The sequence below is a fragment of the Corapipo altera genome, unplaced genomic scaffold (assembly GCF_003945725.1).
Source record: "Corapipo altera isolate COAL_440 unplaced genomic scaffold, ASM394572v1 0, whole genome shotgun sequence".
NCBI classification, from domain to species: Eukaryota; Metazoa; Chordata; class Aves; order Passeriformes; family Pipridae; genus Corapipo; species Corapipo altera.
Genome location: NW_020884872.1, coordinates 58758182 through 58812739, shown reverse-complemented (window position 1 = coordinate 58812739; position 54558 = coordinate 58758182). Strand labels below are relative to the sequence as shown.

The 54558-nt window shown below is 39.1% G+C and overlaps 1 protein-coding gene across 2 annotated transcripts; it reads left to right on the top strand.

Moving 5' to 3' along the window:
• Positions 1-5300: 5300 nt before the first annotated feature.
• Positions 5301-31310, top strand: DNAJC15 (DnaJ heat shock protein family (Hsp40) member C15). 2 transcript variants are annotated; one of them, XM_027649603.1, is made up of 6 exons: positions 5301-5460; positions 12543-12594; positions 14326-14399; positions 21537-21613; positions 23472-23542; positions 26701-31310. In XM_027649603.1, the coding sequence occupies exons 1-6, from the start codon at positions 5359-5361 to the stop codon at positions 26769-26771; spliced, it is 447 nt and encodes a 148-aa protein (XP_027505404.1). In that variant the 5' UTR covers positions 5301-5358; the 3' UTR covers positions 26772-31310. The 2 variants fall into 2 exon arrangements, with proteins under 2 accessions (XP_027505404.1, XP_027505393.1); XM_027649592.1 differs by lacking the exon at positions 23472-23542.
• Positions 31311-54558: the final 23248 nt, after the last annotated feature.

Sequence of the window (54558 nt, the reverse complement as noted above, 5' to 3'; positions counted from 1 at the left end):
AGCACTGACCCAGCAATCTCTGCATCTCAAACACATCCCATGTGCATCTTTGTGATACTACACAGTGTATCACTCATCAGCCCCTCAGGTTCATGCCACTAAAACACAACATCATGGGCTGCAACCCATCCCTCCTATTGCTTCAGACACAGTGAGGTGAAATATCCCCCAAAATAATAATCAAGTTTTAGAGTCACAGCAGTACCACCTAAGGCTCTCAGGAAACTAGGAGTTTAAGTAGTATAAGGACACGCATACTGCCTCCACTAGGATCAATCTAGCTACTTAGCTACTTCTATCCTGGTGGAGGCTTGTCATGGGCAGCATATATGTAAGTCTGTGCTAGCTGGATTTAGGAAAAAGGATTAGCTTCCAGTCATACTTTATTCAGTGTTGTAGATGCTAAGTAAATGCTAAAATCTCAGATTGCTGATTCAACCTCCTGAAACATGCAAACCCCACCAAATCTCAAAACTTCCCAAATCCTCCATAAGAATTTTAATTCAGTACTTGTGTTTTTCTAGACCCACCAAATACTAGCTGACTATTCTATCTGATGGTTTATGTTTATAGTTGTCTCACATTCCTAACTGGGCCTGATGCTGCAATGCATTGGTCCTTGCTAGCAAGTGAGTACCCACGTACCCTCCCTCCTCACCAGTGGGACAGGGGAGAAAGCAGGGAAAAGGAGTGAGAAAATTCATTTGTCAAAATAAAGCTTTTTGTCTGTTGCCTCTAGCTATTAACAATGGGAGGTTTTTTATTTTGTTTTATTTTCTTTTATTTTTATTAAGATAAAAATTATCTTTCTCTTGCTTTGAGAAAATACCTCAGTGGACACGTGGAATATTAAGAATCGCCATGTACCCTCCCTCACCTGTGTTTTTCAGGATATTACAATAGTAACCAAAATAACTTTTGTAGAGGAACATTCTGTACTGAATCTGTATTTCCAACTCAACACCATCATGAACTATACCAAAAATTAGAGGAATTAGAGGTCCTTTCTCACTATAAAGGATACTCAGAATCCCAGTCAGCCACATCATCATTTCTTTGGTAATGTTAGATAGAATAAAACTCTCTTCTATGAAAGAAATACTATTAAAAAATATAAAAGTAAAACAGTGCAATGTCCCCTGTCTTCCTTTCCCTGAAAACACCTGTTTATTCTTCATTATTTCACTGTTGGTTTACGGATTTTAAGGTTTTGCATTTTTAAGTTTTCTTTCCTCAACCATAGAGACATTTCATTAAAAGCTATGATTTTTATTTAATCCAAGGAGACTAGAAGCCTAAAGAAGAAAAGCATTAAACTGTAGGAAACCTTCAAAAAGACAGTCAGGACAGGCAAACTTTCCACTTTCTGTTTTTCCCAGGAGCCAGCAAGTGGTATCAAGAGCCCTTGATAGCTGGAGAACTGCCTTTTCTTTTGCTGTCAGCACTAAAATACTTAGTCCAGTACATGAATATGATGCTCAAGGGTTCACATACAAAGTTTTTTCACAGGACATTTTGGCTAAATAGAGAAGACACGCAACTGAATATACTATAGAGCATAGGCATGTAACCTATCATAGGGAACACATCCCTGTATTTTAAGGCAGTGACAAACTATGGCAAATAGAGGCATATCTATAATTAGCTCTGCATATAGAGTTTTTATACCATGATGGCAAAATTGAATTTTTAGAGATGCATTTTACTTTACAAAGGTTTTTCTGGCTGAGTACTCTACCTTGCTGTACAATTAGTTGTGAACAGAAAATCTTAAACTAGACAAGAATTGTTCAGCTTGACTTTTAAAATACTTGATCTGAAACATGCCTATGGCAAGCAAAATATCTGAGTTCACTGTAGACCAAAACCACAAAACATTAATATGAATGAAAGCTGTAGTATCACTTTTAGTTTTGTGCACTTGACAGAAAATGTTCCATTAGAGCAAGCTTGCTGTGTTGTAAGGACGCTGCATTCTGCAGGGTTGATAGAACTAATTGTTACAGCTCAGGATGCTGGAGAAGAGGAATTATTCTGCTCCCTGGAGAGGTAGGCCCAGAAGGAGGGTAAAATGTCAACATTTGGCCAAGATTTATTCTTGTTAAGATTTAGGACTGGAATTTGTCAGGTTCAGCAGAAAGAATGCCATTAGCTTTGACAAGTGCACGTGTGTGTATGTGTTGGGTAATTTATTTAGGAAATGTAAAATGCTGCACACACTTCCCATTTTATTGCAAAAAGCTTTTATTCCAAAAAGAAATTGACGGTACCTGTCAAAAACTATCATCTTCCACTCTCTAAAAGAAAATTGACCCTTGCTTTCTCCACCGTATCCTTCAGCATTATAGCAGGTCCACCTCTCTTTTATCTAATACTACTTCAGAAAATGGAAGTGGAGATTGAAAATCTAATTGACCTGATGTCCAGAACATGCTGTATTGAGGTCCAGAAGCAGTGCCTGAAGATTATTGCTACATTTAAGGAGTATTCTTATGCCTGGAGGGTGCTATGCATATTTATATTGTTGTATAAATAATACTAAATAATAAAGCAGGGCTATTTAAAAGGTCTGATGTTATAAAAACAATCAGGACTAAAAATGAGTGCTTTATACCATTAAAAATGCCTGCAAGGAACACATTACAATAGGTAAAATTAACTGGTTATGAATACAAATGCTATCAGAAACAAAGAACCCTAACAGCTATTGCTCCAGCATCGTGTCCAGAAGGAAAAAATCCTTGAGAAATTTGGCAGTATTAAAATACTAATTGCAAGATTTTTGAATAGATCTTTTTAATAGTTTTTACAGCAGGGGAGATTTACTTATTCACAAAAGATACCTGAGCCTTTTGGCATATATACCATCTTCTTCAAGGAATAATTGTACTCTTGTAATTCCTGAAGGCCATGATTAGTTCCAGCTTAGGATTTTATATAATATACTACCTTGTGGTACCTAGTCAACCAAAGATGTCATACAGACAATTATTATAGTATCTAGAAAGAACATTACATTCTTTATTGTCTGATGTTTCTGAATACATTACTCGAAGAAATTAGCAGAAGTCCACAGCTAATACCTCTTTTTGCTTTTACAGTATATTGTGGTAATTAAATATACAAATGCTTGTAGGAGCAACCTCTAATCCTGGTGCAGTGGCTGGGAAGATTTATTCTTCATTCATTTGTATGTACATGACAATTCAGCAAGGCTCAAGTACTGACTTTACCAGTTTTATATGATATGCCTCATGATTTCCTTGATAACTCTCAATTATACTCTCTCCTCTGCCTGACCTCAGAAACTTTAATCTTTAGTACAAAATTTTGGTCCTTGCCATTCTAATTACACTGGTCAGGTGCTACATTGACATGTATTTTCGAAATTCTCAGTGGTAAAAGGTAAATCCAAACCACACACATATCCCTTGTTATCAATTTCACAAGATTTAATCTGGTATCTGTTTCTAGATTCTCCTTCATTCCTGACAGAGATTCTTGCCAGCATTGATCCTGACTGCATCATGGAATAGTGTAGCACAGACTACTTAGGAAAGTAATTTATAGGAAAAGTATGCAGACAATTAACTTAAATGGCATAACAAATCTGGACAACATTGCCACACATTAATAGTGACAATATGCTGGAACATACTAATGTGTAGGATTAAATTAAATAGTAATGGACAGATTGTCTCTACCAGCACCATCCTGTGCATAATAGAGCACACAGCTGTGCCATGCTGAGAGGAGCTTTGGGAGAGAACCATAACCAAAGACCCAGCCGCTTTAATTCCTCCCCTCCTTGCTTGCAAGGGAGACAACCTACAGTCTTTCACTCCTGGCAAAAGATATATTTTCCTTGTGTTGGTTATCTGGTTTGCTCTGCTTAATCGATATGCTTCTTGTGGCTCACTGTCCAGAAAATAGTAGCAGTAGTAGTAGTAGCATGGCTGGTAATAGGAGGAAGATGTTCAGAGCACTGTTTTCCACGTCAGAGCTTTCCTAGATGTATTTGGATGCACCATAATATGACCCAGTGTCTTTAAAAGCCAAATTTTTATGTCCTTACAATGACATGTGTCTTGAGTTCATCGATTATAACTTCCTTGTGAAGGTAATCAAGGAACTGACAAGGGGAGATGCTCTTTTGGTTCTGATACTTAAAAATGAGGAAGAATTTGCTGCTGTGACCATGAGACAGTAGTATTAGGGCAAAATAACAGAATCACAACTCTGAATTGATGAGAGCAGACTTTGACCTGTTCCAGTGTCTCGGGGATCAGTTTGAAAAATTAAGGAAAAGATCCCAGATTCCAAGACTTTAAATTTATTATTTTTTAAACTGAGTTTGCTGACCAAAAATGTAGTAAGCAACATGCTGCTCTGCATTATTTCTATGCAAATAAATGAACAGAAAATGATTAGTTGGGGACATTTTTAATGAGTTTAAAATAGATTTAAGTTTTCAAGAAATCCAATTCCACTGAAGGCTTAAAAAATGAATCATATATGATTGTATATGCCCAATGAAGAAGTAAAAATGAATGCATTTCTTGACAAATGGATCATCACAGAACTCTCAGTGACTTCTGTGCAGTAGAAAGTTAAATTTATACCTCTGCCTAAGGTTAATGAAATGCTATATATGGTTAACTCACCTTTATGGTACTCTAAAAAGACACTTAAGAGATGCTCGGAAGAGCAACTGTCATTTGAAAAAGGAGATAAGGAGAGCAATACTTTTTGTCCAGTCACACCGTTTAGCAATCTGCAGGTGATTCAATTCCATCACCAGTACGACCAGGTAGGAGACAAGGAAAACCAGAAAAAAGGGAAAAGCTGTTCTGGTGCTGCACTGGAACGGGCCTGAGCATTTTACAGTTTGCGCTGCGGGACTGATGTTGATTGACAACTTCTGCATAGGCAGGGATCAGCTGAGGGAGGTTTTCAGAAGTGATACGAAGTGTCAGCATGTTCAGAAAATCAAAATATAAACACAGTGAAACATATAGACACCAACTTAAGTGCAAGCATATTAATATTAAAATGCATTTTTAGTGGTTTTTTTCCTCAGATAAATTTGTCTTTATACTTTCCTTTACATGTTCCCCACCCCGCCTAAAATCCTGTATTCAGGAGATGGAAACGAATCATTTCCGTGCGGCCCGAGTGTTTTCTCTCCTCCTTATCCTATTTTTTTTTTTTAATGCATAAATTATCTCTTATCCCTCCATTCCGCCTTATTCCTAGGACGTGAGGCTCCGGCCTCAGCCCCGCCCCTCGCGCGGTCCGTCCTGCCGCGCGGTTTGTCTCTCCGGCCGGCCCGTAGCGCCGACTCCTCGTGGCTCCATCATGGCGGGCGCTGCGGGCTCTGACGAGGGCCTGCGCTACGCCGAGTACGCACGGGGCCCTACGGCCGCCGGCAGGGGCCAAACCGAGCTGGACCGCGGGCTGGTGAGCGCATGGCGGGAGCCCCCCCGCTCCCGGGGCCAGGAGGCCGCAGCTGCCCCCCCTTCTGACCCAGGGGGTCAAACGCGCCCGCGAGGGGACGCGTGTGAGCGCCGGGACAGAGGGGCGTGATGGCGCTGCGCGGAACAGGCGTCCTCCTCCAGGCTGGGCTGGGAGAGCGGGTGGCGGTGTCCGGAGGGAGAGGGCAGCGAGGTGCCGCGGTGCCGCGGGGGGAGCTGCAGCATGGGCAGCGGTGTGTCGGCCTGCCCTTGAGGGGAAGGGAGCGCCCAGGATTCGGGAGTGCTCGTGGTCGGGAGGAACGGCAGGAGTCGGAGGGTCCGCAAACAGTCAGAAAGTTTTATTAGCAAGTTTCACGATTGGCACGGACATTGATGTGCTAAACCTTGACACCGCATGGCAGTGGGTTTTTGATAAAGGGGTAAGGTGAAAAGAGAGAAAGAGAGAGATGAATTAGAGGGTAAGGGAGGGAGAAAGGAAGAAAGAAAGGAAGAAAGAAAGGAAAAGCAAGAGGAAAAAAAAGAAAAAATAAGATCATCAGTCCTGGTTCCAGCGTCGGTCCAGCTGACGGGATGTTCAGGGTCCTGGGGATACCACCTGGGCTTGGTGGAGATACCTTTTTATGGACAGGTTTCCCCACCCTGGAGACAGGTTCCTCGCTTTCTATGGGAACTAGTCATTATGTGCAGCCTGTTCTTTTAGATGTTTCTGGAAATGAGTCAGGGGGCTTCAGGGCTCTTGAGTGGTCTTGATCCCTCCCTAAAGTCCATGCCCATTTCTTGGCCTCTTTCCCGTGCTTGTGCTGTGCTGTGCTGTGCTGTGTGTATCTCCAGGAAATAGAACAAGGAAAAGTGGTACCTCCGCATGTCCCCTTTCTCTAGTCATGTCTTGTTCTTTTCCCACAGCGTATTCTTACCGACAGTCCTTGTCTGTTACTACCGCTAGTCCTTGGCTGGCTCCACAGCCATCCAGCTGTCAGTGTTTGAGACGTACACGTTGGCCCTTTCTGGGATGCTACAGTTGGGGTATGTGGGAGCACTTTGGCCTGGACGTTCTCAGGTGTGAGCAAACAAGGCTGAAAATTTTGTTCCTCTGCCATGAGGAGGTGATGTGATACCTGTGGTGTTTTCACCCACTGTGCGGGTGTTGTTATTGCAGGTGGGTTTGAGTGTTGATGGTTTCATAGAGCTCTGCTTCAGCAAAGTAATTCTCACCTGGTACTTTGTGATGTGGGAGAGTCTGGGTTAGTCTGGAGTGGAGGCAAAGTGCCTCTGAAGTTTCCTATGCTGTACTGTGCTCTAGAGGGAAGGGTGATGGGACTTTATCCCAGTCTTTCATTCTGATCAATTCAATTAGTTCATGGAACAGTGAATTCCCATTGGAAAAGAGAATTGGAAAAATACATGGATCACTGCTTAAAGCCCCAGGTGGTGAAGTTTTCACATTTTTAAAATGGCATAGAAGTCATACTTACCTTACTTCATTGTGTTGTCGCTACAGTATTTTTACTTTTTTAAAATACAGTTTTAAAAATTACAGTTCTCTAAGTCATTTATTCATTGTTACTACAGTCTAGGAATTTGGTTTTTTTCAACAGGAGAGTCTTTCTATGTATTTAGTGGCAAGCTGTGTAGTCTTAAGAAGCTAGCTCTGAAACTCATTGTTAACACAGTCATTCTCCCTTTCGAATGCTAGCAGGGAATTCCTTGTGAATTTTGTCGAGTCTTTGGACCCTCTTACCTGTCTGGGATAAAAGTTGCATCTGGGGTTAGCATGGCTTGCCCTTGTAGCCCTTAGTATTGTCACATTTTTAGTAAGGTCCAGAGACTGATATAGGTCCTCAGAGGACTAGAATCTGGATTACTGATGAAATTTATTCTTTAACCAGGCCTTTCAGTGGAGAATGCAGTGGTTTTTAGGCATATCTACATTGTAAACTGTTAGCATACAGAAGCTATTTTAGAGTTTGTCTGGATGGTGTTATGTACGTAATGGAAGCAAGAACAGCATACATAATGCATTCACAGTTAAGGAATTCAGAAGGAGGTAAGTTGTGTATAAACAAGTTCTAAAATTTTGCCAGAGAGAAACAGCAAAACCAACTGTAGTGCTGTGCGTCTGTTCCTCTGACACCCTACAGGGTAATGAGGCCTTCCTGCTCTGGTGCAACAGAGCAGTCCTAGGAGAAGCAAAGTCCAACAGCAACATCCATCTCTTGGGGCTGAAGGAGCTCTGTTCAATATCCTACCCTGAATCTTTGTTGTGAGTTATCTGGGATATTAGCTGAAGTCACTTGTTCATGGTCACTTTTATTCTCGAAATTGTTTTACAAAAGTGTTCGGAGCGATGGAAGAGCAGCAGTGGAAGCATGAAGAGTCTGTTCTCAAAGATAACAGCAAGAGGTCATGTTAATACATACTCAAGAAGATTGATTTGAATACCTTATGGTGATGCTTCTGTTAGTGAATCTGTTTGCTCTGGTACAGTTTCCTGTGAAAAACTCTGCAGTCTTAGCTTTTTATACGAATCAAAAAAATTGCTGTAAAATAAATTACACAAATTGACATAAAAATGGTGTCAGTATGGGGAACAGCATCTACCTGAAATTAATTTTAATTCACTGTTGGAAGGCAAATTAAATTTCATAGGAAGGTAAGATTGGAAGGAAAACATTAGATTATGAAATCAAGTTGGTTGCAGATAACTTATAATATAATCCCACTTCGGAATGTTTCTGGCTCTATATAGAGTAAATTAGGTGGTTTACTCTGAAGCCTTATTCTATCTTTTGTACCAAATAATCATTTATTTCAAGCCAAGAATTTTTATTTGAGGGATGATTTAATTTCATAAATATTTTTGTATACTTGGTTAGTATACTTGTGTATCCTACTTCTTAGTAGCATACAGCGCTAAAAAAAACCCAAACAAATCAAACCTTCTTAAAATGAAATTTCTAGTTAAGCAACTTACACTTGTGTGTTTATTTAAATGTAAGTACATAATTCCTATTTTACTGCTCTATGACTAAGCATGGATTAGTTACAAAATGCCATCCAACCCATGTCAACAAATTATTATTTTCTCTGTGCTTTTTATTTTATTACACTGCAGGTTTCCAAGGCAAAAGACTGTAGAGCTCTTGCTGTGTGTCTGAAAGCTAAGTTATGAGGAGAGGAAAATATTTTTCATTTGATCAAGAAGGATGTTTTCACTGGTGGTAGAAGAACCGGTGTATAAAATCCAAATTCTGTGCAAGCAGATATGTTGTAACGTTCCTACAGGTGACTCTTGCAGCCCATAGTCAGATGTACTAGAGAGTGCTGAAATTTGAAAGTGATGCATTTGAAATTCTTTTGTTTATAAGGTTTTTTCCCTCTTCATAGGAGAAGAAACCATAGTGCTAAGAACGACATGAGAACTAACCATATTTTTTAGGTATGGTTAAGCTAGCAGAGCACTGTGGATTAGAAATTTGCAAAAATAATATCTCATTCTTCCCTTTTTCTTCTGCTAAAAAGTTAGGACCACTGGAGAATTAAGTATTGAAGGAATTAAGTTTTCTTTATCTAAGAGGGTTTATTACTGAAAACTGAACTACACAGTAAAATTAAAACACTGAGATCAGCAGAATAGCGTGGGATTGATGACTAACCTTTGGGAGCCGATTCATTGAATAAAGAAAGGGACAGATGTTACTTTAATCTTTTAGTTCTTTATTTTTCCCTCTTGGATCTTAACAGAATGCTTTCATTTAAAACCCATGTCTTGGAAGTTTCTTAATGGCATTTTTGGAGTGGTGGGAAGGTCAATTCTGCCATAATTGAAAGTCAGTGTGTATGTATTTATTTATTTATCCCTTATGAGTCTGAAATAAAATGCAATTTCAAGCAATAGGAGACAAAAAATGATTGCAGTGGTAGTTGTATTAGCATGCAATAAATTAACTGCTGCCTTCCACAGTGGTAGTGAGTTGCTTTCATTTAATATTGACGTGAAAGGAGTGCATTTAATTAAAGCTTTGGACTTTGCATTTCAAAGCACCAGGCTAGCCTTGACTGATTCATTTAAATACACAGCTGAGTTAAGTGAGCGTGGAAAAGGAAACTGAGTCAAGCTGGACTTAAAGGACCTACTGGTTAGTACTTGAAGTTGCCACTAATTTTATGAGAGCCCGTGTCAGTAAAAGACAAACTGTGCAATCTGTCTAACAGTGATTCCAATTCATTTTTTGTCACATGGGTATAGTTAGGATATGTTCACACTGTAACAAACATTCAAGATGGGTTGTATGACAAGTTATCACTTCTTTGCTACTGTGTGGCAAGTGACTCTTCTGTAACCTGCTCATAATGCAAATAATTACTGATTCCTCCATTGTTTCACGCAGTTGAACTGCTGCTTTCCGGCCATAATTGACAGAATCACTAAATATTCTGAGTTGGAAGGGACCCATAAGGATCATTGTGTCCAACTCTTGAGTGAATGGCCCATACAGGGATCAAACCCGCAAGCTTGGCATTATTAGCACCGTGCTGCAACCAACTGAGCTAATCTTAGGGTCATAAGAGGAATTACTATAAACCAGTATTTCTCAGATGGCTGTACCTCACTTCAAAATGTGGGCAGTCTTTCATGCCTCTCTGACTTGAGCTTTGTATCACTTTTACAAAGGTTTTTGGTTTGTCTTCATCTCCCTGTTGATCCTGCATCCTGCTCCTATTCTAGAGCTGCTGCCACGCTTTGTTTTTACCTGCTATTTTCCAGGCAGCACTCTTTCCTCTAAGTGCTACTGCTTTCCACTGAGATTGAAATAATGCATCCCAGCAGACATGGCTGATTCTGTCAGAGGCCCTCAGGGGTCTCTACATAGTGCTCTCAGATTACTGGGCAAACACATGCTATTTCTGCACTAAACTGACTGAATCCTGGTATTATTTATTAGCCCGTTCTCTGTGCTTGGCCTTACCTGTGATGAGGTGTCTGCTGCTAATGCCTTGTTGCAACCTGTACATCTTTTTGTAAACTGCTGACTGAAACCACCTTTTCGGTGACAAGGCAATTATAACTTAATCTGGACAAGCACAGGCTAATAAATATTTTTTTTTGCCAGTGTGATCTATTTCACACATTGTTGAGCTCATAATTGACTATATCCACTTAGTAAAAGATTCCTGCCGTCACTCTGAATCAAAGTCAAGGAAACACTTGAATATTAATCTATGGTCACAAATCACATAACAGAAAAATATAGAATTGCTATAGGGTTGTGATATTTTCAGAAACCTTGTGGCTGGTTGTGGTTCCTGCCTAAACAGACGAATTAGAGGAACCTTTTAAGGTTCAAATTTTGGGAGCCTGTGAAAACTTGATTTGTGAGAAGAAATTAAAGGAGTTTTAGTTTAGTGAGCTTGACTATTTTACATCTTGTACCATGTAAGGTAACATGCTTAAGTTTTTTCATGGTCTAAAGATTAAGGGAAATTTGGTGGAACCGAAAGGGACAACAGACATAAATCTACTACATTATTTTTACGTTCAGAAATGGATGGTGATAGCGAGACTGAAGAGTACACTGAAATGGAAGAGTTCTGTTACTAAAATGGGCTAGACAGGAAGATTATTAAGGCCAGAATTCCTCCAGTCTTAACTCTGGAGCTTCAGTATGTTTAGTGAGTTTTGGTGGCTTTTTTGTTTGTTTGGTTGGTTGGTTTGTTTTGTTTTGTTTTTTTAATTAATAGAAACCTCTAGGCAATTGCAGTCTTATGCAAATATCTAGGACAGTCCCCTCAGGTAGGTGGGAGGTAGGTTCTTAGTTATAATCTCTGGGATCCAGAAGCTAGATATAGAGGAATACAGCTGCTTCTGGATGTGCTCAGGGCAGGCTACAACTTTTTCTGTACTGAGCTCAGTACTACAGGCTACAATCACAGCCGCTCTCCTTCAGAGCCAAAGCTGTAGGACCCACTGGGTGCAATCGGTGCCTGCATCTTGTAGCTGCCTGTTTGTGGGCAAAGTTTTCAGCCCATGTTCTAGCCCATACTAAACCAGCTCTAGGAAGGCTTTAAAAACATTATTTCCAAACTCATCCCTTACTCCCACCCTGTGTAGAAATGAGATTGGGTACAATTGAAGACAAAGAATTTTAGCCCCAGGAATCTTAGTAGCAAAGGCAACTTGGCTGCAGATCCAGTTATTAGGGCACTTGCGTTGAAGTTTGAGCTTTAAGTCTTTCTGTCAGACTTGTTTGTATAAAACGTATAAACCAGTTACTGAGTAATTGCGGAAGTAAGTCATATATAGAAGAGACAGTCTGGTGATAAAAGCGTTTTCATTGTCATTATGCTTTGAATTCAAGATAAACAAGCCTAATCCGATTTCTCAGGTTTCCCCGGGAAAAATACAAGGCATTATTGAACTGTCATATGATAAGACAGGTAATGCCACAGATGACTATTTCATTTGTTTCAAAGATTATTCGTAGGCTTTTCAGAAATGGAGAGCTCGTTAGCCTTCTTGAATTCTGCAAACATGTGAGAAGTCAGTCCCTTCTTCAAGGTTTGCCTCATACCTTTCATCAGCATCTTGATCAGCGTGGGGATACTTATTATTGCCCTTTTTGAGGTGCCTGACTTTTTTTCAAACACTGTGGAGGAAAATACATACACCTGATATTGGAGTTTTGAGTTAGCTCTTTATGTTTTTGTAATAAACAGGTACTTTCTGTTACATACTGTGTTGAACTAGTCTGCACAAGTAATTTCAAGTAATCCTGAATGGTTGTCTGCCTTGTGTTTTCATCATTATATACTATAAACTGATTTCAGTGTATGTTCACTGATTTGCTAGTGGGTAGTTCCAAGTTAAACCTGATGTGTTGGCATGGGTTAATGAGTCTGAACTATAAAAATCTAATGTAGCCTGAGGAATACAGAACTTACTTTCATCTTTCTTGTAAATTATATATGAAATGTCCACATCAGACATCAGAAATACTTGTTAAAGTAAAAGGTGCATTTATATGAAACTAGAGTTTGAATGTAATTCTGATTCCTGTTTTTCTGCTTTAGGCCAGAACTATGATAGCAGTTGGACTTGGTGTTGCAACTGTTGCATTTGCAGGTAAGCTAAATTACCAGCTGAGTGTGGAACTCTCACTTGCAAGCTGCTGTTTCAGAAAGGGTTAATGAGATTTTTATGGGTATAGTGGAAAGTGGAAAGGTTGCTTGAGAGTGTTTTGGAGAATTGTATCTGGTTATAGTTCCTGCCCTTTCAAAGCCATATATTCAAAAATTCTTTTTGAAAAGTAGAGAAAACAATTTTATGGACAGGAGCTAAAATATTCCATCTGCTTTTTGTCTGCAAAATGTAAGGTGAAAAGTTTACTTTATTTACTTAGTAACACATTGCACCGTGGGGGCTCTTTAGTACTGAAGAACACAAGATGATCTTGTGATGTGAAGGTGATGCTCAACAAATTCAAATAGAGAAAACCAGAAGGTTTAAGTGACTACAGTGATTTATCAAACTAAACTCTTTCCATAGGACTTTGTTTATTACCTAAACTCTTTGCATTTGGACTGTATGTTACTCTGAAAAATAGGTTCTAGTCTGAACACAGGGCATGAGTTTAGCATGATTTATTCCCTGGTTTACTTGGTCTGGATAACTGTCCATTCTGGGTTTGAAATACCCTGATTGACCTCTGTTGTTTTCAGCATACAAAAGCAATGTGTAAGTGCATGCACCAAGAACAGATTTAATAGATGAACAAGTTGCACAAAACTTAAGCAGGTGTTTGGTGGGTTCAGTTGTGTTGTTGTGATTAGAGGAAAGAAAGACGATCTTTGGTGATGTACATCCATTAAGCAGTTGGTTTATGTGCTTTTATAGAAGCAGAAGAGGAATGTTCATAGAATTTCTTCTGCTGGTTGAGCTGAAGAATCAATAGTAACTGTCAAAGTAACAGAAAAAAGAAAGTGAGGTAACAGTACATCACAACATTCCAACAGAGATACTCTTAACAGTGTTTTAACTTCTGTGTTAACATAGACACAGTCTTAGATCACAAAAATAACTTATGGACACATTGTGTATTTTAAGAATGAAGACAAGATGCTATTTGAATGAAGCAGAGCCACATTTTATAAAAAGTTTTTCCAGTGTGTGCAATAGTAAGTTACGTTGCTAATGAATAGTTAATCAAAGCATAATTGGGGAGAGGGGATTTATGGGGAAAATCCTCCAGTAACATGGCATAAATCTTGATTCTGAAGTTGAATAGACCTACTTTTTACTTCTGAGAACACAGTCTAATAGAGTGCCTTCTAGCCTTTTCTAGCTGTGAACATCCACTACCAGTGAGGAATTGAATGGCTCTGAATCCCAGAAGATCCTCTCTTTGTAACAGAATAAAAAATGCAGTACTTACGAAGTGTGTGATTAAGCACACAGCATCACAACAAGAAATGTGTAGTACATAGATTTCTTTTGTTTGAAGACATAACCTTTGAACAGTGTTTAATTAATAATGTGGATCCAAAGCTAATATTTCAAACTGCCCTTTTTCTTAAAGTTCACAAGGCAGATATCTTCATTTATCATATTGAAATGTATTTAAATCTATTTATTTAGTGAGTTAAATAGTGAGTAAACAAATGGATCTTTGCAGTCCATGACTAGGTGTTTTGATGAAGAAATTAAAATTCTTCTCCTTCCTCTCCAAATAGTTTGTGATTTTTTTAAAACCAAAATTTTTTCTGATGTAAGCTGAAGAACATAGGTTGGAGGGGGTTTTGTTGTTTGTTTTAGTGAGTATTGGTTATAATTTCATTTAACTTCCATCTTTTTCAGGTCGTTATGCTTTCCACCTTTGGAAACCACTGGAGCAGGCAATTACAGAGACAACAAAGAGGATTTCGACTTCTGTAAGTTTAGATATTACTTTATGCAAAATGTATGATTTTGTATTTCTACTATTCAGAAAGGAGACGCTTTAGGTTAAATACAGGAAGTGCCACATAGTTTATTTTTTACCCAGGATAGGGCTGCTCCCTACGGTGTATGTTCTGGTGTATTGTCTGCTATATTTTTAATCCCTACAGAGGAAGATATATCAAAAGATGTTTGTAAGTTTGATAAACAGTTGTAGTTTTTCTGCCGATGTTTCTTGCTTTGGAACCCTAGCAAGCATATGATACTAGTAAGTGTATGATAAATTGTTGAAGCGTGCTGTGAGACAATTGGTAATTCCTAAAGATTGTAAAGTGGTGACATGCAGTTTTGTTTCAAGAAGCTAAAAATAAAAGAATTTAGTCTTTTAGATACAGTGTTAAAGGTCAAGAAGACAAATTGATAAACTTCTAGGAAAGGTTGCCATGGAGATGGGGGAGCTTGTTCACATATGAGTTGTCTTTTTTTTCTTCTCCAGCTAATTTGAACTTTTAACCAAGTTTTTGTTCTTTGATTTTGCCTTATATATATTTAAAAATATAATTATAGGGTAAAAAATCCAGAGGTAGGGTGTTATGAGAGGAGCATATGCAGGGAATATTTGAGAGCATTTACTTTCTGCTTCAGTGGCTATGTTTTCCTCTGGTAAATAAATACATATGTTCCATTCCTGTTTGATTAAAGTGATTCCCAGTGAGGTAGGTGTCTGCTTGTGGCAGTGTGTTCCTTCAGAATTCATAGTCTCTGAACTCTTATCCCAGCAAAGGAATACAATTCCCCTCTTCATGCTGATGTGTGAGTGTGATCAGGGAGTAGTTGTTGCAGATTGAAAAATATATTCAAGATGTTTTTTTAAAAACCTGACCATTAGCATTGTACCTACTAATGTTAGGCCGATTGCAAAACAGAGCCCATCTAGACAGACACTGTGGTCCAAATTCATTTGCCATCTGTCTTTGGTGTTCCTGTGCTGAAGGGGCAAGCTTGATCAAGACAAGCTTCCTGGGGAGGAGAAGACTCAGCTGTCCTCTTGGGGCTAGTTCACATTTGTTCTTCACTGTGATGTGTGTCAGCCAAAAATGGTGGTCCTGGATTTGTTTTTTGCTCTCTGTCCCTCTATTGCATTGCTGTTGTGAGACCAATGCCAATTTTTTTTTCTTTTTCAAAGTAATCTTTGAGAGATTCCCAGGTTGCCTGCCAAGACAGCAGAGGGGACTTTAGGTACTGTGAATTAAATTGTTTTCACATGATACAGATACAGTCTGACTTGAGGGCTTGCTAGATATATGTAGCAGTACATGTGGCTTCAGAGTAGGGAGTACTTCAATCTTCACTTTCCCTCCCTTCCTAGCAGTTATACTCCAGCAATTCTTTTTCTATCCATTTTTAGATATAGGCTAGAGAATCTAAATTCAGATGTGTTCACATAAGAAAGCAGGCAGTGACTCTTTAACACATTGAAATATGACATCCTACTGCACTGAGAGGTATCTGTTCCTTGAAAACTGTACCCCTCAGTACTGGCTGAGCCAAGTTCATTACATACCTATCTCATTTTTACCACAGTGACTTTTGAGGCCTGCAGAATTCGTGAACAACTGTAAAGAGCAAACCAGAAACTTCTGCATTCTAAGTGTTTCTAGTCCCTGGAGCAGTATCCTCTGTCTTCCTGCCTTACTGCCCAGAATTGTGTGTTGATTATTCCAGCACAGTATCTCCCTTCTGCTATTCTATTTTTTAACTTGAAAATACAAGTCTTCAGTGTAAGATAAGATCTACTGAATACAGTAAAAACTTTCTTCCTGTTTGCTATTAACTGTATATATTTGTCAGCTTTACATTTGTGAGGATAGTGATAGTATTTTTCTTCGGCAACTACCATCCAAGTTTAAGACCCTTATATAGTTCTTAGCCAAGATTATTTGATTTTTACTAGTCTACAGCTACTACTTTCTTGAATTGTATTTTTTTAATGTTTTTTCTTCTCCACCTAACAATCAATAAAGAAAGTAGAGAAAACTTTAAATACAAAGGTTCTCTATTTAAGTACTTGTTGTCCAAGCTTCTTATTTTAACAGCTTTACATGATTTTGTTTTCGAAATTTGAAGCTGCTGAGTATAATTTGTGAATTAGCACTTTCATCACATTTCATGACAGCATATTACTCTTTAAACTATGCTAAGATATCAACCAGTTAGCACTTTTGCCTGTGCTTACTGGAACGAACATCTTGAGACCTTTAGTGTCTAGGCTTTGCTGCTTTTCTATGATGTTCGAAGGCATCTAAGTTGGTCACTGTAATTTCCAGTGGTTATTCTAGCTTTCTAGAATCAAATCTTGTCCTTCATTGCCTTTTTTTTGAGTCTGTGAAGTAGCAGCCTATTCAAAAGCTATCTTATTCTCTTAGTGAGCCCCCACTCTTCCTCCCCCATTTACAATTCTTTCCCTCCTTTTTTTGCAGTAGAAGTCACAATTCATGTTGGTCCCTCCCAGTCACACAAGATAATACAGATGCTATTTATTCTTTCTTCCTGCTCACTAACAAATGACTTCAAAAAGGTCAAGTTGAGCAATTATGAAGCGATCATTTAAAATGCTGCTGGCTGTATCTTGAGTATTTGACACTTCTTATTTACTTACCTAAGGAAGTAGCATGAACAGTCAACAAGTGCAGTCATCTTTTAGTCAAAAATATTAAGTAAAGGCAAGTAAAAGTGTTATGTTTTATTCTGAATTTTTACCTCTCATTTAACTTCAGCTAAAAGCAGTTACTTCATATTTAAGGATATATATTTGTAAATGCTGTTGTAATTTAGCCTTGAAGTTTTCTGCCATTTTTATTTCAGTGGAGAAAGACATTAGAGGAAACATTGTCATTTCCCCTTTATGAAAAGTCATAATGCTCACTTCCAGAGAAATGCTTTTTCAGTTTGAACCTAGCTTTGTCACTGTCATCACAAATGTCAGTGACACTGTTTTGTTTCTGTGTGTAGTGGCAAGAGTCTGTTGCCAGTAGAAGGTGCATGGCACTAAGTAGTAGTCAACTGGCTTTTCTTCCTCAGAATAAATGCCATTAATTATAATGTTAATATGTCCTTAATATGTGAAATAAAAAGGCAAGTATTTCAGTAGCATTCATTACTTTTCTCTGTTGAATTAATGATATTGAAGCTTGATAGGCAGATAGAAAGATAGGTAGATAGATAGATAGAACAAAGATATTGAAGGCAGAAACAGCAATTCTAGGCCAAATGAACTGTCAAAATACTCAAATCCCACAATCCTGAAAATTCTGTTTTCTGTAAGAAAAGGATGTCTTCTCTAGCACTTTATTAGACTTTTGCAATATGTTTCCCTTATTGGATCTGATTCTGCTCAGACTCATAGAGTTCTGAATTGAGAGGTAAGGGTAGCAACCATCTCTCTTGTTCTTAATTGAAAATCAAATTTCCAGAGAACCATTTTATTTTTTTTTTCCTAACTAAATTTAAGGGAGTTGATGTTAGCAAAATTGTACTTTGTATTATAGAACAGCTTCTAAATAGTTTATTATTATAGTTTGGGTTTTATGTTTGGTTTTTTTTCTTCCAATGTTTTTTACCTTTTCAATGGAGGACTTTATTGGTGCTGGAACAACAACATACTGAGTTTTCAGAAGAATGCACTACTCCATGTAATGGTCTCAGTTTTGGTATTTTCAGTCTCTAACTGGCATGAAAACAGTGATCATGCTTTTCCTATGCTGTGCCAGAAAAAGTATCTTGAAGATGTTCATCATCCATACGCATTGGATTTTCCTAGCTGATTGCTTTTGTGAAAATTTGCAAGACTGAATACAGATTTGCAAAGCAAGTGCAGCCATTTTCTGTCCCTCCCCCTGCCCAAACCTATTAATAGCATTTGTTCAGGAAGGAGAATTTGCTTACATAAGTTGCTAAGCAGTAATAATTTGCAAGAAAATTAAGTAAATTAAATGATAGCCTCCCCTCCCCCCAGATAGTACAAAGAAATGGAGAGCTCATTTCAATGATTTTTTTGGTACTGAATTTTCTTTGCAATTGCTAGAGTTATAAATAATCAAGTGTCTAGAGCTGCCTGCTCACTGAGGAATTCTCATAGCAGAAAAATATCATTACAACCATTACTTAAAATTTATAACTAGGAAAAAGTGCTTTAGTTTGAGTAGCATGCAAAAGTTGTTTCATTAGAGGAGTAGAAATTTGCCAAGGTGTTTCCTAAAATGAGTGCTCAATGGTTCTTCCCCTTTTTTGTAACCAGTGGGAAAAACGGCTTTTATGTTTGATTTCCTTTTACTATCAATTCTGTTTAGGATGAAGATTTTAATTTAAGAATTGATTATTAGAATCATAGAATCATGGAATAGATTGGGTTGGAAAAGACCTCCAAGATCATCAAGTCCAACCCCTGATCCAACTCCAATTACTATATCATGGCACTAAGGGCCACATCCAATCTCTTTTTAAAAACCTCCAGGGAGAGGAGGTTCTTGCTATATCCTTCATTTCTTGCTATATCCTTCATTTCTGAGGAAATTTTTTTTTTTCCTTGAAGACCAGTTCATCAAACTTCTTTGTTTATGTATGAAAGGACACAGACACCAAAATTTCTTTTTTTATTCCTCTTGGAAGTGAACCAAATCAAGGCTTCCTGAGGTTAGAACAGTGTCAAGAAAGTAGGCTTTAAAAACATGAAAAAATATCTCTGAATGTAAACCTGTAGCTGTTCCTCCCTATTCTTATATTTCAAATAGTATTTTAGATGAAATCTACCAAGAACAGAGACAAGCTGTGGTAGAGATAATTCAAATATTGCTCTTCTCTACGTGAAAAGTGAACCAGAGTTATCATGTGTTAGACTTGTGTATCAGAGTTGAAGGGCAGAAAAGAATTAACCTTTTCAGGAAACCATCTGTACCTAGACTGCTTTGGGAGAAGCTCTAGAAAAATCTTTCAGAGGACATTAAATTGTGCTTTTCTCTCCTGGCTGTAGTAGTTTTTTGGCATCATTGCAAATTTCTGTGCAGTTCCGCCTCCTCAAAAGGGTTATCTGTTGACCATTAAATTATTAGCATCGTTTCCTCTCAGAGAATCAGAGAAACCCTGTGTGTTCCTTCATGTTACATACTCTAACCTGTAATGTCGATGTGCAGTGTTACAGACCTGGTTTGTGTTACCCTGTAGCTATAGAAGCGGTTCTGCAACAGATTTTTGTTGTAGGCACACAGTGTCCAGAATTACTTCAGCTTTGATAACCTGCAGTGTTACACTAGTGGTTGTTTTGCGCATGTTTTGCGGTGGAAAGAAGGAAGGTAAAATTAGTTTTGGATCATAACAGCACACGAGAAAATCTTTTCTGTGGCTGTATGTGACTTTATGGCAGCAATAGGTAAAGTATTTCTGAACGACACTTTTGAAAGAATGTCTCTTCTAAGTTTAATTAAAGGCTTTGCTTAGATTTCATGGACAGAGCCCTTTAAATGCTTTAATGCTTTTGAAATTACATAAGAGAGTTTGTGTAGACATAAGGCAAAATTCTCACTGAATTTGAATGGCTATATTTAATGAGAAGAGTGTTTTATTAAGGGCTGGGCATATTTTTCCTTGGGGGTAAAAGGAACACTTGAAAATAACCTCAGCTCTCATGCCCAGACTTCCCTTTGATAGCAGCAAAAGCTTATTTTTCTCCAGTTGATAGGTTTTGCATTGAGGAATAAGAATCAGTCTTGTTGAGTGATTTCTGTGTGCCAGTTCCCCTAGGCAGGCTGTCTTGGAGCTACATGTACTGCCTCTGGGACTTAGAGAAAGGTTTACTGTGAGATCACTGCTAGCCATCGGTAGTGGTTCAGTAAATTATTTTTTTAAAATTTAAAATAGATCTATAATTGACAAATATGCCTTTGACCCATTTCTTATGACTGTTAAGTTTTGTAATGTTTTACTATTATCTCTGTCTCTTTTTTAAAATGTTTTTTTGGTTTTTTTTCCCACTGTTTTTTCTTCCGTTCTTAAAACAATGGATAAAGTCTCACATGACAAGAAGTTTAAAAAAACTAGCCTCAGATCCTGTATCCAATCATTGTCAGTCATTGGTGTCAAGGGAAAGATATAAAGGCAAAAGTTGGTTAGGATTTCAAGACAAGAGGACATGGTCTCAAGCTGTGCCAGGGGAGGTTTAGGTTAGATATTAGAAAGGGTAATCAGACACTGGAATGGGCTGCCCAGGGAAGTGGTTGATTCTCCGTCCCTGGAGATTTTTAAAAAGAGACTGGATGTGGCACTCAGTGCCATGGCCTAGTAACCGCAGCAGTAGTGGATCAACGGTTGGACTTGATGATCTCAGAGGTCCCTTCCAACCCAGCTGATTCTATGATTCTATGATTCTATACTTTACTACTTTCCAGTGTTCTCCAGCTCAGTGATTTTTCTGAAACAGAGGTTGTGACTTTATGCTAAGCCTTTTAATTGTTTCTTTTTGTTAATTTCAGGGTTTCCTTTAAAGAACTCATGATATATGTTTTTTAAGTAAAATTCCTTCAAGTGGAAAAAAGATACTGCCTTCTCATCAGTACATTGTATTTATCTGTTCTTATCTCTGTTGTTTTTACCTACTGTCTTTGTAGAAATATTTGGAGTCATTGTCATTAATTTCCTTGGATGACAATACTTGGTCATTTTTCATTGTGATGGTACCACCTATGCTGTCCTCAGCAAGTCTCCCACTTTCCTTCCCCTGCCCTCCCCAGCACAAACACTGTACTACTCTTTGCTAGTATGTACTTTGATTCTGGACCTTTTTGCCTGGAGGCAGGATTTTAATGGTTGTAGCTATTAATATATCTTATTAACAGTAGAAGATTGTAAAAACATAGAAAGGAATATTTTGAAAACACAGTTATTTTTAAGTCAGTTTTTGCATGTGTTAACACTCAGGAGAAGTCCTTTCATATTATCTGGTTTGCAGTCATTCCATGCCTTTGAAATAAATTATAGATGAATTTAATGCTCTGAATGAGGTCATATAAATACGATTTAGTTCCTGACACCTTGTACATGAAACTAATTATTGCTTTTTTTCCCTTTCTTCTTTTTAGAGTTTTTCATCATACTATAAAGGAGGATTTGAACAGAAAATGAGTAGGCGAGAAGCTAGTCTTATTTTAGGGGTAAGGTAGGTGCGTTGCATCAATGTTTTAGTTTAGCAAGTATTGAATGAAGGAGATGCATGTTGCAAGAATGTGGAATACTCATGCCGAAACCACGTAAGAGACTTTTTCTGTAAGACTTGTATTGGCTTATAAATTATTCTAATATTCTTCTTAAACTAAAAAGCAAAGAATAAAATGCACATGAACCAAGTGATTTGTGTTTGTACTGGAGGCATAGTAACATACTGCAGTGGAGGAATGTTCTTGCTGTGCCCTGAGTCCCTTTCAGCAGAGCCACTCCCCAGCCTGGCATTCCCCAGCTTCTAGAGCTGCAAGGAACAGTTCCTTCCCAAGAACTGAGCTCTGCGCCTGTCCTTGAGGAGTTTTGTGAAGGGTTCCTATCACCCCACTCCTGCAGCCTCCCCAGATCCCCCTGAATGTCAGCCCTGCCCTCCAGCATACTGACTGTTCCCACCAAGGTGATAGACTTCTCAGCCAGTTGATGTTGAAGGCAGCATGACGTTGGTGTGACTCAGGTTGTGAGTCAAGGAAAATGTGATTTTGACATTATATATTTTTTTTTTATAGTCATTAAGAATTTTTAGGGACCAGTCTAATTGTGGGATAAGCAAAATCTCCTAAACCAAGAAAATTTAACGTAAACCATTTTCACATTTGCTTCTCAGAGCAGACCTGCACGATTTTCTGTAATATGCAACTGCCACTTTTCCCCAGTTGTGCTTTGACCATCAGTGTTTCTAAATGCGGTATATCAGCTTTCCTTTTTATTATTAAAAAACAGCTTTGCAAATCAAAATATAGATGATTATTATTTTCAGTTGTCTGACAACAAATCGTTTCATTTTTGTATTTATATGGTTCAAGGCCTTTCACCCTCTGTTTGATTCTTACTTTCTAGTCTACTTTGTGTTCCATTGAAGTATTCTTTTCTTATGCAGTTCTGTGAACTATTTTTGCAACATACCCTAATTTCACTGTGACAGAATAATAATTAGAAAGGTTGTTTACCTCGGGAATTTAGTTAGGCTGATACCTTGCATTCAAACTGTATCTACAGAAAGATTAATTAATTGAATCATCGCTCTGATTAAGAAGTCACCTGAAGTGGAAAACACTGATTCATTTCTGCATACTAACAAATTATAAAAAACTAAAGCATTCAAACTGTCCTTTTGCAAACGATAGCCCTGCTGTGTTGGCATACTGCATCCATAAGTGGTTGTTTGTCTGGTAAGGGACGTATTTAGTTTAGGCCGAATACATATTTCCTTCTGTCATTGAAGGAAACAATATTATGTAGGTAGCACCTGTAAATCAGCATATCCCTGAATGTAACACATTCAATGGCTTTGCAAAAATAACAACATGCAGGGTTTTTTTCAGGTCCCAGCAGAAAGAGAAAATATTTATAGCAGCTATAAAAATATTTACAGTAGAACAAAATGCGATAATATTAAATATTTGTTGTTTTGTCACTGGTCATAAAAATATTTATTTTCTCGGAGCAAGAATTGTTTTTTCTGCACTTAATGCTAGAATAACCAACCAGGTACACCCTACAACTGCTGGGGCTTTCATTTTTTTTGTTCCACCCTCTCAAAATACTTTATTTTAAATGAGTGGATGCATTGTGTTTAAAAAAAAACCTAAAAGATATTTGTATGTGTGAAATACACAGGCTTTTGAAAAATGTGTCTTACACGCCTTTGTTATTGTTACTCCCTTAGAGATGCAGTTTAATGTTTTGTCCACAAGATGGTGAAAATTTCAAGTTATAATGTTTTTGAAGCCAGTATAAACTGTTAATTTTTAGCCTGAGCGCTTTCGCATTTCTGGTAAGCACTTATATTTATTTTGCAGTCCGTCTGCTGGCAGGGACAAAATCCGAATAGCCCATAGAAAAATCATGATTTTGAATCATCCTGATAAAGGTAAATACTTATTACTCTTCTTAACGAGGGCTGGAAAGGAAGAGGTTTAAATGAGATCCTTTAAGTTTTCTGACTGTGTAAATAACATTGAGTGCAAATGTTTTTTGTTTATTTATTGACTTGACCTTCTGTGTGTCTTCTCTCAGATAAACTGGGCTTTATGAACCACAGTTTTACTCATCTTTCTTCAATGTTGTTTTCTGTACTTGTACTACTTCAGTTAAAACTATGATCTCAGGGACCAGCTCACCACACTTGGCAAAAACTTATTCAAAAATAAGCTGTAAAAATTTTACATTATCTAACATTCCTGTTTTGAACTGTGATGGACCAGTCACATGCATGAAAATAACTTTCTGTGGGGAAATGTTCTGCAGTTACTAAGTACATCATTGATGAATTTCAGACTTTATGGAATTCACTTGGAAAGAATGTAAAGCTGGGCACTGTTGCTTTACTGGCCAGGTTTTTAATGTAAATTTATCTTAGAGAAAGGCTATTATTATAACTTTAACTACACTACAGCTGGTTGAGAAAGAAAGCCCATATGTTCATTGCTGTTTCTACTTTAAAATAACAGATGGTGAAGAGTTGCACTGTATTTCAGAAGTCAAAAGGGGAAATTGGAGGGGTTTTATATCTTTTTGACAGAATTACAGGGCTCCCTGCCAGCACCCCATTTTAAGAAAATGAAAAGATAACTGTGACCACTGGCCATGGAAAGTGTTCAGTTGAGTGTTTCTTTTCTGTCTTCACCCCTCAGTTTAATTTTAAAGTTGTCCTGATTATTTGATTTCACACTTTCATTTTTTACACTTTTTATAATGTGTAAGCTGCACAGACATAGGAAAGAAATTCTCTTCTGCATTTCTAATATATTATAATGGTCAAAGGCCTCTTAACCACCAGAGTACCTATTAGGTCAAAATTTTTTAATGCTGAACTTCCAAGTTTATTGTAGCAGTATTTGGAGATGTGGGCCAGAAAGAACTGTGAATCTCCATGTGGTTATTGAGTAGACCTAAAGAGAGAGTTCCTGTTAGGAAGATCCTAATGACCCTAACGAAGATTTTAGTGACTGCTCTTACAGCTGTAATGCACCTGCAGCTGGGCACAGCGTAGGTTTGGATGGATGTGGTGAGCCCTCCTGCATGGTATTAAGATGGAGCATTTTCTCCAGGAACACCAGTTGAAGGGATTTGTGCCTCTGTGCTGCCCCCGAAGCTCTTCTGGCATGGCTGTAGAAAAAAGGCTTGTGTAATATGTTCAGCTGCAGAGCAAGGGCCTGGAGTAATCTTGAACATGAGGCATCACAGAGAGACTTGTTTGCTTGTGTATAGATCTTGATTTCTTCTGGCTGTGGGTAGCACAAATGTGCTTTTAAAAACTATATTCAATGTTGTAATGTCATTTTAAAATAATATTTAACCAGCTGGAGTTGATAAAAGAAAGGTCATTAATTACAGATTTTTTAAGTTACGTATGTTACTGAGATCCAAACTCTTGAAGAGAGAATTATTAGAAGTAAATAAATATATAGAAATTTACCTAATAACATCCTCAGTGAGTGCTACTAAAACAGTTGCTTATGAACTTTTACAGTTCAAAGTGTTTTTATATTGATATATTGTATAGATATATTGTGTTGTGTATTGTGTTAATTTATCAGTTACTAATTTTAGGAAAGAGTATTTCTTCACAGAAAAAGAGGAAGAGAGAAGCCTTTTGGACTTGCCCTAATTATAAACAAACACTTAGGCAATCATGAGATTGAATTTCCTCTCATTGGAGGGCTACAAAATTAATATGGCACTTAAGGATGTAAATGTAGTGAAAACACTTCTAACAGATTTGAATTTACTTTAAGATGCTGTACTTTAGACAGATAGAAAATCAATGCACATTTAAAAATTACTTGGAATACATTGTTCATTGCAGGTTTTTGTCTTTACTGTTTGTTTGATCCTCTTATCTACTCTTTGAAAGAAGCAATACTCAATGTAGTAAATCCTATTCCTTGCTAAAAGCTACTTGATTTAAAAAAAGGGAAAAAATAAATTCTTTTTTAGGTATCCAATTCGTTACCCATCCCTTACCCTGCCTCACTTTCCTCCAGTGTGTCTTACCTATTAAGGCTACATTCAAACAAGACCAAAACATGAAAAAGATCTTCATTACTTTTTCCAGTTGTTTTACTGCACCATGAAATGACTTTATACTGATTTGGATTCCTGCAGGATTGTCCTAAAGAAGTCTTTAAGCAAGCCTTGCCTTTTTGTCTTTATTTATGTATGTCTACAAGTAGCTCTGTATGTTTCGTCTATCATTGTCTTTTCTGATTAATAGAATGAATGAAATGGTGAATGAAAAATAGGTTTGAACAGATGCCTTGGAAAAGGCTATTCAGTGCACAGTACTGCTGGAATCACATTCTCACGTAAAAAATATAGATGTGTAATAGTAAGTAATAAGTTACTGATACAGACCTTGTAATGTTGTTTTTGGTGACTGTAGACAGATGGTTGGCACTCAAGGGGAGAGTAAAAAAAAACCAAACACAAAAAGATTGCTGAACTGTAATCAGATTGTTAGATGGAGCGTAAAGCAATGACAGTGTTCAGGACTAGAAGTTAGAAGGCTTACCATGTTTAAACAGCTTTAATGTGATGATTTCTGGCTGGTAATTTTAGGCACCCAGCGCAGGAGAGGCTTGCGGGGGAAGGTGTGCATGTGCACACAATAATTCTTTGTCAAAATTATTTTAAAATTTTCCTTCTCAGTTTTTGGGATAAGTGGAAATACTAGCTGTTTGGTTTGAGTGAACATTTAAGACAGCTGACCTTGCGTACATTTGCAGAAGCATCGCACTGCAGGTCTAAATCATAGTGATGTAAAGTGTTTTCAAATTTCAGTCTTCTCTCTGAGACAAAATGTTCAGTGTTGTTCTTCAGTGACTTCAGTTTTGATTACATTTCTCATGTTTCCTTATCAATTACTTTATTTCTTATCAATGTAACTTATTAAGCAGTTGTATCAAAAGGATCTGTGTAGGAAGAAGGAGCTAATAAAAGTGAGTAATAAAGGAATGCTGCAAGTGAAGTAGTTTGGTACTTAATACTGATGTGTAAACAGTATTCCCTTTCCCTTTCTCTTCTCAGGTGGATCACCTTACTTAGCAACAAAAATAAACGAAGCAAAAGACTTGTTGGAATCCAGTGCCAAAAACTGAAATCCGAAGGCTTGAGTCAGAGGAGATGCAGCAAATACATTGCACAATGGCTTTCATGTCTACTTGCTCTGCACAGTTTCTTATTCATATTTATTGTCATAATTAAAATTTTAAGATGATCTAAAGCAAACTGATATCTTTTACAGTTATGTAAAGTTATGTACAGTTATGCTCCTGCAAGGAGCATAGAGTTGGACGTGATGATCCTTATGGGTTCCTTCCAACTCAAGATGTATTATGATTCTGTGTCAATTTTAGTGTATTTTTATTGAATCATTATCCCTTACAAACTTTGAAAAAGTTCTCGTACTGTCTGGGGTTTTTTTTTTGCAGAAGTAGTTGCTTCTTTCATTAAATTTTGGATCTTTTAAAATAAAATTCAAAAATTAGTCTTAAATACAGGGTTCTTCATTAATGAAGAAACAACTCTATATTTAGAGAAAATCTGTGACAGTGTGATGATTCACAGGAAATATGGCAGATGTTGTACAAGTTTCCAGCACCACCGTACCCTTGAGTCTGTTCATTGTGAAGTAGTAGGGTTTGTTCATGAGTGTGGTTTGAAAGCTGCAACTCCAGACAAAAGGACTAATGGGACCACAGACTGCAGTTTTCATTAACTGTATATATGGGGCTTGGAGCTATGAAGGAGAAGATTCTTGGTTTTGGTTAGTTCTTTTGCTTATTAAAGGATCTCTGAGATTGTCAAATAGTTATTTAGACATGCTTCAAGTCATAGAGTATGTTTACTCTGTAGCAGTTGGGATAGTGCAGGGGTTTTCATAGCAGTGGGCCTGAAGAAGGTAGGTCCATGTGGCGTGGAGTTGAGATGCATTTTATTGGCTGCAGTTGTCCAGATCCTACACCAATCGTGAGCCTGGTGTAGGACTGACTCAGCAGGGAACAAACGGGAGGGTACCTGCTTTGCATATGGCTCTGGGTGCACTTCCTGGCTTAGTTGTCCAGTAATGCTTACATCTCTGCATTATGCTTCATATCCCAAAATATATGTACATACTTCCATACATCCATACAACCTAACGCTGGCTTTGGGGAGTGCTGAAGTCATGGATCTCAGACTTTAAAGAGGATAAGTTTCAGCTGGCAGCTGGGAGTAGGTGCAGTTTGGGGCACTTGGCTGCTACAGATTCCTAGCGGTAAATTGTCTGCAGATGAATTAACTCTCCTAAGAAGATGATGATGAGGTGAGACAGTATAGTGGATTCAGTGCAAGACTGAAAAACTTCCTACTGTCCATTCAGGCTCTGTCATTTGAGGTACAACAAACAACTTGAAATGCTACAAATATAAAATTTAGATATTCCATTTTCTAGGTTATTTAGCCAGAGGTAAGTGGCTAAGAGCAGTTAATATGAGGTTGAATGCTTTAATTATTTATCCACCAGAACATGCATTTATAGTTCATCCTGTGGTGGCTGTCTAGATTATATGGATTTTTCCTTGAAAGGAAGAAAGAATATGAATTATTTTTTACCAGGTTCCTGAGACTTTGTCACAATTCCCTTACTTTCATTAAAGGGAGATGAAAAAATTTTTAGTTGATCCTAAAAGGAAATACTAATTTCACGTAGTTTAGAGACTTCATTACAATTAGAGTGGCAAGACACACGACACAATTTGACTGGATAAAACAAAAAGGACTGTTGGGAAAAACCTACCTGGGAATAGCATGCACTGACTGTATGAGTACTACACTTGCATCATTTAACTAATGCTGTAATACAAGAAGCTTTAAAGAAAATGGTTTATTCCTATGCAGTAGCTTTAATTGGTTCTTGTTAAAGGAGTGGCCATCAATTAATGCACATCGAAGGTTAGTCACTCATTTCACTGGTATATCAGTCTGTATTAGCAAAAAATGAAATCATGACCGTTTTCATTTTGGGAGAAGTGAGATGGTGGGGGTCCTTATTTTCTAAAGTGGAATGTGTATGTGATATGAGTCATTCTGCAAAAGCAAAATTGATGTGAATGGTAGGTAGCAAAATCATTCTGTCTGATGATTTTGAACTGACTAACTGTTGTTTTTGTATGATTGCCTTTTTGTTTCCTGAGTAAAATGAGGTACTATTCTAAAATATCAATTGAAACAAATGCATTAAAGATGGCTACTTGTTCTGTTCTTTAAAATGAACTTCTCATGTCTTTGTAAGAAGTAAAGGGTTGGGTTTTTTGTGAGATTCTGTTGCTGATAACTTCATTCCTCATGTAATTATTTGTACCTGATTATTTTGGATGAAACACATTTTTTCTGACTTTATAAGGGAGATTTTCCTTCTTAACAAAAAGAAATAAAACCAAGTTCTAGTTCTGCTTTCTCCGTTATTTTCAGAGCAGACTACTGACCAATTAACAAATTTGATGTATTAACAAATTTAAAAATTCAGCAAATTAGCTGGCCAGTCCTATCTCTGCAAAATGCTGTGAAATTAATGAAACTAATGAGTAGCAGTTGTGAAAGCATCCCTGTTGTATGTCCAGTGCCATAACTTCACACATACAATAGCATATTTTTTCTTGTCTGTTTAGTCGCAAAACTTGCTTTAGCTGCTAAGTGATGTTTGGAAGGATGAACAAAGGACAGGGAAAGGCCAATCTTGTAATGCTGCTCAGTTTGTTGTCACTGATAGTCAACATGGCAGGCTAAGGAATGCCTTTGGAGTCTGCTTTGCAGAACAGCACTTGGATTGATGCTCAGCTGGGCTAGGAAGAATATTTCTAACAGCATAGCCTGGTAATTTAATCTTAAAAATATGCAGCCTCTTGAGACTATTTTCTTTACTTGTCAGATGCATAAGCTTTTTATGTGTAAGAAAAGTGCGTAGAGGTTGATTTATTCTCGAGCAATTTCTGTCCATCCATACTACTAGCAGCAGGCAGACTCGTTTTTCATGTGTTGCTTTAATGTTCAGAAAATGTTCATCTGTAACTTCTTAGCTTAGGAATTCCCAGGTAGTTTTCCCCTTACATGATAGCCAGTCCCAGTTATCCTCTACAGCTTTAGAAGTCAGGCAGGACTGAGTGCATTTATTTGTCATTGCTGTGGGTGATTCCCAGTTTATTTAATGAAGCAGAGCTTGCTTATCTACCTGGTTTTGGTCTTGGTCCATGGGAGTTTTACTTGATACTTCATTCTTTACCCTTGATACAGCAGACTTAGGCAGGTCCACGAAAAGACCCAGTAAATCCAGCTATCCGCCTATGCATAAGGGCAACTTGCAAAACTTGCTGGCTTAGGGTGGGACATGGGTAGAATTGAGACATAAAAATAAGGGCACAATTCACAAAACCTTTGCCTGATCTCTTAGGTAATTTTAAAGGTAAAAATTTACTCTCCTATGCATTCGGATTTTTGTTTTTGTGTAGGTGTAAAACTACTTTCTTCTTGTAAAGTCTTTGCTCAGTTCTGCACTTATCCTTAGATCAGCAGATTTGGTATCTGGTGTCTTTAAGTTCCCTGAAAAGCCTGATCCAGTAGCTGTGGTTGTCAGGTGCCTCATCAGCCTTGGTGTGAAAATCCCAGTATCTGATCTGCTACTCAGATGAGACTGGTGATGAAGCTGAGATGAGGAGGTGATGGCACTTGCTGTGCTTCTTTCTGGAGCTGCCCCTTGCTGCAGCATGGAAGTTGATAAAGCCTGTGAGATCCCTGGGCCTGAGTGCTGAGCTCTGGTCAGCTTAAGTCCTTGAAATGATGTCAAAACAACTTAAAGAAATTCACCAGCTGAGGTTATTACTGACTTCCTTAGTAGCCTCACTTCCTGCATGTTGGGCTTTAGGGCCTTATCTTAATTCACACTCTTCTGTGAGCTTCTGTCTGCCAGTCTTTCTGACTTTGACAAGCAGCACGATAGATTGGCACTAAATCACCAGGAACACTTTCCAGAACTTTTTAGTTGAATGATGACAAAACTATTGTGTTCCTTGGGTCATAAACAGCAGGTTTTGTTGTGTGGGTTCAAAGGCATATTTGTGAATTGGCACCTTGACCAGGACAGTCTTAGGACTTTTTAACTTTGTCATTTCAGCGATTACTTTCAAGCAACAGATTGTGTGTGTATGTACACGTGTATGTAAGCACACACATGTTTATACACATACACGCTGCTTTTCAAGATCACATGTGGAATTTTGCATCTGTACTGGGGCACACTTAAAAAAATAATGGTTTTCTTTCCTTTATTTATTTATTTATTTATACTTAATTTTCCAAATCAGATCAAGACAGCAAATATAATGCCAAAGCAAATTACAGGTCTTAATTTAATTATGTTGCATAAATAGGAAGACAAGTAAAAAAAAAGTTTAAACAACACACACCACCCCAGTGTCTCCAATTTATCCACTTTATTGAGTTTATACTCAGTTTTACTCTGGTATAGGATGTAGTTATGAATATTTTAAAGAAAAAGTGGCACTTTTCTTATATCGTCATCATACTGTATTTGTGCAAGAATCATGTACCCAACTTTTTTTAAATGAGGCAAATATAAAATAAAAAATGGTAGAGCTTTTTGAGATGTTGCCCAAACAAAGTTTTCTATTTACAAATGCGTAAGATTGCAGCTACATTTAAAATATGCTTTTATATTTTAGTCTGGAGGCATTGAGTAGGAGGGAGGGAATTTTAAATTGTTATTTGATGTCTTAGTGATTGCTAATGGTTCATGAACCATAGAGTGAGAAATTCCTTTCATGAATAACTTGAATTGTCAGCCTAGGTGGCAATACACCTACTTCCTTTATTACTAGGAAATCACAAAACTATACTTAGAATGAGAAATATAATTTTGACAATCATAGCATCATCCAAGTAATATTCTTAAGATTTTTCAAGTTAGTTATGGTACAGAGTAATTGCTGTACAGCTTCATGAGGCATTAAAACCCCTCTGCTATGCTATTATAGTTTCCTTATTTATATACTAATTTATACAAGGAGAGGTTAATTAGATGGATTTTTTTCTTTTAATATAGCAAGTATTGCATCTAATAAACTCTAGTTTTAAATAGTGACAAAGTTCTTTAAAATGGTTGTATGATTTAAATATTGCATAAAGCATTGTTCTGGGTAACGTGATTTCTCCTGACTGTTGGATTTGATTTGGGCAACTTGGATGTTCCGTACATCTAGCAGGCGAGTGAACAGTTTGTATTGCAAAGAATAGCAAAGGTCCTAAACATTCCAGTGAATACAATTTGACTAATACAACATTAGGAAGAAATTCTTCACTGTGAGGGTAGTGGGACACTGGTACAGGTTGTCCAGAGAAGCTGTGGATGCCTCATCCCTGGAAATGTATTTCAAGGCCAGGCTGCATGGAGCCTTGAGCCAACCTGGTCTAGTGGAAGGTGTCCCTGTCCATCGCAGGATCTCTAAGGTCCCTTCCAACCCAAACCATTGATTCTATGATATTGTAAAAGAAACTTAAAATTCTGGTAAAGAACACAATAGGTAAGAAATTGTCTGAATGACAGGGCTCAGATGGAAGTGTTTGAGGGGTCTTGCTCTACGCAAAAGCTGGTTTGTCCTGGATCTTTTCCTGTTAAACAAAATTGTCAGTGACCTGGAGAAGTATACTGGGAACTCTCTCATCAAGTTTACAAATAATGCCAAATGACATGAACCACTCAATACACTGGAGGGAAGGTCTGTCATTCAGAGCAACCTGCACAGGCTGCAGGAATGAGGAACCCTTTATGAAATTCAAGGACAGGTGCAGAGCTTGGTGCCTGGGAAGGAAGTGCCCCTTGCAGTGCTAGAGGCTGGGAAATGCTGGGCTGGGGGATGGCTCTGCTGAAGGGGATACAGGTCTTGCACACCAAGAACAAGGGGCGGTGGTGTGTCCTGGCAGCAGAGAGGGACAACAGCCTCCCAACTGGGTGAAGCAAGCATGGTCACTAGATCGACAGAAGCAGCTCTTCCCTACTCAGCCAACCACACCTAGCTGCTGCATCCAGTTTTGGGACCTCTGGACAGGAAAGATATTGGCCAACTACAGCAGGTCCAGCAAAGGCCACCCCACTGGTGGGGGGCCGGAGCACTTGCCCTGTGAAGAGAGGAAGAGGGAGCGGGGCTTGTTCACCCTGAAGGAGAGAGGGCTACTGGGGGACCTCACAGCAGTCTCCCAGCGTCATAAGGTCATAAAGAACATGGGTCCAGGCTCTCCACAGTCATGCGTGGTAGGAGGTTGGGCACAAGTTGAAAAGGGAGGTGCAGGCTAAACATAAATAATACTGTTTCACACCCAGCAGTGACACAGGTTGCCTGGAGAAGTTTTACATTTTGCTACCTTGGGAGTTTTTCGAGACCCACTGGATAAAGTCCTGAGCAAACTGCTCTGACCCTGCAGGTTGCCTTCCTTTGAGCAGCAGGTAAGACTAAAGACCTCCTGAATTTTCCTGTGCTACTAGATCCAGTGTAAAGGACAGATGGCAGAGGTATAATAGCAAGAGAGTCACATCAGGGAAGTACCCTGCAATAGTTCCTATGTGTATTTTTTGTTTGCTTGCTTTTTATAAAGTCTGAAGTACAGCTGAACTTAAAATCATAGTTAAAATAGTCCTGACTCTTTGGAGAGCTGCACAATACAAAATACTGGATATTTTAATACCACTCCATGTTGGTGTCCTGGAATCAGAACTCCAGAAGACTCTGGCTCCAGTCTTGGTGTCATTGGTCAGGTCAGTCCTTTGTTCTTAATGCTGGGTGGTGGAAAGCTGCCTAGTCTCCACTGGACTGAGAGCAAAGACATTCTGCCTTGTAAAACTGCCAGTGGCCTAAACATACAGAAATATCTCCCCAAATCGGGAGCACCTAGTTAGCAGGTTCAACAACGGGCCAGCCTGTAATTGTTTAGTGCTTCCCTTACTGGCATCAGTGGGAATTTCTGCAGTAGGAACTGCTGCAGGGGACAAATTGATCAGCTAAGAGAGGCTTAAAGATCTGAGTGCTAAGGTTACTGAGAGCAGTTTGGGTTTCTTGAATCAAGTAGAGGACTGCCAGATTGCCAGTTAGAGTTATTTTACTTGCAGCTGGGGAAGAAGCAGTGTGATTCCCCTTTGAGAAAAAAGTACTTTGCGAGCTCTGATATGTCTTGTTTCTCCTGATCTTAGTGTATTATTTAACTACCAGCTCACATTGCTCTCAACAGCCTGTAGGTACCATTTCAACAGAGGCCTTAAATACCTGGGAGAGTGAGCTGGGATCCAGGTGCTGTGCCACAAGGCAACATCTGCAACTTGCTTATGTGCTCGATTGGCATCTCCATATGTTGATATTACACAATTAAATATTCAATCCTTGGTGAGTTGGCTTTGATCTTTTCCACCACTCTCATCACTAAGATACAATCCTGCAGATGTTTCCAGGGCTTCTGCCTTCCCTTTAAGCTGTATTCTCAATAACGGAGAAAGTGCCCTCACTATCTGTCTTTTTCTCAGCGCAGCCACTCTTCCTCCAGTGTTCAATAATTCATGATCTTGCAGGAGGTGCACCAAGATGATTTTAGCTACCTTCAACTTTTTTAGACAGAAAGATAATAAAAATGATTTCGTAGTAACTAAAGTAAGTTAGTTTATTGGTGAAAGCACTTAAATATTACTTATTAGCTATTCAGGAGGAAGGTTTTACTAAAGGTACAATGCATTTATGTGTTGAAGTGCAGCCCAGCTCCTGAAAAATGACTACGTAAATAAGAACTTGTCACATCTTATTTTTGTTGATTTTTTTTCTTCTCCCTCAAAATTTGTTTTCTGCTGTTAACTCTATTACTGTCATGATAGTAAACATGAAGTAGCTGGATCCTAGTCCCAGTGGAGTTAATTGCCAGTGAGGTACAGTTGTGTCTTACTGCTGATGAGGCAGTGAGTGTTACAGGCACTCATTCAAGACAGAAAGCACAAGTCAGTGTCATCTGTGGCACAATCTCTGACACATAAACTTCTTGAATGTGATGTTTAAGATTAAAAATCAGGTTCTGATCCAGTTTTCAAAGTCTGAGGGAAAAAAAGTATAACTGAGAATACTGAGGTAAATCCATAAAATGTTTTAAACTTTTAATTTCCACTAGACTTGACAGTGTGCCAGTATGTCCAGTGTGGAATCCAGGATCACTTTGGCTCTAACAGCATCCATAGGTCATCTATATTTCTAGTTTCTTACTATCCATTTGGCATAGGGGCAGTTAGCACTAATAGACTTAATTCTGTCACTGTGCATAGGCAAAACATAGTGCTGGGGAACCAGAGTCAAATCAAGAAAAAGTATAATTGCAGTACTTTTCAAAGCTGGGGTGAAGAAGCAGCTGGGGAGGTGTTTCTGGAGTACAAGTCTGACTGCAGACATCTAATTCAAGTTACTAAATGTTTGGCTCCTTTTATCTATTTTGGATCTGGCTGTTAGCACCTTGGTACTTGTGTACAAAGAATACTTGATAGCACAATCACAAAAGCAATAAACAGCCTTACAAAGGCATAGACTTAAGGTGACTCCTTCAAGTGGAATCTTACTTTAAAAATGATTTCAATGTCATGTATCATAATTGCATCTAATATTAGAGACTGACTTAATATAACACAATGTCAATGGCAATATAAAGGCAATCATGAACAGAGAAGATAACTTAAAACTATTTGGGGGGATGGAAGGAAGGATTACACTGTAATGAAGACTTCTGTAGAGTTTACAAACCTTTCTGGTGACACTCACAGGGATTTTTTTTTCTCCTAAATTCTGGACACTTTATTCCTCTTTCCATTTTGATAGTGGAATCTGCCTGGAATCTCTAAATGTGATTTAGGGGTTTTATTCCCCTTCCTTGAACTTGTGAATCTATCTACTGCTAAACAGTGAAGTTGCATATGCAGAGTTGGTTAGCAAGTTGAATAGATTACCAGCTGCTGAGAATTAAATACTACGAAAGGGTTTTTTCTTCCCTCAGCAACACATATCCTCCCATCCCCCAAAAGGATACAGGTTAAAAGGTGTGAAGCTGGACTATTTTGTCTCTATCAGAGTCTGAAGGCAGAATGAAAATGTCACACATCTTCCTAAATGACTAGGATTCTCTGTCAGATTTTCTGTGGGTATAGGTTGCCCCAGCATGACCAGCTTATACCAGCCTAATAGCATGTCTGAAAGTCCCCTTGGCTTGTATGTGCTTCCTTCTTGCATTAGTGCTTGTGAGGAGGTTGTAATTTCAATGAATTAAAATTACATCAGCTGTACTGCATGGTCTCTGGCTTGCCCTGATGTGAATGCATAGGTGCACACAGAGGTGCTGGAGAGGAGCTGCCTTTGGTAGTGGCAATCTTAAGTCTGCTTATGCCAACCACACACTAGCATCCTCCATGTGCTTCAGGTTTCACTAGCATATAGAATTATAGATTATCCTGTCTCCTCTCCTCACCAGAGGAATGGATTTATTTACGCCTGGTTTTGTTCAGCTGAAATTCTGTGACAAAACTAGAGATAGTGCCTTACAAAATCCATGTAACCAAAACAAATGAAAAACTTCTGCAGAGGTTAATGCAGTAGCAGATGTGAGAACAGCATGAGGAGTTAGGTTCTGAAACAAAGAAGCTTGCCTGGGCTTTTTCTACTCATTTAAACAACAAACCCAGAGGTTCAGACAGCATCAGTTGTACACCAGTCTCACTGGTTTGTTATGAAAGCCAAGTTGCTGGAGCTGAATCTGAGGAAAGCTTTAAAAGTGATCCTACTGGAGTCTAACAACACCTGAATTATCAGGATCTCCTGCAAAAGATATGAATTTTCTTTTTGTTTAACTGGGCTGCCCCTCTAATAATACTTTGGATGTCAGCAGTGATAACTATTTCTAATTAGTCCTTTCACTTCTGGGAGGAAGGAAGGAAGTAATCCATAATACAAAACGAATTCTCATGAGGGACGAAACTCTCTTCCTAAGAAACTGTGCTCCAAGAGCTGCAGAGACTTGCCCCACTGGGACCTGTCTGACACTTTAGCTTAACAGTAGAGAGTTTAAGTGACCATACAGAAAATAAATCAGCTTGTGCTGCTTCAGCATTAGCTGCTGAGCAGGCAGTGCATGGGAAAGTTGACCTGTTTACTCAGGTTGGCTTGAAGCTTGGCTGAAATCACCCAGGTTTTGTTGAATTAAGAGTGGAGGTGGGGAGGGTTCATAATTTGGTTCTATATTGTTAAAAGTCTTGTTTCAAAAGTCTGTCCATGAATGACAATAAAATGCAGAGTGTTGAAGTGTCCTCACTGACTGCTAAGCTCATGGTTTGGGATTTCTGATTGCAAGTTATTTTAGTCAGTAAAGGTAAACTGAAGAATGCAGGGGTTTTTCCATTGACCTTTGTGCCTGCTCTTGTGTCCCTGCTTGCACTTGTGGAAAGGCACTGAACTGGTCTAAATGCTCTTCATATCTGATTCCTGGTAGCCTATAGCTATACTGATGCAGCCTGGTAGAATGAAGGCTGTCTTGCTTTTGTTGCTTTATAAAATACTCCACTTTTATTTTTAGTTTTTCTAGAATCAGAAAATTTCTAAATGCTTCTGACTGGCAGGCAAGATTGCCTGATCATCATTGCTGCAGTTCTGCTACCAATGCCCAGGGCTGAAGAGAACTTTTAACAGCATGAAAGTCAGGCTGAATTTTACTAGGCAGTGGATTTGATTTTGAATTTTTTTCCTGAGGACTTTGTTTCAGTTTCTTTTGTGTCATTTATTATTTCTAGGCCTGTGAGTAAGTAAAAAATAAGTTTTTGTTATTATTTTGATTTTTTTTTTTTTAAAGAGAAATTATCTCCCTTCTAGTGATTGACATGGTGACATTCTTCCAAGGAGGATGTCTTCAGTTTTCTTTTCTTCAGCATTCTGTTGGACAACTTTGTGGAGGTTCCAAAAACTTCTGTTTCCAGTAAAACAGAGTGGCAACAGCTGCAATCTTAATATCTGGCAATTTTAATAACCCAGTCCAAGTAAGAGAAAGTGAAACCCAAAAAATTATCGGAGAATTAGGGCCATGTCATTTCCCATATTTCACATCATTTGAATGTGAATAATGAAATCCAGCAACTCTCATTGCTGATATATAAAAAGTGTACATGAGCAGGTAAACACTTTAAACAAAAAATACAGTGCCAAAGTAGTCTCTGCTATAATGTCCTCAAATTCCCTGGAGTTGTGGTAGGGATTAATTTGCTTCATAATGTTTGAGTACTGGAGGAAAAAGTGGGTTAAAGCTTTCTGCCACAAATTCCAATCAGAGCTGAAGAGCTGAATGGATACTACTAAACATAAATTAAAAAAACAAACAAACAAAACAAACCAACAGAAAAGACACACCAAACCTGCTTTTACCTGTTTAAAGGTTTAAATGAATGTTTTTCATCCATATGTCTCTGTGCAGTGGTTTTGCTTAATGAAAGTTTTACTAGCACAAAAAGATTGGAAAAATGAACTTCTGAGATAGGCACAAGTGTTAAGATGAAACAATTGGTTTTATTCATAAGTAAGCATTTGCATGAACTGTGCAAATGTATATAACCACTGAGACAGTGGTGATAGAAGAGCTCTTGTGATTTAACTCAGCTCAAGTATTCTGCAGTAACTGCTAGTGCAACTATAGAGTAAAAAGAAATATTAGAGAAATAAGTAGAAAAATGGAAATTACAGGTTCCTTGTAGATACATTTTTGAGAGCAAAAATCAAAGGTACTTTGTACATATGAATTACTCACTGTGAATTACTCAAAAGATTTGGCCCACTATAATGAACTAAGATGAAGAACTGATATACTGCTATAAAACATGTGCTCTCATTTGTAACCTATTTCAATCACAATGGAAGTATTTTGAATTTTTTCTAAATGTGTCAGTTATGAAATCTGTGTCCAGTTGCCTGATGCTCAGAGAGCAATGGGAAACCTTGATGATTAAGCTATTTTATGAGTACAGTACAATTCAGCAAGACAGTGGCAACAAGCTTTAGTTTCTAGCCTGGTGCTGTGATAAAGAAAGTGCAATCTTCTGTATTGCTCATCTCCTACAGATTCCTTTTTCATGTCCATAATTGAAAAAGTTACTGGGAATTACTCTAGTATTATCCTTTCAAGGTTAGGTTTTACTAATCTGCTGAATAATGTACACTGAAGTGAATGGTTTCTCTAAATACTTTTGACCCTTAGTGTGAAATAACCCCATACATAATCTTCAGTGCAAATTGAAAAACTAGTAATGATACAAACAGTTGATTATGGTTTACAATGGCAGTAAACCTCTCAGTATTGGTTGTTACCAAGATAAATTGCCATTCTGTTAAATTTTAAATAACAAGTCATAAACTGCTGAAAACAACCAATTTCTTGTGGATTATTGCCTGAATAAATTTTAGTAGGAAGTGCAGATCATGAAGTTGTGATCAGCAGATCAGGCCTGATGAAATTTTATATATTTTAAAAAACTGAAGGATCTTCAGAACATGATGCAGTGTGTAACATACATTAAACAACAGAAGAATGAAATTGCCTGATAGTTTATTTTTTTTTATAAGACTGTTTTTAACTTCTGACACCAGCTATTGCTGTTTTCCTTTGTTTCTTCAAGTGTTGAAAAACCCAATCAATGCCAGCACATTGAGACCACTGAGAAGGTAGAGAGGAGCCTGTTTAAATACAAAGCATCTATATGAGATCCTGCACAGAAACAGAGGGTTTAGTATGTGCATTGGAGTAATTACTATTGCTCATTTCAAAAGCAAAAATGCCATCCAGCATTCATAGCACAGACTCCATCTTCCCAACAGTGAGTGACAGAAGATGTCTTCACCATAGCAACGAGTGTTATCTCCTAAGAATAACATTAACCTCCCTTGTTACTAGTTTTAAATCCTTGAGTATAAACAGCAATTGCAAGGCATGTGTGCGTTGATTGTACATTTTCATTACTTAATATGTATCGAGTGTGTATTAGCTGCAGTAAGACTAAAAAAGACATTGCCAGAAGAGGAAGCAATTAAAGGGCTGGAAATACAACCATTAACAATCCAGTCCTGGAAACATGACCAGCAAGAGGTCTCCTGTTCATGCTCATGAAAATCAGACCTCTTCACAGAGAAGCCTGGCAGCGCTCTTCAGCAGCAGCATCCTCCCCCTCGATCCACAGATTGATTTTGAATGTCAGAGAGTGGTGGGAGAAGAGAGCAAAAGGAGAAGTTAAGAGACAGTTATTTCTATTTCTCTCCCTTCTGCACCTCCCTCCCTGCACACTCTTTTCCATGCAGGGCTGAAATCCAAGAAACTTGAACCAAATATTTTAGCTATTTTAAATTGCTACATTATGCATTTTTTCAGAATGTCACCAAAGCTTTTCCGAGTAAAGGAGATGAAATTCCCCTCATAGTAGCCCTGTAGGATATGGTGTTATCCTGGGAGTGCCATAAAAATGCCATTAAGAAACATTTCATTTTGGCTTCCAGGGAATCTACACTTATCTATTTTGACTTAAACTCTTTCTTCCATCTCTGCAAGAGAGGAACATGACACAGGAGTTGCACAAAATGAACTGAGGTCAGGGAAGATGGATTGTAAATTGAGACTTGCTAGAGCTAAATCATGTTCTCTCTCTTGATCTCTTATCTGATAACTTTTATCCAAAAGGTATTGAGGAAGTTAATTGCAAGTGCTAAGATGAATCTTTAGGAAATATCATTCTCCAGGGCCTTCTTTTCCCTGCTCCCCAGACCCTATGTTGCAGTTTTTTCAAGACCTCAGTTATGAAATAGCTATCTTGTGAATTTTAACATTCTTATGCTTTCCTACAGAACTGTTCAGATGAAGAAGAAAACTGTAGCTTTGCATTTACAAGGTTTAGGAATCCAGAGAGGCATAGCATGAGGGGGAAAGGAGGTGGCTTTCTGAATTCAAATGCTTGCTCTACTTGGCAAGCTAAAGACAAAGTGAAAAAGGATGTTTTCTGTTTAGAGACTTGTCATGGTTTGAGATGGCCCCCCCGGGAGTTGGGGGGTGATTGGGTGCCAGGACAGTGTTCCCTGGAGAGCCAATCACCACTCATCTTGTTTGCTTCTGCTAAAAATCATATATACACAGCCACCGGAAGCTGTTGTCATATCTCTCTGTTGGTGTCTGCTGCGTGTAAGTGTAGAAAGCCAGGGGGTGGCTGAGCTCCTTCTTCCCCCCTCTGGGGGGAAGAGGGGAGCCCTGCGGACCCCCAACTCTGCCTAGGCCAGAGTTAGAGGCAGCATTTGGAGTGAGTGTATGTTTGTGAGGGACGCGACTCACAAACAACTAGTAAGCGAGGAGGGAGAAGGCAGGCCTTGCAGCCAAGCCCTCTTTCCCCCCCACCTTTTGCAGTTAAGCTGTGGAGGGGGGCCTTTTTCTTTCCCTCCGCTGTAAAGTGGAGGAGAGGCTCAGCATTTGAAGCAAAGCGAAGTGGACGAGCTGATAACGAAACAGCTCGGCACTCGGGAGAAGAATCCCAGGCGAAATTGGAGACGGACCGGAGAGAGGCCCGGAGGATGTCCTTCACAGTGATTTAAACGCAGGACAGCCAAAAACCCGGTGGAGGAATCAACATTCCAGGATGCGTACATTGATAAGCTACACTACAGCAGCCTACAGAACCGAGGTATGACTGAGAGAGAGAGAATGACACAGCAGAGACTGACATGGGACTGAGGAGAAAGGACTCAGAGCTACCTTCTTGGACTTCGTGAGGAGAAAGGACTTCAGCAACCAGCTGGAGGTTGGCAAGGGAGTGTTTCAGGTTCCTGAACACTCCCACGAGAGAGAGACTGCGTTACATATCAGCCTTGAAAGGCTTCTCCTGGACTAAAGTTAAAGGGAGGGGCTTAAAAGGACTGATAGAAGTATAATAATATGTATATATATAGTTGCCTTTAGTTTGTATAGTATTTATTTGTGTAAATAAATGTATATACTTCCCCCTTCCCCTATAGAAGCCTCTGGTCTGAAAGTTCTCTCTTCGGTGTTGGGATAAATTGTGGGAAGGGATGGGGGAGCCTGGAAATTGGATTTTAGATTTCTAATGTGGCTCAAACTGCCACAAGACTGAAGTACTATAGACAGTCTTGGATTAGAAACAGTCTGAAATTCCTGTTGTAAACTTCTAATTACTTTGTGTGTCATGGCTTTTGGATTCATTATTTTGCAAAGATAGTGAAGTTGTGAGTACGTGTTAAGACAGCTTTATGCATATAAAGGGCAGGTGTTGGTAAAGGCTGTGAGAGATCTAGTTATTTTCTGGAAATAGGTATCATAAAATTCCAGGTGACAAAATATACCCATTGCCAATAAGTATTTTAATATTCTCAGATCACAAAACTGACAACAGAGCCTTTTGTTACTTAATTGAAAGAACACAGGCACCAGCGGACATACAAATGTTTGAAGGAAGACAAAACTGTAATCAATAGCTGTGGGGAAGGATGAAGTTTTACCACACTCAAAAGGAGAGATCATCCTTCCAAGATTAGTCAAACGGATGGTAAGGACACTATAGTCCATGCAATACATTGGAAATCCCATGAGGTTACTGCTGGTTTAAATGTGAACAAATGATTCTACCTACAATATAGACACATTAAACAACATTGAGACAATACAAGCTCAAATCCTAGAATCCTCTGCTCCACCTCTGCTCAGTGCAGCAGCAGGCACAAGGGGCCTCATTGTGGTGGGTTTCCAACATTGAGAGTCTCTGGTGCTGGGAATGCTGAGTCCAGGTGCAACCAGAATTACCTATATCCTGGCAGATCTTCACAGGCCACACCAGCTGAGCAGTGGGAAGAGCAATAGGTAACCTTAAACCTTCCTCTGTTTCCCCCACAAATGAACTTGTATCTGCTGTCATGCTGCCCCCTCTGCAAGTGGTGTGAGACCTCTTCTCTGCTCTGTCCCCTGTGAGGGAAGGGAAAATCCTCTAGAAAGTCCAGCTGCAGGGCTGTAAATTCCTGCGCAAACTCTGAGTACACAGTGGGTATTTTGTGATACCAGGGGTCTTCACAGGTAGATATACTCTGAGGATGCCACACAAAACATTTTGGCAGGTGTGGATATATTTCAATCCAAAATGTGAAGTGTCTGCTTCATCTTTTTGTTTGTGTTTAGCTCAAAGAGACTCAAGCCCAGCTTTTGCACATCTTTGTAATGTCCCTCAGTCTAATGTCTTCTTATCGACTCTTGTTTAAAAGACATCAATGATTCTTGAAATAAGAAGAGAAATGCAGCTTCCAGCACTTGAGGAAAGACCTACTGCTCTTGTTTGCGTTTGTTATCTGTGGAACACACTGGCATCTCTCTGCTCTGCATGGACCTACTGGGGAACCCTGTCTGACCCATCATATGTGATGGGATTCTCCACGTAGGTTACAGTTCTGCTACAAACAGTGTGCATCTGCAAAGTGTTTGACTGTGGTGATGCACAAGGAATTTTATGCAGTTAGTTTGGCTAACCAGCAATAGCAAAACCTAGCAGTATGCACTGGGAAGGTTGGTGTGTATGCGATAAGGTGGGTTAAGTACAGTTCATAGGAAGCAGGAGGCCCCATCTACTTTGACACGAATGCAAGCACAAACAGCTTTTAATATTTTGCACACTTAAAATCTACTAAATTACCATCCTGCTGACAGCTTCAGCAGTGGCATGCAAGTCGATTGGATACATCATCTGATTTTGTGTGTTATCTGCTTCAAGATCCAAGTGGCTTTATTTTTTCATGTATCAAAGAAATGGATAAAAATCTGGATACTGTGCCAATGGGTGCATGAGGATCTCGATTGCTGAGGAGTACCTTACAGCTATGGACATACAGGGATGGAAAGACATTCCTATGACATTTCTGCTATGTGGCCTAGACAGAGGATAGATAAAGTGTTCAAAAGTAGCATTGGATTCAGTGATCTAGTTTTTCCCTCCCTCATCTTGACAATGTGCAGAGTTAGGGGCTATGTATCTGTCAAACATGTCACATCCAGGAGAGACGTGTTTGATTGGCTACATGGGGAAACACACCCATTGCATCCACTGATCCCAAGCAGAGCTCTGTAAAAGTCTTAATTTTTCCCTAGATGCCAATGTAGTTTATATATTCACTTCCAGTATCCATTCAGTTTTTGAACTCCAGTTTTATCTGGCATAGGTACTGATAAGGCATTAAACAGAGTATTGTTTTCACAGCACTGCTGGCATGCTGGCAGGTACAGTGCTTTTGGACAAGAGCATATTGTTGTTTATAAACCAAGTAAGATTGTGAGTCCACAAAACCAGACACGGGTAGGGAGGATGCGTGGGAGGCAGTGTGTGTGTGTGTTTGTGTGTGTGTGTTAAAAGTAAGCACGGTGAAGCAAGGGAGAAGGCACTTTTTCTAAAGGAGGAAGAAGATTATCTAGCCTTTATTGCAAAGACTTTTCCTTTTGGTGTTTTTCATTTTGCTGAGCATGGCAGAGTAGAGATTCATCATGAAATCTAGCAAAAGAAGTGAGCTTTGATGAGAGATGCACGTAATATTTTGTTTGTTCAGTGTATCAAGAGCTGTTCTAAGATTAGAGACCACTAAATAAATGCTGACTCCTGTTGTTTTGAAAAGACTTAATGTCACATGTATTTTATATTTTCCAGTGAAATTTTTTCTTCTATTTTATATTTTGCACTGACTGTTTCTTCATGCAAAGCAATCAACACTTGGGTTGCATGTTTCTTTACATCCAAATGCAATCAAGACAAAACTCCAAAATCACAAGAAGCGTGTTTTACAGAGTTGGATTGTGCTCCATCTCTGGCAGTAGGAAGGGGGCTCTCTGGGAGGAAAGCCCTGGATAGGTGTTAATGTGATACCATTTTCTGACCCCCGTTTCTCCATACACTTTGAAGCAGATAGATGTTAAAAGCTGGGGCTGGTGAGCCAAGTGTATTTTCCTCTATATATACAGGTAGACAACAAAAATCATGGGCTGGAATATATTTTTCCTATCACACATTAGCATTTTTACTGACCAGTCTGCATTCCTCCTTTAGGGCTTTACCACCCTGCATTGATACGCAAGGGTGCTCTATGATGTGCCATGCCAGGCAGCTCACCCAACTGTGAATTCATCCCTGTTTAAGGTATGTGGGACCTCTTAGAAACTTGTATGTCTGCTGAGGGACTCCCAAATGCATAAAAACATAGAGAACTGATGGGGCAGGTGTTCCACCAAGATGAGCCAGGGGTTCTGCCTACCCAGTCTCCAATAATGGTACCTGTATATCTCACAACTACATACCAGACAAGGAGGTACCAGGCAGTGTGCTTTCAGTGGAGTCCCAGTAAGAAAAAGGCTTTGATTTGGAAGCCAAACTTTATATCCCTTTCATTTTTTCACCCATTTGCTCTGTCTACAGTGGTTGTCATTATCTTTATGAATTCCCTATTCCAGTCCTCTGCTGGATTTCAAAGAGTGGCTATGACACACAGGACAAGAACTGAAATGGATCCTCAGGACCATTCCCAAATTATCCTCACTTTGTGAAGCTGACAGAAACCACAGTAATGGTCTTGCTGTGGAAAGGGAGTTTTGAATGGCAGTTTGTTTTATGACCCTTAATTTATTTCTCCTTCAGTTGTTGGTCTCATGACTGATTCCTCCTTCCCTTTCCCACTCATACTGTGCGGTGTCATTCTGCAACAGCTTTCCTTACATTTCACTGTACGCAGCCTCATAATTTTTACCACTGTGAAATGCTTTGGCATATAGGCAGTGAGGGAAAATCTGTGTAGCAAGCCTGATGCTTTAGAAATATTTTGTGTGTTCCTCTGCAGAGGATAGAAAGTGTTAAAACACAAGGAAAGGTATTCTATGGAAAAAATGTATTGCTGTATTTCACATGAACACTGTTTTAGAGCTATAAATTCCTATACAAAACATAAAAAATCACCTCTCCTGCTATCAACCTACTTGAGAAAACACAGCGCAGCTGCCATGAGGGTTGAGGCTTGGTAGAAAAGTGTCAGGCAGGAAAAGGGGAGAAAGAGAGAAGCTGCCATTCTGCCTTTGTCATTTGCATGCTCAGACAGTGTGTGACACAAGTATCCCACAGGTATCCCTGCAAACCCTAAACCCACACTTGAATGACACTCTAAATTGTGAGGGAGATGCACTTGCCTGTCCTTTTCCCAGACTTTTCTTGGAAAAAGGAGATGCAGCTGAGGTGAGATGAGGTAGGATGATAGTTTTCCTGTGTTCCTTCCACTCACTGAATGGCCTTCCTGATGGGGATGCCACCTTTGCCACCCTACAGTGGGGAAAGAGGCCCATCTCCTACCTCCTCTCTTGCTGTGACAAGGTACCACCTTTCTCTGCACCATACATGCCCAAATACCACTTTTTTTTTAGGAAATAAAAGGTGATGTGGCCAATGGAAGTAGACGTGGGCTGCCTTTGAAGTGTCCTGAAACTCTTAGCTGGTGTGCACGTCTCAGTCTCCCATCAAATGGTGGGAAGGGAGGTCAAAACAGCCCAATTGGAAACAACTGCCAAAGATAGTGAATTCTAACAAATTAGCATGCCTTTTGGGAAGGAGCAAGGCAGTACAATTTTGATGAGAAAGGCTACTTTCATTTTGGGCTTAATTGTGCAATGTGCTGAGTGCTTTCAGTCCTCATTCACATTGATGGGAACTCACTGTCCTCGTGCTACCTGGCAGGCATGGCTTCTAGGTCAGTTCTCATTCCCCTCTCCCCTGCAGCCTGTCACTTCACTTCCTAAAGAATGTCTTATTTTATGTCATCTGTAGCACAGGGAATTAATGAGCTTTTCTTTCAGACTCTTCCCATTTATCCCCCAAAAATCAAAGGAACAGATGTTTTCCTCTACTAGAAAATACACCTCTAGGAAGATGAAAGAGAAGAACTGGTTTGATGCTTATACCATCCCCTTCCCAGAGACACTGGAGGGAGTTTGGACCTACTTTGTTTCCCTGAAAAGAAGAGGCAGCTATTTTGTGCCTGACTGTCCTTATGAGCTGTGGTTCTTTATTATTTCAAAGGATTGCTAACCCTCAGGGAGCACCTCTGACCACACCATTCCTTAAGAAATGGATGTAATGCATGTTTAATGTCAATGACATCTTAATCATCTGGTCTTTGAAAAGTGAAAAGGCCAAGACAAGTACTTCTGTTAGCAGGAGTATTATAGTATTTGTTAAACAGGGACTGCATGCATCTAGTTGAGATGCCTCTAGCTGAGCTGTGTAGTTCGCTAAATGTAAATGGGGTGCTTATCAGATGGATTATTTTCTGAAAGCACAGGCAAAATTACAGTAATTACTTTTCCTCCTGCTACATTATCTGTATTCCCAAGAAACTTTATAACTTCATACAGAAAATAAATAAATATTTACTTAAAAGATCAGAACAGCTGAGTAAAGGTTCCCTTCATCTCCCACAAAATCAGCATTTCTTCTGAACAAAAAACTGTTCTTGGCAGCACAAGATTTTCACAGGGGCGGGGAGAAACAGGTACTGTCAGTGGAAGCTTTTTTCAAGGAGAATACTAGATAATAATCTAGATTTCCAAGAAACTATAGTTTCCTTAAATTCTCACTTCTATGACATGTTAACTTTGGCTGAGGAATGAGTTTTCCTTATTATTATTCTTTCAGCAACTAAGTTCTTAGGCACAGCTTTTTAGATATACCTACCAAGGTTATTGCCTGGGAATAGTCAAAATGAAGGACCCACCATTTTAATGTGAAGTAAAGATTAATCTATTTTGTCAAACTACTTACTCTCCCTTAAGCCCACTCCTATACATGCATTTGATTATATTTGATGATTCACAAAAAATAAATCTGAAAGACCGGTTTTCAAAGAAAAAAATCATCAGCTCATCAAACTATGTAGATTATGGTGTAATTCTACCACCAACTGGTTCTACAGTATCATAGGGCTCTGCAGACAAGTAATAAGCAAACCTTATAACACTCCCCCATCCATCCCAAATGTAAGCATTTTAACCTGGTTTAGTCGCTTTTTTATTTTCATATATGAAAAGCAAATAATTTCTTGGGTACTTTTGTCCTTTGTTACTCCAGCATGACAGTGCCCACAGTCTTTTATGTGTTTGTCATCAAAATTTCCCCATGCAGTAGAAAGGGCTCTTTCACTATAACTAAGAAACTGAAGTGCAGAAAGGTTGGAAGACTTTTCTCTTGACCACCTGGGAAAGTCATAAGGGATCAAGAGCTCAAGCCATGAATTCAGCTGGGACCTTCTGACTTTCTTTCAAGCTTGTATTTCAGAAAAATGGTTCACAGCCACTCTCACACATCTGACCTGGGAATAATGCAGTGTCCTCATGGGATATGTCTGGATCTAAGACAACCTGGCTGACTATACACTGAACAACCTCAGAATTCCCACTCTGTCCATCCCATTCTTCACCTGAGCTGTGAGAATGGGAACAAAAAGCTTGGTGGTGCCACACACTTGAGCAAAAAGACCAGAAGGACATCAATCCCTTTAGTGGTAGCACCAGGGTCTAGGAGCTAACTCCAAGTCCTAGGACACTGCTTCAACCTCTGAACTAATCTTCTTTCCATAAAATACAGTTAACATGCAGGTGCTTTGTAGCTGAGCAGAGACCTTATAATGTCATCCCCAAAACACCCATTTGACTCTGAGTTAGTAATCAACATAAAAATTCAACTTCAGCCAGTTCAGTACATGCTAAGTCTATGGAGGTGTTGTGAGAAACATTGCTCTTCTGTAACACATGCGTGCAAATAGTTGGAAAATAGTTCAAAAGATATCAAGTAGCTATTTGAGCATCATGGCTGCACCACTGCATAAACTCCTTGAAAGGGCAGCAAAGGGTGAAAATTGCTGATGGCAATTTCCACAGTAGAGTAATTTAGCTCAGAGGCAAAGAGAGTGGTGAAGGAGAGAGAGAATATATATGTCAGCGTGGGAGAAGGTGGATTCATATAAGAGGGAGTGCATTAGAGTATGTGTGAGTGTGGAGGAGGGTTTGAAGTGAGTTTCTCAGAATTAAGGCAAATTCTGCATTTATAGTAGATCTTGCAGAGAAGCTGCATATATGTATGTCTATACATATGCAGACATTTGAACTTGGTCATCTCGGGGTCCTTAGTGTTTTTAAGATGCTTCTCTGGAATATAAGTCCAGTTCTTGTAAATGCAAAGAAAAAAACCTTGAAGGTGGGATTGAAGGCCAGCTGAAAATGCAAAATTCAGAACATGTAGAAAATATATTAAAATGATTTAGAATATCTATATCTATATATATATAAGTAGCAAGATTCTCTCTTTTTTTTTTTTTTTTTCCAGAGAGTGGAAAGATGGAGAGGGGGAGATTTGCCTGCTGGAAAGATGCTGGCTCACAGTCAATGTTTGTCAAAAGAGGAAATAGTAGGGTGGGCGCGCATTCTACTTCCTTCACTGGGCAAAGGATGACATGTAGAGGGTCCTGTGCCACTGAGAATAAGGGGTAGGAGCTCAACTGGAACAGATTCATCCTTCCTATTTCATCATACCAGTGCCTTCAGGTAGGCACTGTTAGCTGTAACCCAGGGTCATTAGGTGTACAGAGGAGCACACTACTTCTAAGAAATCAAAGGTTAAACCAATGAGAAATGATTTTCTACAGCACTTTAGCAGAAAATGTCTTTTTATTGAGATGGGCAGTGAAGTAAATCCAAGGTCTTTATGCACACTGCATCTCCCCAAAATGTATGCCAGGCAGAGTCAGATATTTAGGCTCTGGTTCCTACTCATTGCTGCTTTCCCTGGTAATCCACTCTAGCAGTATTCCACCTTTGAGACTCCTAAGCACAGCTTTTTGGGCTCATTTCCAGTCACTTATCTTTCCAGTGGGAACAGTCTATTTCTTACTTCTCCCACTTAGGCACAGCAATTTATACTTCTGATTCATGCCGTGGCAGACTGAGGGGATGATTTTATAGTGGTAATACCGTTGTCTCCCATCCCACTGTAACTTTAAAGTGCTCAGCAAAACCTCATAAGGTGTGGAAATATATGACAAGAAAATACAGTGTTCATGTAAGAATTGCCCCTTACATTTCCCTTAACCTCCAAAAGTCATGTTTACAAAGTGGAAGTTTCTTCTAATTAAGAAAACACCTCACAAGGCAAGGATTTCACCTTGAAAAGATATTTCAAATATATTCTCAATGGTCATTGATCATAAGTCATTGATCTCTTGGTCAGTAGCTAAAAGACTTTTCTCTGACCTCATTAACCTAAGGATGAATCTAAGGGAACATTAAGTTGTCTGCATTTCCTTTTCCCTTGCAGAGATTCCCTTGCCGCATTGGCTAAGGGTGAACATTTATTAGAGCATTTTGTATGAAATAGCTATATTCCTCAAATTTCCCATAGTTAGAAACTCCTTACACCAGTAGTTCCTACGGCCAGTCTTAGGATCACATAAAGGATTAAGAAAGCCCATCAGTCCCTGATTTTGTCCTTCTGTATTACTTCTATAAGGGAAACGGATTACAATCCTGATATTTGGGCTGTCTGCATGCTGACCTTACAGGGCACAGCCAAATGATTGGGGGTGAATGTTTCTCTCAAGATGCTGTTTTCAATTACGGTCTTCTTTAGGAATGAAACCATCTGGGATTGACTGTTCAAATGGAACTTGACTTCTAGAAGGTTTTTACAGCTTTACTACATGCGTGTGGCATCAATTACTTGTGTGGACTGTGCTTTACCAAATGATTTAGATATTTGTGATGGATTTCTACCTGTTCAAGTTTTGATTGCCAATTCACTCTATGCAGAAAAAATACAGAAAAGTATCAACACTGTGTAACTAAGGTAAACATCTTGTGATGTCCCAAAGACTACTTAATTGGTTTCCAGTGTTTAAATGTCCTCTTGACTGCGGACTATCACCAACTCTACATATAAATTTTTAAATTGGTTCAAAGCATTAGGCCACAATCTCTTTGGAATAATCTAAGGATAATTTAATGATAATGAAGTTAAAGATAGCACTCAAAATAAGCCCTTTAAGATGCCAAATCATTAACACACACTTAAATAAATTCCACTTCCAAATGAAAGCTTTTACAAGATTCTGAAAAGTTTTGCATGCTAGTAGTGCCCAAATACGTTCACGCACAACTGAAGTGTGATACTGTATAAAATAAAAAAGTGATGGAAAAGTCAGCAAGACTCATAGGCCAAAAGCTACAAGAACCTCAAAGCACTTTTTGCCTATGGATGAAATTAATTTTTTTAACAGACTGGAAAATTAAGTAGCTCTCAATTTCCACCTTGGCTCTGGCAGGTAGATGTGGTCCACAGTAGCCTAAGCTAAATGCCACATAGATGAACTTGTAGATATCTGTAATGAGGATGACTAAGCTGCTATCATACACGTAGTGAGTGGAGTTTGGGGAGCCACTCAGCTACCCGGATATAGGAGTACCTCTCCCTGAAACAGGCATCTTTCAGCCTGGGTTAATGACTTTCTTTTCCACTGCCTGTAATTGGAACATAGGCACTCTTCTCACACACCAGTTTTTGGGAGTGTAAACTAGAGCCTCATCCTTTACAGAACCTGCATGTCTCTAAACTAGGTAAGTAAAGGCTTCTGATGTGTCTCTATGATTCACTCCTTGTAGACATGGATGGATTTGGACATCACCGGAAAGACACTGCAGTGTGAGAGAAACCGGATGCTGTACCATGCAGTTCCTGTGGCCTGATGGCTCCTGCACTAGGGAGCACTGGACATTAAGGTTCAGGTCCCTAGATTCCTTTCCAAGGAGGAGGGAACACACAGACCTGCAAGCCTCCAGTCTTTGTCTCAAGGCTCTCTGTGTTTATTTTCTGGTTTGGTTTAGGCAGGACAAGCTGCTTGGTGCCCATTGCTGAGCTGAACTGTTGGGCAGTCCATAGACTCCAATTCAGTCCTTCAGAAGAGAGCTGAGGATTTCAGAGAGCACTGTGTCATGAAGATATTTCTGAGTTGCTCTGTGGCCCTGGGAGGGGCTTCATGAGTTTCTTCCACAGTTATTTCAGCCCACTTTTTCAATTTTCGTTGCTGAACTGAGATATTGGTTTCTCTTTTGAGAGCAGTGGAGAAGGATACCAACTTCTCTGGAGACTACGGTCTGCCCCTGATATGTGGATACACTGAATCCTTACAGACCTGTTTGTTTTACAATTGATTGTGTACTGGTACTTTGAAAAGGAAATATTCAATCTTGCATTTTGGGAATAGTTCAAAAAATGTGTTGATAATTGTTAGCTTGTGATCAGCTTACTTAGAAGGCAGCAACTTGACATTGGAGATAGTGCAATCAGCTCTGTAACATTTTTTTACATTGATCAACCATGTCCAGTTACATCCAGACCAGCCATTAAAATCACATTCACTGATCAGACTATCTGGAATGACAGCACTGATGTTGGATGGAAGACCTCTACCCTTGCAGGGATGAATCATTGCTGGTGCACATGAGCTTATGTAAAAGGCATAACAATCTTTGGTCATGATGACTGACAGGAGCAGAAGCTGCTGAAAGTGACCGAAACCTCTCTGCAGCTGATATATGGGTGGTAAGATTCAACATGAAGACCAACAATAATCCATTAATCCTCAGACTGCCTAATGAATGTGTGATCACCACTCACTCCTTCCAGCAGCACATCATCAGCAAGTCACTCTTCAGTGGATGCAACAATATCACTGCTGTAAGAGGTCTTTACCCTTAAAGCTGTGCTTGGGACCTCTGCTTTTGCCAAGAAGAGCTGCACTCTACCAAGCTGAAAGGCTGGCTTTTGACAGCAACTCAAAGATCACTAGATCTAAGTTTGGGTTCAAATACCTGTTTAGAAAACTGCATTGTTCTCTCAGGGTTTCTTCGTATTTCCCAACCTCCTCCTGATGGCTGGTATTGTATTTTCGTAGGGAAGTTTATTTATTTATTTATTTATTATGTCCAGGATCATGTTTGCATATTTGTGACACTGTTGTGGGACAGGGTAGCTGCCTATGGTACTTTCACATGAGTGAAGCTGAGTATGGCTGTGACTGGTCACTTGACAGTTTTCTCTGCTGACCTTCCGGCAAGCCTCTTTTTCAGTCTGTACTTGGCACAGATCAATCACCTCAAAAAAAGTTTTAGATTAAATCTAAGGAATGGGAGGGAGTTTACATGATTTGAGCTAGCACAGAACTGTATATGGTCATTAAGCAACTATTTTAGAAATTATTTTCTTTTAAGGTGCATTTATGATGTGTATCTATATAGCTTTTTCCCCTAAGTGTCTGGGATTGGAAGCAATATGAAAAGTCATTTAATGTTTAAAATACCATCACATTCTCACAGATGATGATAAATATGGATTTTTACACTAGAGAAATGCTCCTCTATTAATCTGATCATCTTTTTTCTTTGTTTTTTTAATTTGACTGTAACCGCTTGGACATAATTTTTTGTTTTCCTCCTCAGAGATCCTGAGATGATATTGAGTTACTTGGGAAATTAGATTTGTCAGCTTTATTTCTGGTTGCTGTCTAAATTAATTTTATAATTAAAACCCAAAGATGTGTATCTAATATGTATGAATCTACAAAAAGCAGAAAGAGGAAGAAGTACGCTTAAGCCCATACAAAAGAAGTAGTTTGACACATGTCAGTGTTACGTTTCAGTGCAAGAAAGGAAATATTTTTTTGGCACAGAGCTCAGAGAACATGTAGGTAAACCAAGCAAAAAGTCATGAATCTGAAAATTAGTCTGTGAAGTGTTTGTAGTCACAGTCAGTTTTTGCTAAAACATTCAAATACAAATTAATGGATTGAAGATTTGATATGCACTATGAGTTTTGTTCATTTATATATTGATTACATATGTTGCATTTTGTATATAAGGCTGGGATAGGGAAGGTGATAGGTGATGTCTGCATCACCATGATGTCTACATGACCTTGACCTCTGTGTGAGTTGGCTCTTTTGGAGATGATGTGAATTAATCACTACCTGCATGTGTCAGCAGTGGCAGTGTTCTCTGCCGACTGATACCTTCATAGAGTCATGTTGATTTTGAGGGTAGCAGCACCAAGGAGGTGTTCTGCAGATTCGAGAACAACTCCGGAAACAGTAATCACAGTCCCTACCACTGAAAATCCTCCTTCAAGTGGCAACATTTACCAGCTTGTAGTGGTTTGAACCTTGTTTTCCCCCAGAGGCTGAAAAGTGGTAACCCCCAGGGGTGGAAACCCCTGGAAGTTTTGGAGTTCTGTCCAATGAACGCTCCTGCAGAAATGAAAACATATCACAAGCACTGGAAGAGAAAGGTTGTAGTTTGGTTGATAGAAGAAGTAGCCATGATGTAACAGCCACGAGGAAAGGGGACCGGAGCCCCTCGGGGCCTCTGGGGCCCCCCAGCCCCAGCTGGGGGGCTACAGAGACAGAGCAGAAGCGGCGGCAGTGTCCAGAGACTCTGGATAAGAGCCAAGACAGATAAGAACTGAACCGGAGGAAGCAGCAGAAGAGAGAGCCCACAGCAGAGCTTTGGAGTTCTGGGGGTAGGAACTGTACCAAACCCCCCAAACTCCTTGAGACCTCCTGGAAGGAGGAAGATGATGGACTCTTGCTTGAAAGAGCCTTGGAGTGCTACAGCACTTGCAGAGAGGAGCTGAGAAGCTCAAAGGCGTCCTGGGAAGCTGGACCGGGACGGAGAAGGAATGCGGGGGGGGGGGGG

Bases quoted from the DNA above. Each gene is read 5' to 3' on its own strand.
- DNAJC15 (XM_027649592.1), top strand. From the start codon at position 5,359: ATGGCGGGCGCTGCGGGCTCTGACGAGGGCCTGCGCTACGCCGAGTAC. The intron at 14,400-21,536 runs GTAAGTTTAGAT...TCTTCTTTTTAG, and splicing joins CAAAGAGGATTTCGACTTCT to AGTTTTTCATCATACTATAA. The intron at 21,614-26,700 runs GTAGGTGCGTTG...TTCTCTTCTCAG, and splicing joins AGTCTTATTTTAGGGGTAAG to GTGGATCACCTTACTTAGCA.